At 41.7% G+C, this 69,841-nt stretch overlaps 1 long non-coding RNA gene, 29 other non-coding genes and 1 pseudogene across 30 annotated transcripts; 15 read left to right on the top strand and 16 right to left on the bottom strand.

Moving 5' to 3' along the window:
- Positions 1-2,383: 2,383 nt before the first annotated feature.
- trnad-guc (transfer RNA aspartic acid (anticodon GUC)) lies at positions 2,384-2,455 on the bottom strand. Its single transcript has one exon. It is a non-coding gene; the product is annotated as a tRNA-Asp (tRNA).
- Positions 2,456-8,773: 6,318 nt separating this feature from the next.
- On the bottom strand, positions 8,774-9,809 carry LOC115038650 (uncharacterized). Its single transcript, XR_003840558.1, has 3 exons — positions 9,753-9,809; positions 8,948-9,178; positions 8,774-8,825 (listed from the first exon to the last, which is right to left on the bottom strand). It is a non-coding gene; the product is annotated as an uncharacterized LOC115038650 (long non-coding RNA).
- Positions 9,810-18,288: 8,479 nt separating this feature from the next.
- On the top strand, positions 18,289-18,370 carry trnas-uga (transfer RNA serine (anticodon UGA)). The gene has a single exon. It is a non-coding gene; the product is annotated as a tRNA-Ser (tRNA).
- A 1,779-nt stretch (positions 18,371-20,149) lies between these two features.
- On the top strand, positions 20,150-20,223 carry trnat-agu (transfer RNA threonine (anticodon AGU)). Its single transcript has one exon. It is a non-coding gene; the product is annotated as a tRNA-Thr (tRNA).
- A 1,401-nt stretch (positions 20,224-21,624) lies between these two features.
- Positions 21,625-21,698, bottom strand: trnan-guu (transfer RNA asparagine (anticodon GUU)). The gene has a single exon. It is a non-coding gene; the product is annotated as a tRNA-Asn (tRNA).
- A 789-nt stretch (positions 21,699-22,487) lies between these two features.
- trnay-gua (transfer RNA tyrosine (anticodon GUA)) lies at positions 22,488-22,575 on the top strand. Its single transcript is given in 2 exon segments — positions 22,488-22,524; positions 22,540-22,575. It is a non-coding gene; the product is annotated as a tRNA-Tyr (tRNA).
- A 517-nt stretch (positions 22,576-23,092) lies between these two features.
- Positions 23,093-23,165, top strand: trnaf-gaa (transfer RNA phenylalanine (anticodon GAA)). Its single transcript has one exon. It is a non-coding gene; the product is annotated as a tRNA-Phe (tRNA).
- A 291-nt stretch (positions 23,166-23,456) lies between these two features.
- On the bottom strand, positions 23,457-23,528 carry trnam-cau (transfer RNA methionine (anticodon CAU)). Its single transcript has one exon. It is a non-coding gene; the product is annotated as a tRNA-Met (tRNA).
- A 6-nt stretch (positions 23,529-23,534) lies between these two features.
- On the bottom strand, positions 23,535-23,607 carry trnar-ccu (transfer RNA arginine (anticodon CCU)). The gene has a single exon. It is a non-coding gene; the product is annotated as a tRNA-Arg (tRNA).
- A 1,120-nt stretch (positions 23,608-24,727) lies between these two features.
- trnal-cag (transfer RNA leucine (anticodon CAG)) lies at positions 24,728-24,810 on the top strand. Its single transcript has one exon. It is a non-coding gene; the product is annotated as a tRNA-Leu (tRNA).
- Positions 24,811-25,052: 242 nt separating this feature from the next.
- trnal-cag (transfer RNA leucine (anticodon CAG)) lies at positions 25,053-25,135 on the top strand. The gene has a single exon. It is a non-coding gene; the product is annotated as a tRNA-Leu (tRNA).
- Positions 25,136-26,659: 1,524 nt separating this feature from the next.
- trnaf-gaa (transfer RNA phenylalanine (anticodon GAA)) lies at positions 26,660-26,732 on the bottom strand. Its single transcript has one exon. It is a non-coding gene; the product is annotated as a tRNA-Phe (tRNA).
- A 1,775-nt stretch (positions 26,733-28,507) lies between these two features.
- Positions 28,508-28,580, top strand: trnaf-gaa (transfer RNA phenylalanine (anticodon GAA)). Its single transcript has one exon. It is a non-coding gene; the product is annotated as a tRNA-Phe (tRNA).
- Positions 28,581-28,872: 292 nt separating this feature from the next.
- trnae-uuc (transfer RNA glutamic acid (anticodon UUC)) lies at positions 28,873-28,944 on the top strand. The gene has a single exon. It is a non-coding gene; the product is annotated as a tRNA-Glu (tRNA).
- A 4,544-nt stretch (positions 28,945-33,488) lies between these two features.
- On the bottom strand, positions 33,489-33,560 carry trnaa-ugc (transfer RNA alanine (anticodon UGC)). The gene has a single exon. It is a non-coding gene; the product is annotated as a tRNA-Ala (tRNA).
- A 778-nt stretch (positions 33,561-34,338) lies between these two features.
- Positions 34,339-34,410, bottom strand: trnac-gca (transfer RNA cysteine (anticodon GCA)). The gene has a single exon. It is a non-coding gene; the product is annotated as a tRNA-Cys (tRNA).
- A 2,464-nt stretch (positions 34,411-36,874) lies between these two features.
- Positions 36,875-36,956, top strand: trnas-aga (transfer RNA serine (anticodon AGA)). The gene has a single exon. It is a non-coding gene; the product is annotated as a tRNA-Ser (tRNA).
- A 2,467-nt stretch (positions 36,957-39,423) lies between these two features.
- Positions 39,424-39,496, bottom strand: trnar-ccu (transfer RNA arginine (anticodon CCU)). Its single transcript has one exon. It is a non-coding gene; the product is annotated as a tRNA-Arg (tRNA).
- A 142-nt stretch (positions 39,497-39,638) lies between these two features.
- On the bottom strand, positions 39,639-39,710 carry trnap-ugg (transfer RNA proline (anticodon UGG)). Its single transcript has one exon. It is a non-coding gene; the product is annotated as a tRNA-Pro (tRNA).
- An 891-nt stretch (positions 39,711-40,601) lies between these two features.
- Positions 40,602-40,674, top strand: trnam-cau (transfer RNA methionine (anticodon CAU)). Its single transcript has one exon. It is a non-coding gene; the product is annotated as a tRNA-Met (tRNA).
- A 183-nt stretch (positions 40,675-40,857) lies between these two features.
- Positions 40,858-41,035, top strand: LOC115038651 (uncharacterized; annotated as a pseudogene).
- A 4,538-nt stretch (positions 41,036-45,573) lies between these two features.
- trnae-cuc (transfer RNA glutamic acid (anticodon CUC)) lies at positions 45,574-45,645 on the bottom strand. The gene has a single exon. It is a non-coding gene; the product is annotated as a tRNA-Glu (tRNA).
- A 115-nt stretch (positions 45,646-45,760) lies between these two features.
- trnap-cgg (transfer RNA proline (anticodon CGG)) lies at positions 45,761-45,832 on the top strand. Its single transcript has one exon. It is a non-coding gene; the product is annotated as a tRNA-Pro (tRNA).
- Positions 45,833-47,300: 1,468 nt separating this feature from the next.
- Positions 47,301-47,374, bottom strand: trnai-aau (transfer RNA isoleucine (anticodon AAU)). Its single transcript has one exon. It is a non-coding gene; the product is annotated as a tRNA-Ile (tRNA).
- Positions 47,375-48,113: 739 nt separating this feature from the next.
- Positions 48,114-48,185, top strand: trnap-agg (transfer RNA proline (anticodon AGG)). The gene has a single exon. It is a non-coding gene; the product is annotated as a tRNA-Pro (tRNA).
- A 940-nt stretch (positions 48,186-49,125) lies between these two features.
- On the top strand, positions 49,126-49,197 carry trnag-ucc (transfer RNA glycine (anticodon UCC)). The gene has a single exon. It is a non-coding gene; the product is annotated as a tRNA-Gly (tRNA).
- Positions 49,198-50,328: 1,131 nt separating this feature from the next.
- trnaf-gaa (transfer RNA phenylalanine (anticodon GAA)) lies at positions 50,329-50,401 on the bottom strand. Its single transcript has one exon. It is a non-coding gene; the product is annotated as a tRNA-Phe (tRNA).
- A 1,819-nt stretch (positions 50,402-52,220) lies between these two features.
- trnat-ugu (transfer RNA threonine (anticodon UGU)) lies at positions 52,221-52,294 on the bottom strand. Its single transcript has one exon. It is a non-coding gene; the product is annotated as a tRNA-Thr (tRNA).
- Positions 52,295-55,437: 3,143 nt separating this feature from the next.
- trnay-gua (transfer RNA tyrosine (anticodon GUA)) lies at positions 55,438-55,525 on the bottom strand. The gene is given in 2 exon segments: positions 55,438-55,473; positions 55,489-55,525. It is a non-coding gene; the product is annotated as a tRNA-Tyr (tRNA).
- A 5,837-nt stretch (positions 55,526-61,362) lies between these two features.
- Positions 61,363-61,436, top strand: trnat-agu (transfer RNA threonine (anticodon AGU)). The gene has a single exon. It is a non-coding gene; the product is annotated as a tRNA-Thr (tRNA).
- Positions 61,437-61,912: 476 nt separating this feature from the next.
- On the bottom strand, positions 61,913-61,994 carry trnas-aga (transfer RNA serine (anticodon AGA)). Its single transcript has one exon. It is a non-coding gene; the product is annotated as a tRNA-Ser (tRNA).
- Positions 61,995-69,841: the final 7,847 nt, after the last annotated feature.

Here is a 69,841-nt window from a genome sequence, read left to right on the forward strand (position 1 = left end):
AAATGATATTACACGTATGATCATTTCTACCACATGTTCATCACAATCACATCAACAACTTAAAGACAAATGACTTCTTTTGTAAAAACTAATACCTACCCTTTATCTTCAGGTTTGCGTTTGGGAGAATTGTGTTTTTTTGTTCAAAAACCTGAGAAGAAAAGCACACAATTGTCAGCAACTTTAAACAGCTTCCATTATGTTCCCTCACCACATACAGTATATATCAATGGTGAAAGGTTATCAGGGTGTCTGATTGGAATAGTAAACTCATCCAACATCACCATAGCAACATCTCAGAAGGCACTGATGCTCATGGCTCTCCCGTTGAAGTATCCAGCCAAACAACTCCATCCAGAACTGAGACCTACAGAAATGGATAGAATCGGAAGAAAATATATATTATTAGTAGAAGTGGGACTCCATTAAAAAAAAAAATCTAATTCATTAAAGGCTTTGCAATGAATTAATTGAAATGAGCGCGTTTAAAGTTCACAGCCTCAATTATGAAATATGTTTAGAGGTCGTCATCTGAGATAGAACATAAAGATAAAAATCAAATGAAAGGTCAGTCATAATAAATGACTTCATGAAGGCCACTTACCTTCCCCTTCTAAATATGGCCCACCCAGGATTCAACACGCTGCTTATTCGTGGATGAGCCATACATTGCTGGCGGACGGCCCAGAGCAGCAGTCATCATGATGGAGGCGTAGGGGAGACTGAATGGCAGCAATAATGCCATTCTCCGTGCCACAATTCAGTCCTCAGTCTCATGAGAGGAGATTCTCAGCGATCACTGTTGGCTTCTTGTTATTTGTCGGTCCACATTGGAGCCACAGCACTTTAGGTGAAAAAATCCATCCATGCGTCCTGGAGGAGAAGCCAGTTTATCAGAACCATCTGCATGCCACATACAGTTCGCTCCCATTGAGTAGCAGCTTCTTCTTAGAAACCTTCTGCGTGCTCTCTCATTCATCACATCATCTCTCTTCACTCGAAGATTGGACTTTTGTCTGAGTACCTGCCACATCGTCCGATAGCCAAACAGTTGTCCAGGTCCACGAAGTTCCAACCTGATGGCGTTTGGAGAGGAATCATCCTTTTAAGAGTCCGCAGGCTGATGTTTGCACCGTGTAAACTTCACATCATGCTTCAGTAGATCAGGTGCTGCTACCTCCGGATCTGTATATAAATGGGAGTGTTTTCCCTCTCTGAGCTTTTAAAATCAGCTCCATGTGGCGCCATCAATCCATGTGTTATCTGCTAAAATAACAAAAAAGATATCATTCATTTCACACACACACATATTGACTTCCATATTTTACAGATATATCCACACACGTACCTGGACCTGTTCCTTTCGGCCCACAGTTCTTTTGACTTTCTGTCCTCCATGAATTGTTTATATGATGTTCATGGTTGTTCTGCTGGAATGAACGGAGTTTCCGTATCAAAAACAGAAAGTTAGCAGCAGCTAAAACAATCAGCAACAATTGTGCATTTAGCATAACTGTAAGCCTAACATAAAATAAATAAATAAATACTAGAACGCATACTAACTAAAAGCGTTGGTATTCCGTGAAGACAACGATTGGCTGCTAAATGAAACGGTGCACTTTAATTCACTGCATGTCTGACAGCGGCTTCAGCTAGTTAGCGCGATGCTACACTTAGCTGTTTAGCATTTTCCGGCTGTTATTAGATGTCTCCTGTGCGCGTGCTCCTTCCGTCTGGGTCCGTTCATCAACGTTAAACATTCTACAGATCGTCCGCACGGAAAACAACAACCGCGTAAATTGGCTCAAGTTGTTTCCACAAAACAGCCAAAACATAATTTACTCCATGCTGCCATAAACTTTCAACTCCGCAAAACTTTTCCCGCCACACAAAACCGATACAACATTTTGAGCTCACAGTCAATCTTCTTCTGGATCACTTCCGGCATTTGGTACATTCCCCTTCCGGAAGATTCTGTCGTTTGGAAATTTGTTTCGGGATTGTAAGAGTGTTCTGCCACTTGTAAATTTTGTCTTTTTAAATATAAATTTATTTTGTCTGTGGTAAGAGTGTTTTTATTATGTAATTTTGTTGAATAAAAGATAAAAATGTTTCCCAACATGTACATTTGTTTCACGCTTTGTAAAAGTGTTTCGCACTTAGTAATTTTGTTTTGCACTTACCGGCCACCGTAGTTTCCGAGTTGATCTAACTAACTCAGATCCGTTGTTCTGTCTACATGAGACAGGCAGGAAGTTGGACTTTCTAAAGCAAAGAGAATCCGGTTGGTTTTCAAAATAAAACTGCTGTATGCGAGCAGGACGCCGCTGACTAGAGAGAGTTAACTTCTGTCACTGAGCTATTAAAGAAGTCTGCACGTGCTCTCCCCGTCGGGGAATCGAACCCCGGTCTTCCGCGTGACAGGCGGAGATACTGTCCACTATACTAACGAGGAGCTGGAGAGAGAGAGACATCACGTGGTTTGTAACTTCACTTCCTCCGTGGAAAAACAAAAGGAGAATAAAGTTATTTCCTCCCAGTTTATATCCAGAATCATCATCAGCACAGCTTCTGTCAGGAACATCTGTTTGTTGCTGACAACATCTGGATTACAGATGACACATCAGACTGATATTATCTGTGTCATGGTGTTCAGAGATTTCAGCAGCTCACATCCAACACAGAGACTCTGAGCAGGCCCACCTGGTCTTAGACCCAGACCTAAATCCAAACCCAGGAGACAGAGGTTGAGTGAGTCAGTGAGGAAGAAGCTGCTCGTTCTCCTTCAACAGTTTGATCTGAGGAAAAGTCACTTCCTCTTTTCAGGAATCAACTTCTACCATCTGTCCACTAGATGGAGATAGCTGAGCATCAACTGAGAACTGAGTTCTTCATCATCTGGAAACAGACAGCATTGTTTTCTTCAGCTGGAGCTCTTTGTTCAAATCTACATTGAGATTCAGAGCCAAATGTTTTTCCTTTCCTGGAATTACTTCATAATTTCAGTCACTCTGTGGATTCAGCTGACAAATGCAAAATACAACCAACATTTAAACGATGACGTGTTGAAACAAAACTTTATTGATTCAGTCTGGTCAGCAGAATATAACCTGATGAAATCAGCTGTAACATTAAACTGATGTTTCTACATGAATGCATCACTGATTCTAAAACCATAAACTGAACATGAATCCAGCACTCAGCGTTACAGCAGCACACCTCTGTTACTTTGGAGCTGTGTCTCTTTCTACTTTATTATAGATGACAGAAAAAAACTCCAGATAAGAAGCAGCTGTACATGCAGTGACTAGTTCTCCTGCTCAGGTATCGTCTCTCAGGGTGTCATGTGTTGTCTTTGTGTGTCTTTGTGTGTCTTTGTGTCCGATGCTTCACAGCTCACAGGCCAAAGTACGTGCTGGCTTTCATGGCTCACCTGTACAGATCAGAGAGCTCAGCTTGCTGCAGAGCTGTGATAACGCTCCAAAGCAGGAGGTGGAAATGACTTTTCCTGTTTCAGTGACGGAGCAAACAGTCACTGTGGGAGCAGCCTGGTCCAAAAGGGTTGGATTAAGGTTCTGAATGAATCCTGGAGTGTTCTGGGTGGAAAGTGCCATCTCAGGCTCCCTTGAAAAACCAGACTGGCTTGAACAGGAGCTGATTGCTGTGATGATGAGCCATCATATGCTTTCATCCCTTTTTAGCCTGAAGGCAAAAAATCTCGGTTACAGAAAACTACCAAAACACAAAGGAAAAGTAATGAGTGTGCAGGTTGATGGAGTTTCAGGTACACACAGAGATTTAGACAGAAAAGTCCAGATCTGTCTCCAATCTGCAACTGACGGAGACTCCAGAGCTGAGAAGTGAAGCCAACAGTGAAGTGTCTCAGTTTCTAGTTTCAAGTCTCTTTCTATACAACTTCCTCAGAGACACTGAAGAACCAGACCAGATCTTGAACCCAGGATAGAGAGGTTCAGTGAACGTGGTGTTGAAGGTGTGGAGGTGGATCAGTGAGTCAGAGGAGACTCTGTAGAAGGACAGAGAGCCAGCAGGACAGTCCACATACACTGCTACTCTGTGAGAGACAGAGGAGGAGGAGGAGAGGGATGTTCTTCTCTTGTTTTGCCAGACAGAGTAACCATCATCAGAGCAGATCAGACTCCAGGACTGATTATTTCTTCCAAACAAACAGTCAGCACTGCCTCCTTTCCTTCTGATTCCTCTGTAGCTCACTGAGATATAAACGACTCCTCTCCACTCAACCTCCCAGTAACAGCGACCAGTCAGACCATTTCTACACAGCAGCTGAAAACAGATATCAAATCTGTCTGGATGATCAGGATATGACTGATACTCTGCTACATGTGTCACCTTCCTTTTGTTGTCAGACAGTTTGAGGTTTCTGTGGATTGTGTTTGTGTCCAGTTCCAGTTCACAGACATCTGATGGAGAGAACAAGAAACAACAGCTGCAGTTTATCATCTGTTCATTTATCAACAACTTTACTGAAAGTGAATCATTCAAACTTACATTTCATCACCTGTGAATAATGTTTGACTACATTTAAATGAAAAGCCAACAATCCAGTTAGAACATCAACAGTTACAGAACATGAGTCAAGATGTTAGCAATGTTCTGCTGTTTTTCTGCTGTGGAGTCAAAGATGACGGCTGATGGAGATCCACATCAATAAACACATGAAGTGTTGATCCTGAATGAAACTCATCTTTGTACTTCAGTCAGAAATGTAAAAATCTAGTGTAACATGAGCAGCTGAGTTTTCATGAATCAAAGTGAAAACACACTCATGAAGCAGAGTTCCTCAGAGCTGTCCAGACCTGAGAGTGTCCAGTCTCCAGTCTGGATCCTCCAGTCCAGCAGACAGAAGCTTCACTCCTGAGTCTCCTGGATGATTGTAGCTCAGGTCCAGTTCTCTCAGATGGGAGGGGTTGGAGCTGAGAGCTGAGGCCAGAGAAGAACAGCCTTCCTCTGAGAGCAGACATCCTGACAGACTGAACACACACACACACACACACACACACACACACACACACACACACACACACACACACACACACACACACACACACACACACACACAGTGACTCTGACTTTGGTCTGTGATTATTCACCAAAAATCAGGTCAGCATTAAGTCTTCTTGGAGTCCCCTCCAGAATCAGGTCTACAGACATTGCAAACACTTCGAATCAACAGCAGAACAAAGAAACACCATGAGAGAATACACAAAGATAAACCACAGCAGAGAAACACAACAGCTGAACTACAAACACACTGATTAAAGTAAAGACAGTAACACAAACACAGTATAGTGATGCATTGATTCTGCTCTCTGTTCAACCAGGTTCATTCATCCACAGAGCATCATATCAGCAGTCCACTCAACCTCTGTTGTCTTTGAGCCCCTTAAATATTTTCCTGAATGAGAACTCCATCATCACAACTGTGACAGATGCCAAAAGCAGCAGAAAGGTTGTGTCCACCTCCCTAAAAGTAAATGATCCTCAGTGAACATAGAAAACACCACTGGAGGATTCACTAGGAGGACACCAGCATGACCCAGCATGCACCTGTTGGCTGAGCAACATGTGTGTGATTGATTTCACTGAGTGTGTTCTCCAGGTGTTGAATCAAATCAGTGATTCATTATGGAGCATTCAGGTTATTATTTTATACTGATGACAATCTCTCAAATCTACAAACCTCTTCAGTTAATTTTACTCTATTTAATGAAAATATTAAATAAAATAAATAAGAAACTAAATCAAAAGTCTTGGCACAAACATGAATTCTGACCTCAGCATTTCCAGCTCACAGTGTGGACTCTTCAGTCCAGCAGACAGCTGCTTCACTCCTGAATCCTGCAGGTTGTTGTTACTCAGGTCCAGATCTCTCAGACTAGAGGACTGGGAGCTGAGGACTGAGGACAGAGCTTCACAGCTTCTGTGTGAGAGGTTACAGCCACTCAGTCTGAAGAGGAATCAGCAAAACAAGAGAAAGCAATTACAAATATGTTTTCATTTGAGCAAGAAAAATATTCGGTTGACCTACAAGATTTAATTTGCACATACAGAACTTTGTTGGAGGCTTTGACCACTGGCAGCAGCCTCAGAAGAGCCTCCTCTGAAGCAGAGTATTTCTTCAGGTCAAACACGTCCAGATCTTTTTCTGATGACAGTAAGACGAAGACCAGAGCTGACCATTGAACAGGAGACAGTTTATCTGTGGAGAGACGTCCTGATCTCAGGGACTGTTGGATCTCCTCCACCAGAGAACCATCATTCAGTTCATTCAGACAGTGAAACAGGTTGATACTTTTCTCTGGAGACACATTCTCACTGATCTTTGTCTTGATGTACTGGACTGTTTCCTGATTGGTCTCTGAGCTACTTCCTGTCTGTGTCACCAGGCCTCGTAGGAGAGTTTGGTTGGTCTGCAGTGAAAGACCCAGAAGGAACCGGAGGAACAGGTCCAGGTGTCCATGTGGACTCTGTAAGGCCTCATCCACAGCACTCTGGTAGAGACGTGTTGTTTTAGATCCAGTCCTTATTAATTCAAACTTTCGAGTAGTTTTTTTTTTCTGACATCAGACTGACTCCAGAGTTGATGAATGTCAGATGGACATGAAGAGCAGCCAGAAACTCCTGAACACTCAGATGGACGAAGCAGAAGACCTTGTCCTGGTACAGTCCTGTCTCCTCTTTGAAGATCTGTGTCAACACTCCTGAGTAAACTGATGCTGCTCTGATATCGATGCCACACTCTGTCAGGTCTGATTCATAGAAGATCAGGTTTCCTTTCTGCAGCTGCTCAAAAGCCACTTTTCCCAGAGACTCAATCATCTTCCTGGTCTCTGGACTCCAGAGTGGATCTGACTCAGCTCCTCCATCGTACTTGACCTTCTTCAGTTTGGACTGAACCACCAGAAAGTGGATGTACATCTCAGTCAGGGTCTTGGGCAGCTCTCCTCCCTCTCTGGTCTTCAACACCTCCTCCAGAACTGTAGCAGTGATCCAGCAGAAGACTGGGATGTGGCACATGATGTGGAGGCTTCGTGAGGTCTTGATGTGGGAGATGATCCTGCTGGCCTGCTCCTCATGTCTGAACCTCTTCCTGAAGTACTCCTCATTCTGGGGGTCAAAGCTGCACATTCCTGCTTCTTTGGTTTCAGTGAAGAAGAGATGAACAAGTTCCACCAAGCTGAACTTCTTCTCTGTCAGCACATTCAGCTCTCTGAAGGTGAAGGGGAATGTGAACTCTATGTCCTGGTTGGCTTTGTCTTCAGCCCAGTCCAGAGTGGACTAACACAGACTTCTGTGTTAAGACAGTTTTCCCAATGCCAGCCACTCCCTTTGTCATCACTGTTCTGATTGGTTGGTCTCTTCCAGGTGGGGGTTTAAAGATGTCTTCTTGTCTGATGCTTGTTTCTGCTCTGTCCTGTTTCCTGGATGCTGTTTCAATCTGTCTGACCTCATGTTCCTCATTGACCTCTCCAGTCCCTCCCTCTGTTATGTAGAGCTCTGTGTAGATCTGATTCAGAAGGGTTGGGTTTCCTGCTTTAGAGATCCCCTCAAACACACACTGGAACTTCTTCTTTAGGGCAGATTTAAGTTTATGCCGACAAATTGGTGCATTAAACTCTGAATGGGTGAAATACAATTAAGATCAAAGAATAAATTACCAGGGTGATGTTTATTTCTCTTAAAGAATAAGAATATGATCATATTTCTCTCCGTCTCCTCAGACTTTAGTAAATGTCTAATTGATCCATCATGTTAAATCCTCTTACTGCTCTGCAGACAGTCAGCCAGCTCCTCCTGCTTCATCCTCCTCAGGAAGTTCACTGCGATCTTCAGAAATGCCTCTCTGCTCCTCCTCTGCTCTTCATCCACCTCATCATCCTCATTCTTGATGAATTGTGGGTAATCTGGACTCAGACTCCTTTTGATTTTCTTCAGCTCGTTCTTCACAAAACAGACGATGTTCTCCTCCAGCAGCTGGAACACAATAACATCCTGTGTAAAGTTCACTCTCAGTATAAACTGATGGATCAAAGCATCAGATCATCAGTCAGCAGAGTTCAACTTTAGCTGCTGCTGTATCATCTGCTGCCACGTCTCTTTCCAGAGCTACACAGAAAGATTCAGACCTGCTGACTTCACTAAACTAACTTCACTGGTGTAACTTACTAAGTTTGACTTTAGATTCTGACAACACAGAGATCCTGATCATCACATGAAGACCAAACTGATACAGCCCTTCAACACATCAACTTAGGAAGTGAAAATTCAGGGTATTAACTGTGACTGTGGCTGAAGATGGATCAGACCACCTGAACTAGTTCACTGATGAATTATTCCATCTTTAAACCCTGTAGAGACAGAGTCCATGGAGGTCCAGGACTGAATCTGATTAACTTTGGTCTTTGTGATTAAGTCACCGCAGAAATTTTCTGGAAAACAACTAAATAAACTTTTCTTTAAGATTCACTGTAGTTGAACAAGAAGGAGCAGAAATGTTTTGTAAAAGTCTCCAACAGACCATATTCATACAGAACATATCTGTTGAGGCTGATGGATTATTGCTCTGTGGTGAACTACAACTCCCAGTCCTCTCCCACTCTCTCCCACCCCAAACCTGTTCAATCCCAATTCAACTCCTGTCTGTCACAGAGTAAAGCTCTACTGGTCTAAAGAGTGCAGCTTCAAACTCAAGTCTTTGTTGGTGTCTGTTGTAGTCACTGGATGAACATTTACACACCATAAATATGGAGTCCAGGTCTGTGTGATGATGTTTGTCAGACTGAACTCTGAGGAGAAAAGACACAAACACACAGTTTGTTCCAGGAGTTTTCTATGAACACCACAGAAACTGATAGACAATCTTTGATACCTTTAATGAGTCAAACAACAACAAATGATCAGCTTTTACCTTTTTTCTTTGATAAAATCATCCATAGACCGATCACTCTTCATGGACACACAGCTGGATACAGCAGACTGTTGTCCATCCTTAAAGTTAATAGGACGATTCATAGACCGATCACTCTTCATGGACACACAGCTGGATCCAGTCGATTGTTGTCCTCCCTTAAAGTTAATAAGACGACCCATAGACCCATCACTCTTCATGGACACACAGCTCAGTTCAGGAGAATCTGGTCTGGTAGAAACAGTGTTGACAGTAAAAGAATTAACCAAAAAAGTGGGCAGAAAACAATCAGTTTCAAATAAATGAGCCAAGTTCAGCTTTCATTTGCATCGCCACAAATCAGCCAGAATATTTTACCGTGCAATGTTTTTGTTAAATTTAAGTTTGGATCTGTTTCATTTCACTCAAGTGAAGTATTTTGCATAAAATATTATTGACATGTGCAAGTCAAAGAATAATAATAATAATAAATATATCTCTACATGCAGGCAGCACAGCAGCATCGTGGTTAGTGGTGTTGCTCCACAATAGCCATGTCTGGAGGTCTGAGCGTGAGTGTGGCAGATTGTTTGTTTGTCTGTCTGTCTCTGTGTGTTGGCCCTGTGATGGACTGGTGAATATGAATGAAAGAATCTCCACATCCTGGTTGAGCTCCCAATGGAGACAAGAATAAAAAAAAAAAAAAAAAAAAAAAAAAAAAAACGAAGTAGTAAAAAATTTAAGTGACAATGAGAGTGAATAATGATGGAGCAGTGATCTGAGTGCTGAGCTCTGACAGATGGACAGTTAGAGATCCTCATCTCACCTCTGAGCTTTGGTCTGACTCTCATGTTCCCCACACAGAGTGGTTTTAGAGGGAGGGGCTCCCTCCTCTCTGTCCTCACACTGATTCATAGCTGAGCCTCCACCTTCACACAAACACAACAAAAAGCTTCATTACAACAGGATTTACATCAGAGGACACAATCATCATCATTACTGTCATTAATTTCAGCCTTTAACTCCCAACAACAAACTGTTTGACTCTCTCTCTGTGTTGATTTCAGTCAGATTCTCTTATAAACAGAGAACATTCCTGATTCATGTTAATACCAATCTTCAATGTTATACATTGGCATTAACAATAAATTTCAAACAAACTCAGATCACCATTTACTTTTATTTGTGCAAGTTGAAGAATTATGGATCCCTGACACAGTTGTGATCACCATAGGTTGGCATAATTTGAAAGTCCAGAATCGTAATGAAATTTTTGAGGGCCAGATTGTTCCTTCAGAAGCCAAGTAAAAAAAAACAAACAAACAAACAAACAAACAACAGTTATAACTAAACCAGTCTGACCAGTTAGGAAACCCCAGACCAGAGGAGGTGGTTCTCTCATCTGATAATTAGGATGCATCCCAAACATTTGTTACTTTGACATATTATTTAAATACTGTGCCTCCACAACTTCATACACAAATCAGTCTGATCTGTCATTGATCTGCAAGTTTCAGAGAAATGTATCTCAGCTCTGATGGTGCTTCTTCTCTCTGTCCACTAGATGGTGGTATCTGACTGTAGGATGGGTTGATGGAGCTGATTTAATTCATGTCACCTTATTGAGCAAACAAGAAGTGCTGCTTCAATCAATGGCTTCACTGTATCTGGAAAAATGTAAACTGTACCATTAACAGTAAGAGTTCAATTCACTCAGCCAAGTTCATCCAAAGTATCAGACCACTTCTGACACGTTTGTTCTGTCATGGCTCAACTATAACACTGCACACCAGTTAAGTTAAGTTGACAAAAACATCTGCTTCACTTTAGATTCATTTGTGGTGACCATTTAAATACCATTTAAATAAAATCGAGTTTAACTCTGGTTATTTAAAAGTTTTGGGTTTACTAAGTCTAAGAATCTGACTGTATATCAGAGCAAGAACAAAGCGAAGGAACTATTCACTACAAATTCCAGATACAATACTGATAGATTCAGTCTGTAAATAGGAAGAAAGGAAGGAAGGTAAATAAACATGTCTACTGTTGTCAGCTCAGTGTGATCACAGTGATCCTGTTCACACATTTACAGATTCTCACCTGCTGAACTCACTTCAGGGAGACTTTCTGACACTTTCCAGCTTCATGTGAAGAGAAGAAGCTGCTTGTTCTCCCTCATCAGTCCTGGTGTCTGTTTGAGCTGAGGAAAAGTCACATCCTCATAACTTCAGAGTTCAATTTGTAAAACCCTTAGTGATATGAAACAACAACTATGTCATTCTGTGCTCAACCAAAAGATGGAACCATCAGAAATTTGGATTTTTTTTATCATTTCAATATTCAATGCTTATTTTTACTATTCATATACCTTGGTAATTTTCAAAGAGGAAAATATGTAATAAAGAGGAAAATATGTAATAAAGAGGAAAATTATGTAAATTAAGACAAAATATAAATGTCCAGGGGCAACTGTTTCTTAATTGTCTGTATTATTTTGTATTTTCTCATGGATTAAGAGGATAAATAATAAAATTAAAAAAAAATCCTAAAAAAAATATGGTTGGCTCATGTTTGCTCTGGAACAAAATGGAAAGATTTTACATCAATGTCACTGAACCAGTTTTCTTCCTCATTACAGGAAACAAACATGATGTGATGAAGTTCTACTATCTGTCCACTAGATGGTGATAAACAATGTGGGAACATTTTACATTAAATCAGTCATAGTGTGGAGAAATCAAACAGTTTGTGCTGAACAAACTGCTCATATTAAAGTGCTGCCTTTGTTTCTTATTGTTTCTAAATGTATTGGAAGACAAATGAACCGAGGAAACTGAAGTCAAACTGAGTTCAGAGGCCTCTTAACCAGCTGATCAGTTCTGAGGAACCTCCATCAATAAACTCAGATTATAATCAAACTGCTGCCAAAAGTAACATAAAAATCTACATCAACAAGTACAATGTGATCACAGTGATCCTGCTGATCAGAAATATACAGATTCTCACCTGCTGAACTCACTTCAGGTTGATTTACACACATTCCAGCTTTGTGTGTTCAGAAAACATGTAGCTGCTCGTTCTTCACTTTTTCATTACTCAACTTTTCTTCCTCCTTATAAGAAACAAACAGGATGTGATGAAGTTCTACTGTCTGTCCACTACATGGTGATAACCAACACACCTCAATTGTTTGGTTTGTATTTAGTTTAGTATTTTTCTTTAGGAAAAATTTCATGATTGAATAAGTAAGCAAAAAAGTAAAAGTTCAGTTTTACTGAAGAGGAAACAATGATTGATCAAACTGACAAAAGAAAACACACATTTTTTGAAAGCCCAAGTTCTGACCTAAATGAAACAAGGCTAATGGCAGAAAGTAACTTTAGAAGAGAACACTGTTAGTCCTGAGAGACAGATTGTTGGGGGAATGAAAAAGAAGCAGTCTGATCTAAATCTGCTGCGTAGAAATTCATTACTGCTCACAACATTAGTGTGCGATGCTGCTGGAGGAGGAGAGGGGACCCTGCTGCTCTCTACACTTGATGATCTATCCCAATCACACAGAATAATAATCTGACTGATGTAGATCATGCATGTTTCTGTTTATTTGTATAAAGATCCTTATCATCATTATAATTATTAAAGTGCACAGTGACATTTACTCAGGAAAGAGTTATATTCATTCTTATTTGAAAAAAAAAATCTTTTATCATTTTGTCTGTCTTCCTGTCTTTTTGTCATGTTCTCCAGCTCTTCAACAGTCCATCTCAGTTAGTTACTCTTCTTTATATATCTGAGAAGGTCGCTGGTTGAAAATGATCATCACGGTCTCAGATATGAGCATCAAACTGTCAGTTAAAAAAAAAATGTAAATATCAATTGCTAAAAAATAGGTTTTCAAAAGTTGTTGATTCAAAGACAGTCTGAGCTCTCTGTGGAAAACTGAATATGACTTACAGTAAAATCTGATTCCAGCTCTGAACTTTCTGTATCAGGTAGATCCTTCATCCTTTGATACTATCAGACATTACGGTCTGTTCTCAGCTCAGCTGGAGTTTTTCTCTGTTCGTCAAAGTGAACTCTGACCTCCATGTCTCAGTGTCTCAGTGTTACAGAAGTCCACTGTGAGTCTTCGTCCCTCCACAGTCCACAGGGACAAACTGACAGTGAAATAATAACAATGTTAACACTCACCGGCCTCAGCCTTCAGTTTCCCTGCTTCTGCTCCGACAGCTTCAAAATGGAGGCTGAACTCTGAACACTTTCACATTCAGCTGCTGCTGCTGTCTCGAAATTAAAGCAGTTGTCCTAAATCCAGAATCTTGCCCCAATCATCCCGAAAATCACACTATAGTAGAGTCTGGAGTTATTTCCTGATAAAACATTAAAAACTGATCTGATGGTTGAGTCCTCCTGCAGCCAGCTCCCTCCGATGATGAAAAGAGCGGAAGTCGCAGCCGCGAGAAGGAGTGATGAGACGTTGCAGTGCAGTCAGACAGTGTTGGAAAAGTTCCCTTTCTACATTAACTAGCTAATAGTTCAGTTTACAAATTTTAAAATGAACTAGTTCAGACCATGGTTTATGAAAGTTTGCATTAAATTATGTACACAGTGTGTGAGTGAGCGGTCACTGTTTTGCTGTTTTTCTGACATGTCCCGAATTTTACCCATTCTGAATTGGTCACGTTAGTCCAGGGACATTTCTGTCTTTGTGCGCATGCGCTCATCCATTTGAAGCGAACGTGAGAGAGTGTGCATGCATCTGTGTCGCGCGGGAGATCAATGAAAGACAGGAACTGCCTTTGATCTCCAGTGACGTCACACAGCCTCATTGTTGATGTTTTGTAAAAATCTGCATCAGTGAAACATTCATTCATACACAAGGACATCACATATATTGTTGGAATAGAAATCTTATTTTTTCTGTGTGTGCTCCTGAGAAAGAGGCTCATGTGCTGGTTGAAGTGAATCAGCACAGCTTCTGTCAGGAACATCTGTTTGTTGCTGACAACATCTGGATTACAGATGACACATCAGACTGATATTATCTGTGTCATGGTGTTCAGAGATTTCAGCAGCTCACATCCAACACAGAGACAGGCCAAAGCACGTGCTGGCCTTCGTGGTTAAGCAACCGAGTTTCATCATTTATGAACAAGACCTGAGATACTTGAACTCCTTCACTTGGGGCAAGGACTCATTCCCCACCTGCAGCAGAAACCACCATACTTTCGGTTAACAGCCGAACACGCTGAGCGATTGTGCCACAGAGACATGATGAGCAGAGTGAAGCATTGCTGGGTGAATGCAGGATGTCCTGTTTACAAGACAGACACTTTAAGCAGCTCAGCATCAGTACTGACAGTTTCTCTGCAGTCTTTCTCTGAAATCACGTGTGTCGGTGAACTCTTGTGCTCCTCACAGTTGTGTGTCACTTCCTCAAAGGTTTAAAGTGATGTGTGAGTCTGAAGAGCTGCTGCCTTTGATACATCACCTGATGATGTCACAGTACTCACAGAATGAAAGTCTTCCTTTGAAGCTGCTTTGAAGAATTTCCAAAATCACTGTCCCCATTCAGAACAGCTGAGGAGCTTATTGATCATTTAAGACCAACTTTGTTCAGTAATATTCATATAAAATGTTCATAAATGGCAAAATAAAATAAAATATATTAATCCATGCAAAAAATAAAAACAAATGTGGCCCAAGAATGTGAATAAATTAAAGTTTCTTCCCTGGGTGGGATGAACCACCATCCTTTCAGTTAACAGCCAAACAAACTGGCTCATTGCCACACAGAGACTCAATGACCAGCAGCTGTAATTACTCTAAACCTCAGCAAGTTTCATGTTGGTTTAAGCTGATTCATACGCAAGCACAAACTCTGTTCCACTGTGATGTTTCTCATTTCAGCCCACCTGTTGTTAGTATCATCTTTCACTGGCTTCTGTAACAGTCACATCTGTAGTTCTACTTCCAGGCCATGGAAGCAATAATGAGACTGCACTGTGTGCTGCACAAGACGGAGAAACAACAAGGTAAACAACAAGGTAAAGGTTTCTGCATCGTTGTTCAGTCAGACCAACAGCAGGCTGCCATCCACAGTTCATCACTTTTATTTTCATTCCTTCTTCAAATCTTTATGTTTATCATGAAAAATGTTTTGCTGGGTTTCAAATCTTTAACTTTTTGCTCCAGAAAGAAGAAGAGCAGTCGCACCATAGAAGCATTTTAAAATAAAAGCCCATTTAGATTATTGTATTTGTAGATCAGATGTAAGCAAAGCGCAACACTGTTGTCAAGAAGGATCTTTTCCACTTTGGTAACTCAAAGTAATGGTGGCTGCTGGAGTACAACTTGGTTCATAACATTTTTAGATTTATTTAAACACTTCAATATTGTACCGCAGAGCGGGGTCACCTGGCAGTGGTAGGATTCAAACCCACACCTCTGAAGAGACTGGAGCCTAAATCCAGCGCCTTGGACCGCTCGGCAATACTACCAAATAGATGCAGAAGCATTACATAAATCCGACAAACTCACATTGTCATAACATTATGGAATTAACAGTCAGAGCCTTAAAATAAACACCTCAAAACACCGTTATTACAACGATGCTAAACTAAGCTAACTCCCTTATAGAAGTGAGATTCTGACGAAATTGAGCTTAAAAGAAACAACATAAACCTCTTGACAAATAAAACACATCGGAGCTGTACATATACACAACCTCGCTGATTTATATGTGTGACTTTACCAGATACTAACCTGCAAAGAACAGAAAAATGATGAGACAGACAAAAGGTCCTGTGTGCTTCTGTTGCACTGAAGAGAGTTGAATACCAGTGTCATCAAACTCCAAACATCCATTACCTGAAAATTAACTGAAAAAAGGCTCCCTTCGACGTTGTGTTTATTGTGACAGCAGACAATAAACACATCAAAGCTGAAACGATTAGACCATATAATGTGATCACACATTCATGGGTGTCACAACATACGTGATGTCCTGGATCTCATTTCTGCCAGCCAGAGTCCACTACACCTGAGAATAACATACCTTTATGTTACCACGTTGAGCCCGTTTTTATTAATTAATAAAAGCCCCCTTAAATTAAGCCATTGTCACACCTCTTCCTTCAGTAATTGTTCTTAAGTCAATCCACAGTAAAGAACATCCCTTCTAGATTGAGACAGGATAAAAGGAAATGCGATACACAATCCTAGGCACAACACAAAATAACTAATAATAAAAACAATAATATACATTTTCAGGCTGCACCACAGCCTTCTGTTTGAACATGTCACAACAGCCTGTAACCGCAAATGCAGCTGACCAACATGGCTCTCCATGTTGGTCCGAAAAGGACTGCGATTTTGACACAGATTTAGAAGTGCTGATCCTCGTCCCTGCTGCTTCACGCTCAGCTGTGAACTGATCCAATGAGTGCTGTAGATCTCAGGCTGATGGCGCCAAAAGTGCATCCTCCAGTCTTCCGCGATAATACTACAGCCGAATGTGCTGACCAATTGGGCCACAGAGACATGATGTGTCAACCACTGGTGAACCACTATGGGTAGAAGCACAGCTGACATTGTCTCACAATGAAGAATACATGGGAATCACTTAGATTAGGGCAGGGGTCAGCAACCCGCTGCCCTTCCATATTTCATTGCCATGATGACAGCAGCATCAAGCATAAGCAACAGCTCAGCATTGGCCATGACCTGAGATCATTTTTGCTTTATATGTGCGTACATTCTTTCTTTTTTATGGACATCAACATTTTTTTATATGTGCGAACATAGTTAATAATAATTAAAAGTTAGTGGTTGGGACTAGAACCTCAGTTCCTTTAACACTCTTGATGACCTGCAGTATCAACCCCTGGCTGCACCAATGCAATTATGCAATTATGCACCAGTTAGAAGCCTCAGTCGGTAGAGCATCAGACTTTTAATCTGAGGGTCCAGGGTTAAAGTCCCTGCTCAGATGATGCAGCTTCAGTGGTTGACACTATAGTTGCTTCTGTCAGCAGAACTCAAAGGTATCTGGCATGCCTACATTTGTGTTTTGAGCTTCATTAACAGTGTGCACTCTATGGTGGAGGTGGAGTTTTAAGCTCCTTATTCTGGCCTTATCTTGTTCTCCTGTTGCCGCAGCTCCAAAGAACTAAAGTCAGTAGGCTGCCATCCACAGTTCATCACTTTTATTTTCATTCCTTCTTCAAATCTTTATTTTTATCATAAAATACGTTTTGCTGTGTTTCAACTCCTTAACACTTTGATTTTATTTGCATCTTTAGCTCAGCAAAGTGCAACATTGTTGTGAGGCTTCATCCCACATTGGTAACTCAAAGTGATGGTGGCCACTGGTGCAACATTGGGTTGATCCAGCCACGTGTGAGTTCCCATAACCAGCTTCATTAAAAAGGACTGTGAGTTTGACCATTTGCATGCAATGGTGGTATAGTGGTACCTTAGGATTTCAGTCTCTACAGTCCTCCGCTCTACCAACTGAGCTGTCGAAGGGAGACGCTCGCTCTATTTATACTATATATATAGTATATACTTCTACTATTCGCTATATTTATTCATATACCACCAAATCATAACAAAGTTGAATGACACTGGGAACCAAACGTCATTGTCTTATTGGAGGGGATCCACCTACAGCTGCATCAGGTTAAAAACTGGAGCACAAGTTGGTTCATAACAGTTTTGGATTTAATTAAACAATTCAATGTTGCACTCATTCATGCACTATGCAATGTTGAAAAGGCACATAAAATGGGAATTTGACTGTTTCATAATAAAGGAGTTAGGACTTAAAACACTAAAGCCTGTGTGCTGTGTGTAAATAATGAGGTTAATAAAAAAAAAAAAAACCCATCAGTAACCAGCAAAGGAGATGCTGATTCTGTGATGTCACAAAGGTTCTAATGACATCAAAGAGATCAAAGACTTCTCCGACTTTTTTGTCATGACCTCCACGGTAGAGTACACTCTGTTCATGAAGCTCAAAAGGCAATCATGGTCCTACCTTTGAGTTCTGCCGACAGAAGCAACAACAAAACTGGAACTATTTGGACTGAACTGGATTTGAATCCTTCACTGTCGGTGGTGAAAATCCATCATGAATTTAGACATCCATCCAGTGGTAGTGTGGCCGAGCGGTCCAAGGCGCTGGATTAAGGCTCCAGTCTCTTCGGAGGTTTTAATCCCACCACTGCCAGTTTGTTTCTTGTCAATGAAAACTAATCAGCTAATTCAGGCATTTTTTGTCTCCCTGTTAACAAAAGGTCCAATTCTCTCCAGATGTCTAGGCTGGAAAATGCTGAGTAATGCTGGTATTAGTGTGCATGGTTGTTGTGGCCGAGTGGTTAAGGCGATGGACTTGAAATCCATTGGGGTTTCCCCGCGTAGGTTCAAATCCTGCCAACAACGGTTTGTTGTTGTCACAACACGTTCCGGTTTCATGCTTCTTTGTTTTGCTGCCACAGTCCTGGTCATATTGGATGAACTGTTGGAGTTACTGCCTTGACTCCAATCTCCTCCTTAAAGTTGCATCCTCATTCTGATCACCTGGCTCCACCCTACATGCAGCTCCAGGCCGGGAACTGAACCCACAAGCTTATTGTTGTGCGGAAGCAGTGTCACTTTCGGCAATCTATGTGTGTAGAAACAAGGATAGAAGGATTGGATTAGTCCTTTACTTCTGATTTACACAGGTACCATCACCACGGCAGCATCCTATGGGAGAGTAACATATCCAAACCCCAAACATGATAAACTGCCAAGTTACAAGTTACACGTTTGAAACAGCGTGGGGAATAAGCTGAGATAAATCTTTTTTTGGACAATTTGCTTTTAGTTTGTTCTGTAACATTGCTGACAATATTTACAAGCAGCCCAATTGTCATCTCACCTGCCCAGTGGAGCCAACAACTGTGTTGGTGAAAACAGTTCAAACGAAACCGCTGTTGGCTTTTGGGATGTTGAAGTCACTTGGCTTCACTTCCAACAAAGAGCTAGTCGTATGGAGAATGCTAAGCGAGCGCTCTACCATTTGAGCTAATTCCCCACGTTCTTCCAAAGCATTGTAGCTAAGCTTTGGGAAAACGCACTTTTAACAACCTTTGAGTTAATCATGATTCTTGACATTAAATGTGACAGATGTGAGAGCCCAAAATCAACAGTCCAATGGTGCTCAATCTTAAAAACAGTGACGACTCCCCTGTACGCTGGCAACTCAAAGCGATTCATGTCTGGATAGTTGTGTGTGCAGATAGCCAAAGAACTCAGTGAGGGCAGGATGGAACCAAATATATGGCGGGCATCACAGGGAGAGAAGCTGATTGACTTTGGAGATCCTGAGCCAAGTCCAAATTTGGCCACTCTGCGTAAAGCAAAACAAAAGAAAACTGATGAGTCATGACTGGAATCAAACACAAATGCATGTGTACAAGACCCAATCCAAGAAATGTCACCCTACAGTATGTTTTGATGCAAATGGCTCAGTAGTTAAACAACTGGTGAGACCGAATGGCTCGTCTGGCCATTTCTTCTTTTATCAGGGTGTTATGACAGGGCATAACACCTCTAATGCCACAATGACATCAAAGACTCCTCCCATTTTTTCTCATGACCTCCAACATAGAATGCACATTCACCTCACTTTGGTCTGTTCATGTTGCAGCCTGCTGCTGACTTGTCATGATACTGAGGTTGTGTCCTGTTTGGGGGTCACCACAGAGGAGGAGCTAGTGAGGACAGGCAGCATTATCAATGACCTCATCTCATCCAGAAGGTTTCATCAGACAGATAAGCGATTTAGCTGTCAGGCTCCAGTGTCATGGGAGACATCTGTAGACCATAAGCCATTTAAAAAAAAAAAAAAATCCAGTTTGATGATGATTGGAAATGTCTGTTTATTGTTTATCACTTGTTAGGATCCCTGTTAGCTGTCACTGAGGCAGCAGCTACTCTTCCTGGGGTCCAAATGAAAATGCACATCTGCAGTCAAACAGGTTCACAAACCACTTTACCATCAACCTCAACTGTATACACATTACACTTCCATTACCAGATCCTCTGTATATAGATGAATGTTGCAGTGCTGCTGTGGCTTAGCTGGTCAAAGCACCTGTCTTGTAAGAGTCATGATGGTCAGCTACTTATGTTGGAATATTTTAAGATCCTCTGTACATTTCTGTACATCAGAGTGGTGCTGTGGCTTAGTTGGTCAAAGCGCCTGTCTAGTAAACAGGAGATCCTGGGTTCAAATCCCAGCAGCACCTGTTTTAAGGTTGTTGAGATAAACCCATGTAACTTCTTCTGCAGGAGTTCCATTAAAACTCTCTGACCAATCAGGTAACTGCAGAGTCTTCATGTCTCCCTTTGGAACATCCTGCAGTCGATGGTGCCAAAATCCTCCAGCTACAGACCTGTAACCCGTCCTCACCACAGCTGTACATCTGTTACACCCTGTAGTTGTCTCGGGGAAAGGGAAGCTTATTGTCATATAGTGATGGGATGGCTCCATACTCCAGAACATCCCTGTGAACCCGGTCATACACCTTCTCCAGATCAAATCTTGGGGTTCCACATGTCCACTATAATTCCAGTGGATAAGACAAGTCAATCACAATCACAAGTTTTATCAGTTTTTAGGGTGTGGGGGTTAAGAACATTTGAATTAGTTTGAAAGTCACAATTGTTACCTTAACCTTAGCATTTAAAGAAACGCCCTGAGTCATCATCAGCAAACACCAGCTGCTGTTTTCACCCAGGTGGCTGCCACATGGGTTCAACTTGTGACTGTGGTGTTGTCAGTGAAAAGGATTCTGTTACAAACTCCTAAACTACTTCAAGGACTCTGCACCTTGGCGTTATTAGCACCACGCTCTAACCAGCTGAGCTAACCAGCCTGCTTGGATGCTTCTAAGGCTTATTATAAAAGTAAACAGAACAAATAGCAGCTTAAACTTTTTGGAAAATTCAGCACGCCAGCATCGGCTGCTGGCTTAGCATGTATTTGTATCAATAAGCCTCTCAGCTGTTCTGAATGGTGACAGTGAGGCAGCCTTTGTGTTTACATCTGAATCACATGTGATTTTGGAAATTCTTCAAAGCAACTTCAAAGGAGGAGTTTCATTCTGTGAGTACTGTGACATCATCAGTCCAGAGTGATTTCTATGTGTCTGCGCTCATCCATTTGAAGGGAACGTGAGAGAGTGTGTATGCATCTGTGTCATGTGGGAGATCAATGAAAGACAGGAAATACCTTTGATCTCCAGTGATGTCACACAGTCTCATTGTGGAGTTATTAGTTGTTGATGTTGTTCTGTAAAAATCTGCATCAGTGAAACATTCATTCCAGACTGATATTCTCTGTGTCATGGTGTTCAGAGATTTCAGCAGCTCACATCCAACACAGAGACTCTGAGCAGGCCCACCTGGTCTTAGACCCAGACCCAGACCCAGACCTAAATCCAAACCCAGGAGACAGAGGTTGAGTGAGTCAGTGAGGAAGAAGCTGCTCGTTCTCCTTCAACAGTTTGATCTGAGGAAAAGTCACTTCCTCTTTTCAGGAATCAACTTCTACCATCTGTCCACTAGATGGAGATAACTGAGCATCAACGTAAAAATCCTCTGGTCTTCCATGTGTGAACTATAATACCAGTGAATTAAACAAAGATCGTCCCTGGGTGGGCTCGAACCACCAACCTTTCGGTTAACAGCCGAACGCGCTGACCGACTGCACCACAGAGACATGTTGACCAGTTCCTCTTACAGCCTGCTGTTCCAGCTTGAATTATCCTCAATGTTGCCCCACAAGAAGAAGGTCGTTGGTTTGAATCTCAAACTGTCAGCCGTTTTTCTGATTGATATGAGTTCCAGCCAATGATGTTAGTGATAAGAGACGGCTTGACATGACGGGTTTCAATCTTTATTTACACACAGCACATTCAGGACATTAATGTGACAGTTTATTTTATGCTAAAGAAAATCCTTTGTTATTTGTCTCAGTGGACTTGGCTCATCATAGTTTGCTGACTAACTGGTATTGGAGTTTTGTAGAAAAAACAGAAAGATCTGACAACAGCTTTGAAAGCAGATACAGTCCATCCAGATAACCTTTGAATTAACCTTAACCTGAAACAGGTTTCAAGGATATTTCGAGAATGTTCAAGATGGTCTGACGTTTAGGATAATTCTACCAAGAACAGCAGGCTGCAACATGGACAGACCAAAGTGAGGTGAATGTGAACTCTGTGGTGGAGGCCATGAGAAAAAATGGGAGTCTTTGATGTCATGGTGGCATTACAGAATCTTTTTTTTTTTTTTTTGCTTCAACGAGATACCAACTTTCTTCCAAAAGCTCTATCAGCTGCTCCAGGTGAGGCTTGAACTCACAACCTCGGCCTCACTCTGCAGGTTACTGTCATATAAGTCATACTGTCATATCTAAAGCCTGTGGCTCCCTGTGGTCGAAATGGACAGCAGTTGTTGGACTAAAGAAAACTCAGCTGTTACTGAATCCGCTGCGCACCAGCAGCTCCCTTCGATAGCTCAGTTGGTAGAGCGGAGGACTGTAGAGGCTTACAGCTGAAATCCTTAGGTCGCTGGTTCAAATCCGGCTCGAAGGAGGCTGTTTTTTTCATCGGCCTCATCCAGCACAGTGATGAGTCTGACTACAGACAGGAGGTGACCACAGTTGCATCACTTTTCATGTAGAGCAGCTGTGTTTTATATTGCAGGCAGCACTGAGTTTCTAACATTTGGATGTTGTTAAGAGGATCATTACCATCAGCTGAGAATCAAACATGTGCAGCACTCAGGAATTCTACCACTGAAGTTCAACGAGCATCAAAGGCTTTTGACCATTTCTGTGAATAATGTGGAGAAAAAACTAACCTTCCTCTGGTGTTCGGGTCGGGATTTTTTGGATTTTCTGCTCACAGGTGATGTTACCAACCTGTGATCTTGATGATACTCTACAGTATGTAGATCTACATGATCCTTGCCAAATACTATTTGCTGACTGATGTCCCATTGTCAGAATGGCATGATAACACTGTGAGAGATGTGCATTTGAAGCCTTCACTGTGGGACTTTGGAGAAGTGGATGGTGAACAGAACATCCTGCATTAGTGGGCTCAGCCAGCTGAAATAGCTCAGCTGGGAGAGCGTTAGACTGAAGATCTAAAGGTCCCTGGTTCAATCCCGGGTTTCGGCATCAGAGGTACCTGAGTGTGGTTCAAGTTCAGATTTTTCTGACCTACATTTCCAATGTTCCCCCTCTTCTTTCAACCACACCATGAATTGTGAGGTTGGATGCGTCACGCTGACTGGTTGTGTGTCCAAAAGGCTGTCAAACACATCTTTCTTCAGTTTTCTCCTCCAAACATTTGTACACAGTTTTGAGATGACTTCAGCTGGAAAATGTCAGGAGTTTTTCAAGCAGCACTGATTTACAGGAAACGACGAATATTGGAGCGTGAACAGCTAGCTGTTGCTAAAAAGCTGTTAGCAGAGGATGGTTTCGATCCATCGACCTCTGGGTTATGGGCCCAGCACGCTTCCACTGCGCCACTCTGCTGTAAACCACCCCAGATGGGACTCAAACCCACAATCCCTGGGTTAGGAGGCCAGTGCCTTATCCATTAGGCCACTGGGGCACAAAAAAAAATGGGAGGAGCCTTTGATCTCTGTGATGTCATTAGAACCTTTGTGACATCACAGAATCAGCATCTCCTTTGATGGTTACTGATGGAACAGGAAAAGGTCAGATCCTGATATAATCTTGTGAATCCACAAGTATGCCTTTCTTTGTTTGTGTACCAACAGCCTGAGCTCTGGTTCTGACTTTGTTTTGATGAACCTCATTATTTACACACAGCACATTCAGGACATTAATGTGACAGTTTATTATATGCTCAAGAAACTTTGGTAAGAGTCACGATGGTCAGCCACATATGTTGGGGGAATTTTCAGATCCAAAATACATCCCTGTACATCAGAGTGGTGCTGTGGCTTAGTTGGTCAAAGAGCCTTGTTGCTCAGGTCAGATGTTGTAGAAACAAACTACTTTTGGGTTTTCATCAGCTTTAGGTTACAACGATCAATATTATAGAAATGACAGACAAAATTCTCCATGTCTTCCTGTTAATCAGTGCTGCTGAAAAAGTCATGTCTCATGATGGGACATCCAGTATGTATATGTAGCAGTATGCATAAATAGCAGAGGATGGTTTCGATCCATCGACCTCTGGGTTATGGGCCCAGCACGCTTCCGCTGCGCCACTCTGCTCAGGGTGTTCAGGTCTCCTCCGGAGATTAGTGTAATTTTTAACCAAGTCAACGTATAAGTTTGGATGTACTCTTCGATTGATTTTACATTTAACTTTAAGAGATCGTAGTTTACAGTTATAAATATAAATGGGGATAAAATCTGATTTTCATTTCATTTCAAAACTCTCGAGTGGTGGTTAGGGAAAACATGGAGAATGTCATTTATCACAGCTCTAACCAGCTGACGTTGAGGATAATTCTGACTGGATAGATAATTTTAAGTGGAATAGCAGGCTGCAACTTAGACAGACTAAAGCAACCACCGACGAGGATGGGATTCTTAACCTTAACCACTCCTCCACCTCGTCATGTTTGATTGCTTCAAAGGCAGATATTTATTAATTCTAGCTGGAATAGCAGGCTGCAACAGGACAAGTTCTGCATGTCTCTGTCTCTTGATGGGCTAATTTTTCAACAAATTGTTCGGCTCATTTGCTAGCTGTAGTTGTCAGAATGGCCGAGCGGTCTAAGGCGCTGCGTTCAGGTCGCAGTCTCTCCTGGAGGCGTGGGTTCAAATCCCACTTCTGACAGAAAGTGCTTTTCTTTCACCTCTACTGCAGCAAGGTGTGTTTGTGATGTCACAAAGGTTCTAAAGAGATCAAAGACTCCTCCCACTTTTTTGTCATGACCTCCACAGTAGAGTGCACTCTGTTAAGATATTTATTAATTCTAGCTGGAATAGCAGGCTGCAACAGGACAAGTTCTGCATGTCTCTGTCTCTTGATGGGCTAATTTTTCAACAAATTGTTCGGCTCATTTGCTAGCTGTAGTTGTCAGAATGGCCGAGCGGTCTAAGGCGCTGCGTTCAGGTCGCAGTCTCTCCTGGAGGCGTGGGTTCAAATCCCACTTCTGACAGAAAGTGCTTTTCTTTCACCTCTACTGCAGCAAGGTGTGTTTGTGATGTCACAAAGGTTCTAAAGAGATCAAAGACTCCTCCCACTTTTTTGTCATGACCTCCACAGTAGAGTGCACTCTGTTAATGAAGCTCAAAAGGCAATCATGGTCCTGCCAGATACCTTTGAGTTCTGCAGACAGAAGCAACAACAAAACTGGAACTATTTGGACTGAACCTGGTTTGTCTGTATTACTTCCAAGGCAGGCTTGGAGGTCTACCAGGTCCAATTCTCTCCAGATGTCCCCAAACACACGCTTCCCCTCCAGGTTTGTCATCTCCAATGTGGGGCTCAAACCCACAACCCTGAGATTAAGAGTCTCATGCTCTACTGACTGAGCTAGCCAGGCTGCTAGAAATGCAAAACATCCTCCAAAAAATCGCCAAAAATCATTTCAAAATAAATAAATAAATAAATGACATTATGGGAAATCTCAAAACTGTGTACAAATGTTTGGAGGAGAAAATGGAAGAAAGATGTGTTTGACAGCCTTTTGGACACACAACCAGTCAGCGTGACGCATCCAACCTCACAATATTTCATGGTGTGGTTGAAGGAGGAGGGAGAACATTGGAAATGTAGGTCAAAGAAACCTGAGCTTGCACCTTACTCAGGTACCTTTGATGCCGAAACCCGGGATTGACCCAGGGACCTTTAGATCTTCTGTCTAACGCCCTTAGTGTTACATTGATCATGCAGTGCCTCACCATCATGACTCTTACCAAAGTTTGTCTTCTGTTAAAAAAGAGCAATCACCATCTGCTCAACACAGCAACCAACACTAAACTGCCGTTTCTCTAGTCCAGAGACTGCAAGCAAAAGCTGTAACACAGGAAGTGATGGCAGCACCATGATTGCCTTTTGAGCCTCATTAACAGTGTGCACTCCATGGTGGAGTTCATGAGAAAAAATGGGAGGAGCCTTTGATCTCTGTGATGTCATTAAAACCTTTGTGACATCACAGAATCAGCATCTCCTTTGCTGGACAAGCCCAGCTGTTGCCTTGCAGTCGTCAGGAGAGCTAACCTTTATGATATGGAGCTGTGTGAGGTTGGCTGGTTGTGTTATTTGTAGTGTCTTGTAAAGTGAAGCAACAGTAACTTTGTGGCTCATGCTGTGCTGCGGAGAAGGGAAATTGGTGTTTTAGCTGTTGCAGGAGCTCAGAAGCTGTCTGGTTAGCTAAAGCTGCTAAAACTGCTAAAGCTACCACACCATGCAGGGGATGTAGCTCAGTGGTAGAGCGCATGCTTTACCACTGCAAAAATGACACACAAATGACATTATGGGAAATCTCAAAACTGTGTACAAATGTTTGGAGAAGAAAATGGAAGAAAGGTGTGTTTGACAGCCTTTTGGACACACAACCAGTCAGTGTGACGCATCCAACCTCACAATATTTCATGGTGTGGTTGAAAGAGGAGGGAGAACATTGGAAATGTAGGTCAAATAAAATAGAGTTCGAACCTCACTCAGGTACCACCTCAGATGCCGAAACCCGGGACTGAACCAGGGACCGTCAGATCTTCAGTCTAATGCTCTCCCAGCTGAGCTATTTCGGCTGGCTGAGCCCACTGATGCAGGATGTTCTGTTCACCATCCACTTCTCCAAAGTCCCACAGTGAAGGCTTCAAATGCACATCTCTCACAGTGTTATCATGCCAAGAGAAAGAACTGACTGATTCTGACAATGGGACATCACCATGGCCCAGGTACTGATGGAACATTTGTGGCATTGTGACGTCACTGGAGATCAAAGGCATTTCCTGCCTTTCATTGATCCCCCACGCGACACAGATGGATACGTCACTCTCTCACGTTCGCTTCAAATGAATGAGTGCATGCAGTTTCTGTATGCTCTACCGACTGAGCTACTCAGGCTTCTGATTGGTGTATAATTGGACGAGCCCTCTTCTTAACAGAAGATTTTAGTTTTCTTTTACACAAGAGTTTAGTTCTTTGGAGATATGGCAATAATAACTTCCTGTATTACAGCTTTTACTTGCAGTCTCTGGACTAGAGAAACAGTAGTTTAGAGTAAGAGTCATGATGGTCAGGCACTGATATTGGCAACATAACACAATGGGCTCATCCAGGATTTGTACCCTGGACCTCTCGCACCCTAAGCGAGAATCATACCCCTAGAGACTTTCTCAGCATAACATTTATGGCATTCAAAATGTTTTAAACCGTATTTATCATACAGTCAGACTTTTTCTGAGGGCCACTGAGCCATCCTGACGTGTCTCCAGCTGCCAGCTGATATTGTATAATCATATTCAAGGTACACCTCTGAAACATGACACACCAAACACTTTGAGAAGCTAGTTCATAACCGAAGTAATCTGGTTTCCGTCTCCTCCCTGTCTTCATGTTCCACTTCGAAGGTCGTTGCTTATCTCCGGAGGTATGATCTCAGCTCCTGTAAGAAAAACACAAGTTTCTGCATTCCTGCAGGGTTAGTAAAAGTTGAGCAATACTGTGATAATCATTTTATGTACATTTATTCTAACAGAAACAGAGAAGTTAATGCTAGCTTTGACAGCACAGTGTCAGCTACTCAGTGCATTGCAGTTGGCTGTGTATGAGGCAGCTGAGCTGCAGACCAGTCAGGGAGGAAGAAATTTGTTATTGTTGTTATATATGGTTGTTTTGACCTATATTTCCAATATTCTGCCTCGTCTTTCAACCACACCACAACCACATGAAATATTGTGAGGTTGAATGCTGCACGCTGACTGGTTGTGTGTCCAAATGGCTTCAAAGACATCTTTCTGCCATTCACTCCTCCAAACCTTTGGACACAGCTTTGAGCTTTCTCACAGGTGACACAGGTGTCATTATTTCAGTGAAGATGTATGTGATATGGTGACCAAGGAACTGTATTCAGGCTCCAGTCTCTTTATGCAGGTCATCTCTCTCTCTGCCATTTACTAATATATATATATTATATTAGTATATTTGTACCAACCAGCACCAACCACTAAAACACTGTTCCTCTTGTCCAGATTCTGCAGGTAAAAGCTGATTCAAAGAAAAGAGGGGTTGGCATTCCTCATCTTTTTTGCCCAAATTCCAACCAGGACCAGAACCAAAGAGAAACACAAAGAATTCATCGGTGTCTCTGATTGGAGTGAATCAATAGATTCTGTAATTGAAGTCATCTAACGTCTAAGAAGACATCAATTTAAAACTTGTGATCGTTTTAATTGAAATTCCAACCAAGGTTTGGAAGGGGGGGCGGAGGGTGAAAATGACAGGAGGGTTAAAGAGCAGTGTTAATGGGCAAAAACAAGCAGAACTGTCACAGAACATCCAGCAGAAACGGAGCCATCCAGCCGAAATAGCTCAGTTGGGAGAGCATTAGACTGAAGATCTAAAGGTCCCTGGTTCAATCCCGGGTTTCGGCATCTGAGGTGGTACCTGAGTGAGATTCAAGCTCTGTTTTTTTTTTACCTACATTTCCAATATTCTCCCTCCTCTTTCAACCACACCATGAAATATTGTGAGGGTGGATGTGTCACGCTGACTGGTTGTGTGTCCAAAAGGCTGTCAAAGACGCCATTTTCTCGTGGAAGATCGCAGGATTTTTCAGATGATGTGGTCCTTTTGGCACCATCAGCCTGAGATCTACAGGGTTCATTGGATCGTCCACAAAAATGGCTGCATGAACATTAGAATGCTGAGATGCATGGTTGCATCTCCCATATGGTCTAGCGGTCAGGATTCCTGGTTTTCACCCAGGCGGCCCGGGTTCGACTCCCGGTATGGGAAACTCCTTTACAACAATGGACCTACCACTAGCAGGCCCCATTTTGGGCAATAAAGATTTTCTTGGAAGCCCAAAAATGAGTTGGAGAAATCTTCAGTTCCCAGTAGAAACATTTATTAAGGTCACCGGTAAAGTAAGGCAGCGCTGGGCTTGAAGTGACAGAGCTCCCCCAGGATCTCTGCCAGAAAGAGCCCTGATATCTGGAAAAGTTTCACATTTATCTTCTTGAGCTGGGTCTGTCCCGAACAGAGGTTGGACTTTCACACAACCAAATGTAACTGGCAGTCAGATGTACAAAGATGTCATTTACAAACAGTTTCTACTAACAGTTAGTTGAGGAATCAGCTGAATGAGGACAGATGTGACTTAAAGCACAACAAAGATCTTTCCCAGAAGGCCCTCAGACAAAGAAGCTGGGTAACAGCACAGACTGTCAGGAGTGGTATTTGAACCCTCAGTTCCAGAGGAGACTGTCACCTGAACACAGCACCTTCTACAGCTGCTATCAAAAGGCTTGTTGGGGAAATCCATCCACGGTTTTAATGTAGGACTATTCATCTACCTGTGTCTACCTGAGCTTCATTAACAGTGTGCACTCGATGGTAACTGAGGGATCAGAGTGTTGGAGAGCAGAACTCTTTCCTGTGCTTCAGATACACTGTTTGGTTCTGAGCTGATCATTAATAATCAATGAATGATCAATAATCTTCTCAGCTGCTCTGAATGGTGACAGTGGGGCAGCCTATGTGTTTACATCTGAATCACATGTGATTTTGGAGTTTTTCAGATCTCCTCCACAGAAGGTGGATCTGATCTCAGGTCATGGCCAACACTGACCTCTGCTGCTTGATGCTGCCTTCATCCTGATGAATGCTGAAGCAATGAAATATGACAAGAACAGACACTAAACTGACAACAGGACATTAAAATGGGCCACACTCAGACCCCACATGGCCCAAAGGACAAGGTGTTTGACTTTGGATCAGAAGACTGAGGTAAAGATTTATGTTCACAGAGATCACAGAGAGTCTCTTGAACGGCTCTTTAATATGAATGATGGGAACCAAGTCACAGCCCCCCCGCCATTTTTCTATTTGTGCCTCTGTGCCATCAAATACAATTTTGTGAAGGATAACAAAAGAAAGACACAAAAGGTGAACTGTGATGGCAGGAATCAAAGTGTGAACACAGTCTGGCAACTCTTCAGGGAAATACGCAGAACAGTCTGTCTTTTCTGGACATGTTTGGTGTTTCTAACACAACACAGCTGCTTGTTAACTTTCTCCATAAATGCTTCTCTTTGGGGTTGTCCTGCTCAGAAATTCAGTAAAAAAAAAATGATGATTTGCTATTTTAAATAGATTTCTTGAGATCAGCTCCAACAACACAACCCTGATCCCTAATCACTGCAGTTAACAGTCCTCTCATCATATGCTAACAGTCCTCATGAATTTAAGAGGATCGTTGTCTGATCATTCTATTCTTCAAACTGTTACCAAGACCACAGAAACTTCCTACTGAAGGAGGACAACACATTTATTCAACAAACTGGAAAAAAGTTCAGAGTCACAATTAATTATCCAACGTGTTTGTTGACTTGATTGACTTGGATTCAGTAAATGCTGCTTGTTGGGGCAGCGTTAACTGACAAAGACAATAAAGAAGTAAAGAATCAATGTCTTCTAACTCAGATCACATCAGTCAGAGACACTGTTGATTCCTTTCTGCATGACTGTTTCTCTTTGGGGTTGTCCTGTTTGCAATTTGGACAGAATATTTTATTTATTTCTATTTATTTTTTGAAATCAGCCAAAGTCATGAATTTGTCATAAACATTTCCCGAACATGATTCATGATGATTCATGATTCACGCTGCTGTGTCCTGGTATGAAGCACAGTGGTTCTGTCAATGTGTCCTTTCTTTCTTCTTACCTTATGTTACCTTAACTGTTAAATTCAGTAATAGCTACTTTTTGTTTTTTTACTTTTTTATTTATTTCCACAGTTATCTACAGTCATGCTAATTCTCAACTGTACATATATTGTTACTGGCTTCTTTTGTAAATATATTCATACATTTTATTTTTTACTTCATCTTTTATCTTTCTTATTTTATAATTATATTTTGTACCACAGAGTTGTCTTTAAGGTTTGTTATACGTTGTGTATGATGGCAATAAAAACATTCTAATTCTAACTCTAATTCTTTGAGGTTGCTCTGGTGGAAATCTGACCCGTTTTTAATGATTTCTTGAGATCAGCTAAATCTATGAATTTGTCATCAACATTTCTGCAACTGAAGAACAGACTTGTGTTTTCAGAGCAGTAAGTGCTATTAGTTGGGGCAGAGTTTGTGATTTCAAATGTTTTTCAAAAAAGATGAGGAATGCCATTCCTTCTTTTCTCCCATCACCAGTACAGCAGGTATTATCAGTGATATGGGGGATGGGGGTTAAGAAAGTCACAAATGTTACCTTAACCTGAGCACTGACTTGACTGTTGAATTCAGTAAGTGCTACTTGTTGGGGCAGTGCTGACTGACAAAGACAACAACATCTTCTTAGAATACAATACTGACCATTTCAATTACACAGACGACTTCCTTTTGTACAAATGCTTTTCTATGTGGTTGTCCTGGATGGTATTAAAACCAGTTTTTATAGATTTCTTCAGATCAGCTGAGTGAGTGAATTTGTCCTCAACATTTCCCCAACTGAAGCACAGACTTGTGTTCTGAGAGCAGTAAGTGCTTTTTATTGGGGTAGTGTTGGTGATTTCAGAAGTCAATCACAAGTTTTATCAGTTTTTGGGGCGTGGGGGTTAAGAACATCTGAAGTAGTTTGAAAGTCACAAATGTTACCTTAACTTGAGCACTAACTTGACTTGAATTCAGTAAGTGCAACTTGTTGGGGCAGTGCTGACTGACAAAGACAGCAGGTTTGGTGGGAGCCATGACTCCCAACACAAATGCAGATATGTTTATCTAGAGACTAAGTCTTGGTTGGAATATAAAAAAAAACATTGTCATCAACATTTCCTGAATTGAAACACAGACGTATGGACATAAGGCAGTAAATGCTGTTTGTTGGTGCTGTGTCATGCTAATGGTCCTCATGAATTTAAGAGGATTGTTCCTGATGGACTAAATGTGATCTTCATTACATTCCATTACCAAGACCATTGAAACTGCCTGAACAAAGTAGAAGATGTAAGATGGGTAAAAGCCTGAATGGGAGTCCATTGGAACTGCGACACAACAAGGAAGTGGCTGCAAAGACTCTTTGGAGGAGATCATATGTGCAGTAAAAAATTTTTAGCTGAATGTGGCTTCTATTCTCTTTGCTCTCTTTTTCCCCTTCGGTGTTAATTTACAAAAACAGCATTAATTCTTGGAACCATGTTTTCTTCAGATCTAACTCGGATCACTCCAATCAGAGACACTGATGAAGTCTTGTCCATAAGTGCTTATCTTTGGGGTTGTCCTGGCTGGAATTTGGACAAAAATTACAATCAGTTTTAGTAGTTTTAGTTCGACATCTAGTTTTAGTAATTTTGTGAGATCAGCTAAATTCATGAACTTGTCATCAACATTTCCCCAACTGAAGCACAGACTTGTGCTGTGAGAGCAGTAAGTGCTATTAGTTGGGGTCGTGTTGGTGAGTTCAGATCAGTAAGTTTTATCAATGTTTGGGGAGTGGGGGTTGTGAACGTTTGAATTTGTTTGAACGGGGGAGAACTTTTCAGTCATCAAAAATCTCACACAGAGCATTGATCATACATTACAACCTTTAGTGTTCTCACACTCCCTGATGGTCTAGTGGCTAGGATTCGGTGCTCTCACCGCCGCGGCCTGGGTTCGATTCGAGTCAGGGAAAATGTTTTTACTGAAAAATACAGGTGATTGACCCCAGAACATAAATATGTCATCATGCAGCTGGGGGTTATTCCAGGTAGGAGTTTCAACGAACTTTGAGTCTCTCCCTGAACTCTGAGTTGACTGAGGTCGATGGATGCCATACTGAAGCTGCACTAGCTGTCAATAGTTTTAGTACCCACTCTGCCTCCTTTGATCTATTGAAAAGTTGACATGTTTCATGTTGGTTCAAACTGACTGAACACAGTCCACTGCAGTTAGCTGAGCTGCAGACCAGTCAGGGTGGAAGAAGGCAAGTTGGCAGAGGCAGTGTTCTGCTGGGTAACTTTGGGTCTGAAGAAACTGCTAATCACCTAACGTGGGGCTCGAACCCACGACCCAGAGATTAAGAGTCTCATGCTCTTCCGACGGAGCTGGCTGCTAGAACTGCAAAAAAACTTTGAAAAAAATTGACAAAAAATACAGAGTGTTATATGTATTTCAAGTGTGAACAAGACAAGAGCATGATTGTCTTTGGAGCTTCATTAACATTGTGCACTCCATGGTGGAGGTCATGACAAGAGATGGGCAGAGTCTTTGATCTCATACATATGTATGTGCATTCTCAGTAATTTGTTTGAGTGACTAAGGAGGAGCAGTTGAACATTTCATACAGCATTATATTATAAATGCTGGAAATGCCGGGGATTGAACCCGGGGCCTCATACATGCAAAGCATGTGCTCTACCACTGAGCTACATCCCCTGGATGGCTTCTTACATACTGTGACAGGTGAAGGTTCATTCTGATGGAATGAACTGTTTCTACACAAGCTGCATGAATGTGACACAGAGCTCATGTTTAAAGTATTTTTCTTCAGTACTCTTATTGTGTCTGGAGCTCTGACTGTTGACATAAGTGCAGGTGACGTAAATTCAGCAGGACAGGCAGCATTATCAGTGGCCACTGCCTCATCATAGTCCTTGTAGCAGAAGAGTAGCTGCTGCCTCAGTGACAGCTAACAGGGATCCTAACGAGTGATAAACAATAAACAGACATTTCCAATTGTCATCAAAATGTATTCTTTATATACATTTAATGGAGTCTTTGATCTCTTTGATGTCATTCAAAGAGATCAAAGACTCATTCATTCAGGACATTAATGTGACAGTTTATTATATGCTAAAGAAACTTTGGTAAGAGTCATGATGGTCAGCCACGTAACAGCCACGGGGTATTTTCAGATCCAAAATACATCCCTGTACATCAGAGTGGTGCTGTGGCTTAGTTGGTCAAAGCGCCTTGTTGCTCAGGTCAGATGTTGTAGAAACAAACTAGTTTTGGTGATTAACTGCATGGAAAACTTAGACTAATGACAGCCCGTGAGAAAGTTGCATCCAAATGTTTCATTGATTTGGTTTAAACAGATTCTTATTTGAGAGAATAATCACTCATCACAGTAATTTACTGTGACAAGCCTCCCTCTGCTTTTCCCCTTTGCAATTTCAACCCCACCCCCACATGAAAAAATGCAGTGTTTGGTAGGGGACACCCAGATTTGAACTGGGGACCTCTTGATCTGCAGTCAAATGCTCTACCACTGAGCTACACCCCCCATAAACACACACAGCCCATCACTGCAGATCAGCAGGTCTGACTGAAAACAAGCTGTAAAGTATGAACCACAGCACTGCTGGGGTTTGAATGTGTAGGGTGCGAGAGGTCAACACTTGTGCTCCTCACAGTTGTGTGTCATTTGTGTGTCTGAAGAGCTGCTGCCTTTGATACATCGCCTGATGATGTAACAATACTCACAGAATGAAACTCCTCCTTTGAAGCTGCTTTGAAGAATTTCCAAAATCACATGTGATTCAGATGTAAACACAAAGGCTGCCCCACTGTCACAATTCAGAGCAGCTGAGAAGCTGATTGCAGTGCAGTCATATTCAAATAATAAACAATGTTCTACGTTGCTCAAAGTGAGATTTACAGTTTACTTCATCCTCACACTACATGCTAATGTTAGCACAGTTGCACTGCCCCTTTCCTCTACATTGGTTTCTGTTTCCTCGTCAGAGACTGGCAGCTGGACAAACATGTCAGGATGGTCGGTGGTCTAAGGCGCCAGACTCAAGGTTAACTCCTTGAGAGATGTGTTTGCTTTCCCACTAAAACTTGAAAACGTATCTAAGTAATACTTATGCAGAGCTTTCAGTTGTCACCCTACCACTCCAAATGTGAAACTGACGTGCAAATATGGAATGATGCAATAACAGCCAAACAAGTAGTTGAGTATGTGATTTTATTTCTATTTAGCATGCAATGTCTCAGTCTCTGCTGTCTGTTCCACAGAAGAACATGACAGCTCAGCGGGCTGACATGAACCACGTGACCACCCTGCAGTGAGATCAGGGAGTGTCGGGACTCTTCTCTCTATGGGACACTGGATCTGTCTGTCTGTATCATGGCAGACACTCTGAACTCCTCTAAAACACGCTGGATTTACTGATATGAAAGTGTCCACCGGTCCACCAACCCACCATCGATATATTGTGATGGTGTGAACAACATGTGAGCAGGAGAGCAGCTGCTTAAGTTTATGATGTGTTCAGGAAACAGTCAAAGCTCCATACACAACAATAGTCCTGCTTCTGTTTACCAAAAGCCTCCAAAGTCCACCCTCCAACAAAGAGCTAAATGTGGGCATCGATCCCACTACCTCTCACATGCTAAGCAAGCGCTCTACCATTTGAGCTAATTCCCCAGCCGGCAGCGCATGTTCTCTAAATGAATATATAGTGAAAGTATCTCCAGGAGTAAAATGATTAAATCACTACCTCAATCTCAATTGACAATCTCTGTATTATATCAGAGGCCCTTTGCGGTACATATACTTATCTTTATTAGCATTTGTATCTGTACACACACACACACAATCACACACACCACGTTTTCCAGCCCTCATGGTTCTTGGGGAATCCATGCATGTGGAAACCCTTCTCGGACTGATTGGAGCATCCAAACGCTGCACTCCTACATTAAAACAAACCACTTTACCATCAACCTCAGCTGCAGTATACACATTACACTTCCATTACCAGATCCTCTGTATATAGATGTACTTCAGAGTGGTGCTGTGGCTTAGCTGGTCAAAGTGCCTGTCTTGTAAACAGGAGCTCTTGGGTCTTGGGTCTTTCCCCGGTCTTTCTTTTCATCGGCCTCATCCAGCAGAGTGATGAGTTTACAGACAGGAGGTGACCACTGTTGTATCACTGTTCATGTAGAGCAGCTGTGTTTTATACTGCAAGCAGCACTGAGTTTCTAACATTCAGGAATTGAAATCCCAGTCTTCCACAAGACAGGCAGAGATCTTATCCGCAAAGGGGTTTAAACAAAGAACATCCCTGGGTGGGCTTGAACCACCATCCTTTCAGATAACAGCCGGACACGCTGACCGATTGCACCACAGAGACATGTTGAGACATGTTGAGAAAATAAAAGTGATGAACTGTGGATGGCAGCCTGCTGTCGGTCTGACTGAACAACGATGCAGAAACAACAGACAAAGTCAAATGAATCAGAATTAAGAATTAAGGGTTCAATTCAGTATAACATGTCTTTTTAATCATCTGACATCACAGACCTTCTGACATCATAGATCATCTGCCATGGCAAAAGCAGTGCAAAAGTTCACTTCAAATGCACACAGGCCGGTTAGCTCAGCTTGTTAGAGCGTGGTGCTAATAACTCTTGTCCAGAAACTGCAAGTAAAAGCTGTAATACAGGAAGTGATGAGCAGGAACTCCACTGAGAGTGAAGCACTGCTGGGGTTTGAATGCAGGATGTCCTGTTTATAAGACAGACACTTTAAGCAGCGAAGCATCAGTGCTGCCAGTTTCTCTGCAGTTTTTCTCTAAAACCACGTCTGTGTCAGTCAACGCTTGTGCTCCTCACAATTGTGTGTCACTTCCACAAAGGTTGAAAGCTGTGCTTCCACACAACACGAAGGTGCCCTGTCCTTTGAGTAGAAAACTATCCAGGCTGCAAAATGCTGAGTCACAGGAGCATTGCTGTGCATGGTTGTTGTGGCCGAGTGGTTAAGGCGATGGATTAGAAATCCATTGGGGTTTCCCCGCGCAGGTTCGAATCCTGCCAACAACGTTTGCTTCCTTCTATGGCCCAAGTTTCCCATTTGGGGAGAGACACAGCTGAGTGCTGTTGTTAGGACTCATCTAAGAGGAGGAGAGCACTCACTGATGCTCAGTTATCATTATCAAGGCCGGTGATAGGGACACACCTTTAGTTCCACTTCCAGGTCATGGAAGCAATAATGAGAAGTCATTTCCACTGTGTGCTGTGCTGAAATAGCTCGTATGGGAGAGCGTTAGATTGAAGGTTTAAAGGTCCCTGTTTCAATCCCGGGTTTCAGCAGCTGTTGTGGGTCCTTTCAAAGACATTCCCTGAGCTTTGTTATTTAATTATGGAGTTAAAGTCACTTAGTGTAACACATCACAGATTCTATGTCTTCTCCATGAACGCCTTTTATACCAGGCATTGGTTCTTAAGTTAAAGCCGAAATGAGAGATAAAATGTTATTCGGGAAATTTCAAATTGTTTATTCCCTTCACCTGTAATACACCTCTGACCAACCACAAAGGGACTCCAACCCACAGCCTTCTCATCCAAAGGCAGACTACTCATCCTTTAGGCCACGTGGTCTCTGAGTGTGGCTGATTTTAATGTCTTGTTGTCAGTTTATCGTCTGTTCCATCGTCTCTACCAGCACTTGACTGGATCCATCTTGATCACTGAGCTACATCCCCTGCATGGTGTGACAGCTTTAGCTTCTGAGATCATGCGACAGGTAAAACTTTTGAGTGCATAAATAACCAAAAAAAGTGTTTTTGTCTTGTATGATAAATGCAATGTGCATTTGTGCTGCTTAGATCGTTGGACTTTCTCCGTCATTTCCCACTTTGGACAAGGGTCAGTGTTTAAGTCCCACCTGCCCCAACAAAATTCTGATGAAATACATATAACCATTCAACAGCATCACTTAGTTGGAGCAGTTAGGAGGAGTTAGGAGCAGAACAGTACACATTACTGAGGAAAGCGATAAATGACATTCTCCATGTTTTCCTGTTAATCAGTGCTGCTGAAAAACTCCTGACATTTTCCAGTTTAAGTTATCACTCCTGGTGGGACAGTAAATGAATCTTTAGTGTGTATAAATAGCAGAGGATGGTTTCGATCCATCGACCTCTGGGTTATGGGCCCAGCACACTTCCGCTGCGCCACTCTGCTTATACTTGGCTGCGCTTCAGTCTCTTCTGGATCCGTGGGTTGAAAATCCTCCGTGCTGTGCTGTGACCCAGCTGATGTTGGTTGGTTAGATGCTGGTAAAGATTTATGTTGCATTGGCCAGGAATTGAACCCAGGCCTCGCACCTGGGAGGTGAGCATTTCACTGATGAACCACCAATGACTGACCACCATAAAAGGCCTTGAACACTTGTTTACACTTTGTTTCCTCAGACATGCTTTTAGAAACATGACAGCTAACCCTAACCTGATCACAGAGAGTCTCTTGAACGGCTCTTTAATATGAACAATGGGAACCAAGTCACACTTTCAGGCCCCCCAGACAATTAGCTTCTATCACTCTGGTGTGAATGAGCTATAAAGATGCACATGCTCTCCCCGTTGGAGAATCAAACGCCAGTCTTCTGCGTGACAGGCAGAGACACTGTCCACTATACTAACTCAGGAGCAGGAAAGACAGATATCACGTGGTGTGTGACTCCACTTCCTCTGTGAGTGGGTGAGTGGCTCTGAGTGGGTTTTAATTTGGTGGAAATGGACCCAAATAACTCTTTTAGTGCTAAAGGTTGCAGACCCTTGATCGAGGGGTATGATTCTGACTTTGGGTGCAAGAGGTTCTGTGTGTAAATCCCAGAGGAGCCCCTCATATGATGTGTCCACTGTCTGCAGTTCCACTATTCAAGTGTCAGTAAGTTAGACAACATGAATTCAGGAAGGCTTCTCTGCAGCAGCTCAGAGCCTCTGTGGTTAGGTCAAGGTCCAAAGAGGATGTAGATCAGTGGTAGACGTCAACTCAATGATGAGCCAAGTCCACTGTGACAAATATTTTCTTTAGCATAAAATAAACTGTCACATTAATGTCCTGAATGTGCTGTGTGTAAATAATGAGATCCTGGGTTCAAATCCCAGCAGTGCCTTGCTCCTAATGTTAGATGTTGTGGATAGAAAGGACTCATACATGGAGAGCACAAAATATTAAATACATTTGTCCCCAAAATACACCTTACAGCAGTAGAGGTGAAAGGAAAAGCAGCTTCCATCAAAGGTGGGATTTGAACCCACGCATCAAAGGGGAAAATGCAGAAAGATAAACATGAGCACACACTGAATGTTCCTTTACATTATGAGACATGACTTCAGCTGGAAAATGTCAGTTTTTCAAGCAGCACTGATTTACAGGAAACGACGAACATTGGATCGTGAACAGCTAGCTGTTGCTAAAAGGCTGTTAGCAGAGGATGGTTTCGATCCACCGACCTCTGGGTTATGGGCCCAGCACGCTTCCGCTGCGCCACTCTGCTGTAAACCACCCCAGATGGGACTCGAACCCACAATCCCTGGCTTAGGAGGCCAGTGCCTTATCCATTAGGCCACTGGGGCACAAAAAAACCTCATTATTTACACACAGCACATTCAGTCACTCTCTCTGACCAGTCACTTAACTGCACAGTCTTCCTTCATGAAGGAGGTAAAATGTCCACAGCAGTAGGGGGGGTGCAGATCATTGGACATGTCATATGAAGGGCTCGTCCGGGATTTGAACCCGGGACCTCTCACACCCAAAGCGAGAATCATACCCCTAGACCAACGAGCCCTTGAGAAGGCCCTCCCCCTCCTGAAACATACACACAAACGGTAACTACACAGAAATAAACATCGGTTGTTGATATTGGCAGTTTTACTCATCGGACTGATGCTGATATGTTACAGAATTACCAGCATCAGCTGATACATTGTGCATACCGACATCAAACCTTTGAGAAAGTGACACACAACTATGAAGAGCACAAGTGTTCACCGACACAGACGTGGTTTCAGAGACAAACTGCAGAGAAACTGGCAGCACTGATGACTGATGAGTAATCCACAGACTGACAGAAGGTCAGCCAGCTGCTCCAGCTGAGGCATCACTCTTCAGGTTACTGTCTTATATGTCCTGCACGCTGACCGATTGCATCACAGGAGCCTGTGGAGTGAGTCTGCCAATACACATCACAGGATACATCCAGCAACAGGAAGGTTCTGGAGCTGACCTGCTCTGGGGATCTAGTTTCCTGGTGCTGTAGTTTAGCTGGTCAAAGTGCTGGTCTAGTAAACAGGTTCAAATCCCAGCAGTGCCTTGTTGTAAATGTTGGAGAAACAACATGGCTGATGTAAGATTCCCCGTCTGGATTAGAAATTTCCGGAACTATTTGTGAAGGTGCTGCTGGCTAACAGGAGTATTATATTTTAGAAGTAAAGTATTCCCTTTTTCAGCTATTCCACTGTTATGTTTAAAATGCAAAGTACCTTTTTAACCAACATCAAAATACTGGAAACACCGTGCTGTGGCTCGCCCCGTCCGGGCGTGTGTGGTCGGGGGGAGCCGGCCTCGCCGCTGTGAGGCAGGACCCTTGCTGGTGGCTCTGTGCCACTGTGCTCTGTTTGTGTTGTCCGGTTTGTGCCCAATGGCCCTGGGGTCCTTTTGGTGGCCCCTCTGTTCCAGGCCTCGTTGGCGCAGTAGGCAGCGCGTCAGTCTCATAATCTGAAGGTCGTGAGTTCGAGCCTCACACGGGGCACTTCTTTAGTTAATAATGAGAATTTAGTGGTTGGGTCTAGAAGCTCAGTTCTTTTAACACTCTCTGGTTAACATGTTTCAATGATATCTTTGGACCGTCTATGGACCATTTCACTGCTCCGTGTGGACAAATATGTGAAGTTTTATAGCTGACCAAGAAGAGACATTTTCTTTGCTCTGCAACGTAACTTTCTGAAAATAACATGTCTGTGGTTGTTTTCAGTTTAATATCTGATACGTCCCCTACCCGGGGACCATATATTAAATAGATTTTTGGAACAGGGAGATGGAATAGGGGCTTGCTCCGTGCACTCCACGCATCGACCTGGTATTGCAGCATCTCCAGGAACGGTCCACTCAAATGGATAAGCGTGTGCGTGCAAAGATGCACAGAGTGCAAGTTTGTTGGTGTTTGGTGGGAGTTTGTTGCAGTTAGACATTCATTTGGTTCCTGTTTTCTGGTCAAGTGATATTTTTATGAGCTCTCTTTGGTACCAGACCATCCCTGTGACCTTACTGTGACCTGTGGATCTCATTTCTGCCAGCCAGAGTCTGCTACATGTGAAAATATCATACCTTTATGAATGCTAAAATCTGAAAACATTCATGGAATACATAGAAAACAGTATCACAGAGTGACAAATATTGTTAGAACTTTATAGCAAAGTATGTCACAATAAGTAGAAAATATGTTGAAAGACTGACGGCATAGGTCTCACTTTGAGCGATGATTTAGAAAATAATGCTCAAATTTAATTCATTTTCACAAAACTATAATCCATTTTCAGTTTCAATTATTTTCATGTTACGCCATGTGATGATTTTAGGCATAATACAACAAATTGTCACATAATTTCTGATACCAATGAAAAATCTAAAAACAACATGTTTCTATAAAGATGAGAGTTAGTAGAGCAGAGCCTTTTTTGTGCCTCTTATTTAAATTTTTTACAAAACCCCTTTTTCTGGTATACATGTCACTGACCCAAACACAAATGAATGAGGACAAAAAACAACAAAGCAAAAGTAAAAAAAAAAAGACCAAATATGTTAGTTTACTTTTGGTCAACCAGTAGAGATCCTGCAGTCAGCCGCTTCGGTCTTTCTCTTTATAGTCGTCACAACCAAACGGTTTCTCTTCTGTATTGACCTCCATGTATACTTTAAGGCTTTTCTCTGGTTTAAATCTTTTCCCACAAACATCACAGCTGAAGTGTTACACTTCTGTGTGGATCTTCATGTGTCGTTTAACTTCATTCTTTAGTTTAAATTTTTTCCCACAAACATCACAACCGAAGGGTCTCTCTTCTGTATGGACTGCCATGTGTGTTTTAAGCACTCCCTTTTGTTTAAAGCTTTTCCCACAAACATCACAGCTGAAGGGTTTCACTTCTGTATGGACTGCCATATGTGGTTTAAGCATTGCCTTTAGTTTAAATCTTTTCCCACAAACATCACAGCTGAAGGGTTTCTCTTCTGTATGGAACTTCATGTGTCTGTTAAGGGCTGCCTTTAGTTTAAATCTTTTCCCACAAACATCACAGCTGAAGGGTTTCTCTTCTGTGTGGACTACCATGTGTGTTTTAAGCTTTCCCTTTAGTTTAAAGCTTTTCCCACAAATATCACAGCCAAAGGGTTTCTCTTCTGTATGGAACTTCATGTGTTTGTTAAGGGTTTCCTTTAGTTTAAATCTTTTCCCACAAACATCACAGCTGAAGGGTCTCTTATCTGTGTGGACTGCCATATGTGGTTTAAGCATTGCCTTTAGTTTAAATCTTTTCCCACAAACATCACAGCTGAAGGGTTTCTCTTCTGTGTGGACCTTCATGTGTTTTTTTAGGATTCCCTTCAGTTTAAATCTTTTCCCACAAACATCACAGCGGAAGGGTTTCTCTCTTTTATGTACTACCATGTGTGATTTAAGATAATCTTGTCGCTTAAACCTTTTGTTATAAAATGAGCAGCCAAACAGTCTCTCTACTGAGTGAACTTGCATATGCTGTTTCTCCCCTGTGTGGGTCTTCATGTGAATCTTCAGATACCACTTTTTTTTAAACGTTTCCCCACTCTCAGAGCAGCTGATGGGTTTTTCATTGCTGCCACATCTTCTAACATTTGCATCACCTTCATCTATTTTCACATCTGACTGGGCCACTCTGGTTTCATGATAATCATCTTCACTGATTTCAGTATCAGAGGAGTCTGAGACCTCTTCCTCTGGATCTGGATCTGGTTGAAGAGGACTCTGTGGATCACAGCTCCTGGCCGGTTCATTCATCTCTTCATCCTCACTCTTCACCTGAAACGGCCTCACAGGGTTCCTGGTCTCCTCCAGTCCTGGTACGTGGTCCTCCTCCTGTTCCTGTTTAAGGACTGGACTCTCTGAATCCTCCGGATCCGGACTGGAGGTGAACTCAGTAGGAACCTCTTTTTTCACCATCAGCTGCTGAACATCTGGAGGACACGATTCAATAATGAATCCTCTTTATTAGCTACAATATGAACACAGTTATTCCTCCAGCTGCTTCATTCTACATCTGCCAAATACAGTCCTCAGCCTTTCTCACTCATAAAAACAACCGACCCGTTTTGTGGATCAGGACTCGGGGCTGCAGCAGCTCCAGCTGGCTCCTATGCCGGTCGATCTCCTGCCTGAAGCCCGAAGCCTCCTCCTCATATCCGGCTACCATTCTGTCCACGACTGCTAAGATCTCCCGGCAGGCGGCGGCGAGTCTGTCGGTGACAAAACCCCGCAGGACTTCTGCTGTGGACATTTTACCTCCTTCACTTTCCAGCTGAGGGACAAAAGACCGTCTGTCCTGTTTGTGTGCAGCAAATATACGGATATTATCCGTATGAGACACTTTATCAAAACATTTCCTATATTATTTTTTTAAACATTGATTCAATGTGGTCCTTAACCTGCAATATGCCCTTTAAGGTAACATTTGTGACTTTCTAACTACTTTCTTAACCCTCCACCCTCCATATCATTGATAAAACTTGCTGACTTGTGATTGACTTCTGAAATCACCAACATTACCCCAAAAATAGCACTTACTGCTCTCAGAACAGAAGTCTGTGCTCCAGTTGGGGAAACGTTGGTGACAAATGCACTAATTCAGCTGAAGAAATGTATTAATTTTTGTCCAAATTCCATCCAGGACAGCCCCAAAGAGAAGCACTTGTACAAAAGGAAGTCTTCCGTCTTTTTATTTGAAATGATCATTGTTGCATTCTAAGAAGAAGTTGTTGTCTTTGTCAGTCAGCACTGCTCCAACAAGTAGCACTTACTGAATTCAACAGTCAAGTCAGTGCTCAAGTTAAGGTAACATTTGTGGCTTTCAAACTACTTTCTTAACCCCCAATTGATAAAATTATAAAACTTGTTGTCCTGGTGATTGAAGAAAAGACAGAATTGCATTTCTCATTTTTTTTTTGTCCAATTTCCATCCAGGACAACCCCAAAGAGAAGCACTTATGCACAAAGACTTCATGAGTGTCTCTGATTGGAGTGATCCGAGTTAGATCTGAAGAAAACATGGCTCCAAGACTTACTGTTGTTTTTGTCAATTAACACTGAAAGTGGAAAAAGAGACCAAATGAATTGACTAAGTCACATTAAGCTTTCATTTTTACCTCACTTAGGATCTTCTCCTCAAGAGTCTTTGCATTAACTTCCCAGTCGTGTCCAATGGACTCCCTTTCAGGCTTTTACCTGAATTTATCTTATACCTGAATGAAACCACTCCCACAGCTCCCTGTCTACTTAGTTTGGGCGGTTTCAATGGTCTTGGTAATGGTTTGTAATGAAGAACACATTTAGTCCATCAGGAACAGACACCGATCCTCTTAAATTCATGAGGACCGTTAGCATATGGTGAGAGGACTGTTAACTGCAGTGATTAGGGATTAGGGTTGTGTTGTTGTGGCTGATCTGTACAAATTTAAAATAGCAAATCATCATTTTTACTGAATTTCTGAGCAGGACAATCCCAAAGAAAAGCATTTATGCAGAAAGGAATAATTGTAGCCTATCTGAGTTAGAGCCTCAGATATGGCTTGCTGTTGTTTTTGTCAGTCAACAAGTAGCTGAGCTGTGTAGTTGTGTTGTGCTACACACCAAACATGTCCAGAAAAGACAGACTGTTCTGTGTGTTCACACCATGATTCCTGCCATCACAGTTCACCTTTTATGTATTACTTTTTTATCCTTTCCAAAACTTTCCAAAGAGAAACAGTAATTTTGTGGTTGTTGCTGATCCACTGACCTCCTTGACCTCCTTAATTTTGTAACCTCTGCCATGAATCCATACAAAAAAACCAAAGATTTGCTGTGTTTAGTTCACTTGTTGCTGTATCTCCAAAGAGCTAAAGTCTTGTGGAGAATGTGGGCATCAATCCCACTACCTCTCACATGCTAAGCGAGCGCTCTACCATTCCCACAGTGAAGGCTTCAAATGCACTTCTCTCACAGTGTTATCATGACAATGGGACATTACCCAGTCTGTATTTTTTAGCAATTTTTTGGAAGATTTTTTTTTTGCAAGCAGCCCGGCTAGCTCAGTTGGTAGAGCATGAGACCTCCAACTCCACTGGGTTGAAATAACTGGATCTTTTTTTCTCGGTTGTCATGGTGACGGGACTCCATTGATGATGGCTTTTATAGAGGTTGTGCATGTGCGCAACTCAAGGTGAACATACTCAGAGTTGAATGAACCAACTAAGATCAGCTGTTCTGGAACCAGATACTTAGAGTTTCTCATCTCAGAGTAAGTCAACTCAGAGTTCAGGGATAGACTAAAAGTTTGTTTAAAGTCCTACCTGAAATACCCCCCAGGTGCATGATGACATATTGATGTTCTGGGGTCAATCACCTGTATTTTTCAGTAAAAATGTTTTCCCTGACCGGGAATCAAACCCGGGCCGCGGCGGTGAGAGCGCCGAATCCTAGCCACTAGACCACCAGGGAGTGTGCGGGCACCAAATGTTGTAGTGTATGATCAATGCTCTGTGTGAGATTTTTGATGACCGAAAAGTTCTCCCCCTCAGAACATTTTAAATTCCATAAATCTCCTGCTGTACAAGGCTCGTTGGTCTAGGGGTATGATTCTTGCTTCGGGTGCGAGAGGTCCCGGGTTCAAATCCCGGACGAGCCCGTTGTCATGTTGCATAGCACAGTAAGACAGCAAAGTTTAAGGTGGAGTCAGAGACATATTAGAACATAACAGTGCAGAAGAAGGAAGGGAGTTGATATATTTAGACTTCTTCATTTTTAAATTGCAAAACTTGCTTAAACTCAACTCTCCTCCATTTAAACTCTGTGAAAAACAACAACATGCCCAAACAAATTCTGCATGGCCAAATCCACCAGGGCTTGCATTAACCGAGAATTCTCCGTCATTGATGGATTTTTTTATTTTTTTTAAGATTTGACGCACGAAGTAAACAAATCATCATCATCAAGATCACAGGTTGGTAACATCACCTGTAAGGAGAGTGGAGCAGTGGAAGAGTGCTGGGCCCAAAACCCAGAGGTGGATGATGGAAACCATCCTCTGCTCAGGCAGTGATCAAATCATAAACAATGTTCTACGAAAAGGTCAATCACCAAATTTCCATCTGCTCAACACAGCCACAACAACTAGTTCACTTGTTTTTTTATCATTTCATTTTCCCTCAGCAGGCCTTCTTCTGCTGTGTTGCCGTTATTTTGGCCTCCATGTGCGATCTTCATCCTCTTTGGCATGATGTTTGTGTTTGTCAGTGTGTTTCGCTGTAGTCCTCCTGTGCATGTACTGTGATGTGACTCTGTCTGCCAGCTGGTATTTACATGGAATTATGGGGAGCCAATGACATCACAGTCACTTCAAAGGCAACTGAATCATTTCAAAGGCGATGGAATCTTGTCCCAGTTATGTCTTATAGAGCAGAAGACAGAGTTATGTTTTTTAATTATGTATTATATTATCTTCTACCCACGTTACCAGGCATTGTTTCTTAAGTTAAAGCCGAAATGAGAGATAAAAAGATATTTAGTAAATTTCAAATTGTTTATTCCCTTCACCTGTAATACACCTCTGACCAACCACAAAGGGACTCTAACCCACAGCCTTCTGATCCAAAGGCAGACTACTCATCCTTTAGGCCACGTGGTCTCTGAGTGTGGCTGATTTTAATGTCCTGTTGTCAGTTTATCGTCTGTTCCATCGTCTCTACCAGCACTTGACTGGATCCATCTTGATCACTGAGCTACATCCCCTGCATGGTGTGGCAGCTTTAGCTTCTGAGATCATGCGACAGGTAAAACTTTTGAGTGCATAAATAACCAATAAAAGTGTCTTGTATGATAAATGCAATGTGCATTTGTGCTCCTTAGTTTTGGGGTTTGCTTCTCACTCTGGGTGCCATGAATTTTTCTCCCCTCATGGATTGTTGGACTTACAAAGGAAATGATCAATCTGCAGTCTTTGCTCTGATCATTGTAACTTTGTGTTATTGTTGTATCTGCTAAGTTAAGCAGCACTTCTAATGACCACCAGGGGGCAGTTCCACTGGTTGGAAAAAGACTTCAGACTGCATTGAAGTATATGGAGAGAACAACACCAAGTTCTGAGATGCTGCTTGTGGCCAGTATGGGGATTGAACCCATGACCTTGGCGTTATTAGCACCACGCTCTAACCAGCTGAGCTAACCAGCCTGTGTGAAAGCATGTTTTTGGCTTCATGTTTTTGAACTTCCACTGATGCTGGTGCTTCAGAAGAGTCAGAGTCAGTCGCGATGGTACGTAGAAGTTGTTTTGCACGTTCCACAGATTGTGACTTAAGAAGCTGTGCTATTGACCTCACAAAGAAATCTTTAACACCATGTGTTTTATTTTTCAGGCAGTCTCACTGGCAGATCATCTTGACGCAGTGTGCAACATCTACCCTTACAGAACATGGGGGCAGTTTTGCAGGTTGATTCCCAAGCAAGACGTTAAACCTATTCAGATCAGCCAAATCAGAAAAGCCAATTTAGATTATTTTATTTGTATCTTTAATTCAGATGTAGCAAAGCGCAACAATGCTGTCAATAAGGATCTTTCCCATTTGGGTTACTTGAAGTGATGGTGGCCACTGATGCAACACTCCGTAGCAGCACCACTCTGATGTACAGGGATGTATTTTGGATCTGAAAATACCCCCAACGTACGTGGCTGACCATCGTGACTCTTACCAAAGTTTCTTTAGCATATAATAAACTGTCACATTAACTGTCACATGAATGTGCTGTGTGTAAATAATGAAAAAAAAAAAAAAAAAAAAAAAAACGCCACAAATGTTCCATCAGTAACCATCAAAGGAGATGCTGATTCTGTGATGTCACAAAGGTTCTAATGACATCAAAGGGATGAAAGACTCCTCCCACTTTTTTGTCATGAACTCCACAGTCAGCATGGCTCGTTGGTCTAGGGGTATGATTCTTGCTTAGGGTGCGAGAGGTCCTGGGTTCAAATCCCGGATGAGCCCATCTGTTGCCTTTCGCTCAATAAGTGTTTGCTGTCTGGTTGTGAGCTGCAGTATCTTGGCAACTAAAAGCAAGAGCAATGGTAGTTTTGTGGCTCATGCTGTGCTGAGGAGAAGGGATATTGGTGATTGACTGCTTTTCACAGGAGACAAACTTTGGTAGGAGTCATGATGGTCAGCCACTTACTTTGCAATATTTTCAGATCCTCTGTACATCTTGGTACTTCTTTGTACTACTTTTGTGGTGCTGACATAACATGATGTTCTATCTGTCACCATCTTTACTGGTCCATGATTATGATGCATATAATGATCTTCATTTGCACGTGCACAGCGTGATTATATATATTTTTATCTTGGCAGGTGACCAATTGTCTGCTAGTTCACGATGTCCTTAAAGGCAGATATTTAGGATAATTCTAGCAGGAATAGCAGGCTGCAACAGGAAAAGTTCCAGTCAGACCTCTTGCACCCGAAGCGAGAATCATACCCCTAGACCAACGAGCCATTGACAGCAGGACATTTATGGCATTTAAAATGTAGTCAAACGTTTTCTGAGCATTGATCATACACTACAACATTTAGTATCCTTCCTAACCTATTCTCGCTTCTTGGAGATATTAAATATCTGTCCCAGTGGCCTAATGGAACTAACTGCTTATAAATGTCTCACTGGATCAAAAGCTTTGAGCTACGATAGGCTATGTAATTATTTAAGATTGAACATCTTAAATTACTGACATCTGACATTACTGTTTGATAAATTTGGTGACAACTGCACTTTGGGTCCATTTGGAGAACATGGGGGGCTGTGTGACTTCATCACCAGAAATTAAAATGTCTAACATCGATAAAACCGTAGCAGCACAAATAAGAATTTTTACAGTGCAAACAAACGGTACCATTTCGCGTCCATTCGGAGTGGATGCTCACCATTTTGCATGCAATGGTGGTATAGTGGAGAGCATAGCTGCCTTCCAAGCAGTTGACCCGGGTTCGATTCCCGGCCATTGCAGCCTAACTGTGTGTCTACAATTTAACTTGAGATCCTGTAGATCTCATGCCAATGGTGCCCAACTGGTCTACAGACCAGGAGGACGACGAAACCGTTCTATCTACTCAGCTACAGTCGATCTGTTACAGTAGATACACACTCACACACATTGTTTAACTACATGAGATTTTCAGCAGCACTGATTAACAGGAAAACATTGAGAACTCTGTCTGTCATATCTATAATATTGATCATTGTAACCTCCAGCTGATGAAAACCCAGAAGTACTTTTTTTCTACAACATCTGACTTTAGCAACAAGGAACTGCTGGGAGACATGAAGACTGTGCAGCTAAGTGACTGGTCAGAGAGAGTGCTGTGTCCTTTTAATGAAACTTATATGAATTTAACTCAACAACCTTAAACTTTATCAATGAGACACTGAACCCAGGATCTCCTGTTTACTAGACAGGCGCTTTGACCAACTAAGCCACAGCACCACTCTGATGTACAGGGATGTATTTTGGATCTGAAAATACCCCCAACGTACGTGGCTGACCATCATGAGTCTGAACAAGGTTTCTTTAGCATATAATAAACTGTCACATTAATGTCCTGAATGTGCTGTGTGTAAATAATGAGGTTCATCAAAACAAAGTCAGAACCAGAGCTCAGGCTGTTGGTACACAAACAAAGAAAGGCATACTTGTGGATTCACAAGATTATATCAGGATCTGACCTTTTCCTGTTCCATCAGTAACCATCAAAGGAGATGCTGATTCTGTGATGTCACAAAGGTTCTAATGACATCACAGAGATCAAAGCCTCCTCCCACTTTTTTCTCATGACCTCCACCAGAGAGTGCTGACTGCTGCAATAATGCTGCCTTTAATAGAAGTTTAGGAACATTTAATTAAAGAATACATTTTGATTTTAATGATTGGAAAATGGCTGTAGAGTCCTACATTAAAACATCTGAAAAAATCCTGCAATCTTCCACACGTCTTTGACAGCCTTTTGGACACACAACCAGTCAGCGTGACGCATCCACCCTCACAATATTTCATGCTGTGGTTGAAAGAGGAGGGAGAATATTGGAAATGTAGGTAAAAAAAAAACCTGAGCTTGAACCTCACTCAGGTACCACCTTTGATGCCGAAACCCGGGATTGAACCAGGGACCTTTAGATCTTCAGTCTAACGCTCTCCCAACTGAGCTATTTCGGCTGGATGGCTCCATTTCTGCTGGATGTTCTGTGACAGATAAAACACAAATCTTATGATCTTATGGTGAGCACTGTGGACTTTGAATCCAGTCATCTGAGTTCAAATCTCAGTGGAACCTCTGCCATCTGATTCAGTGTGATAGTGATTAAGAATAACACCCAAAACAGATGCTCACCTACCAACTCAGAGCAGAGAGAAGGATTCATCAGACAGTTTCTCTCTTCACCTGCTGCAACAGCTCACCGACCTCTGTGGTGAGGTAAAGGTCCAAAGAGGATGTAGATCAGTGGTAGACGTTCATCAAAACAAAAGGCCACTCAAAGCAGAACTGCTGCTCAGTCTAACATTCAGACAACAAATTGACAACAAACATGACGAGGTGGCCGACGACTGTCTCCTTCATTGCTGATAGATACATTAATGTGAGCAGTTAACTATCCGCCTATTCACACACAGTCCAGGTCGCTGCATGCTGAGGTGGCAGAGTGTTTAAGGTGATGGACTGCTAATCTACTGTATCCTGTGTGTGGGTTCACATCTCATTGTCTTCTGTGTTCAGCTGTCCATGTTGCAGCCTGCTATTCTAGGTAGAGTAATCCTAAACGTCTGACTTCAGGTCCATATATCAATCAAACCTGTTGAAGTTTAATTCAAAGGTTATCTGGATGTGTTGTATCTGCTTTCAAAGTTGTTGTCAGGTCATTAAGATTAAATAAGGATCTTACAACTCCAATACCAGTTAGTCAGAAAAATATGATGAGCCAAGTCCACTGTGGCAAATAACAAAGGAAAATAAACTGTCACATTAATGTCCTGTGTGTAAATAATGAGATCCTGGGTTCAAATCCCAGCAGTGCCTTGCTCCTAATGTTAGATGTTGTGGATAGAAAGGACTCATACATGGAGAGCACAAAATATAAAATACATTTGTCCCCAAAATACACCTCACAGCAGTTCCGCTGCGCCACTCTGCTGTAAACCACCCCAATGTTATAGATATGACAGACAGAGTTCTCAATGTTTTCCTGTTAATCAGTGCTGCTGAAAATCCCATGTAGTAGTTTTGTGTAATTTTTAACCACCACATCCACTTTCTGTCAAAGCGGCTGTGGTGGTTAAAAGGTACTGAGATTTCCACCTGCAGTGTATCAAATGACCACGAGGGGGCAGCTTGGAAAATGAAGTCAGATCTTATTGAAGAGCATCAGACTTTTAATCTGAGGATCCAGGGTTCAAGTCCCTGTTCAGGTGCTGCAGCTTCTTCCCAATGGCTGTTTTTTTGTCATCACATGTACTTTTGCGTTCATGACGAGGTGGCCGAGTGGTGAAGGCGATGGACTGCTAATCCATTGTGCTCTGCACGCGTGGGTTGGAATCCCATTCTCGTCGGTGTTCAGCTGGCTTTAGTCTGTCTGAGTTGTACCCTGCTGTTGAGCAGATTGAAATGTGGTGATTGCACTTTTTTTTAACAGGAGTCAAACTTTGTTAAGAGTCATGATGGTCACTACACTACAGAAACTGCATGCACTCATTCATTTGAAGCGAACGTGAGAGTGTGACGTATCCATCTGTGTCGCGTGGGGCATCAATGAAAGGCAGGAAATGCCTTTGATCTCCAGTGACGTCACACAGTCTCGTTGTGGAGTTATTAGTTGTTGATTCTGCAAAAATGCGGTGCGGTGAAATGGTCCATAGAAGTCTAATATCACCGAAACATGTTAACCAGACAGTGTTCAAGGATTTGAGGTTGAAACCACTAAATTCTCATTATTAACTAAAGCTGTGTCTGTTACATGTGTAACATTTTACATTATGCACAAGGCACTGCTGGGATTTGAATCCAGGATCTCCTGTTTACAAGACAGGCGCTTTGACCAGCTAAGCCACAGCACCACGCTGATGTACATGTATACACAGAGGATCTGGTGATGGAAGTGTAATGTGTATACTGCAGCTGAGGTTGATGGTAAAGTGGTTTGTTTTAATGTAGGAGCAAAAGTTGAACAATATGGAGACTTTACTTGGGACGGTTGTCATTGGAAGCTTGTTCACATTGTGAAGCTTTTAAATGCAGTTTATTTTACTGAGGACAAAGAAAAAGACCAATTCACTTGTTGGGCTGCTGGTAAAACAGGGACAGTCTGAGATTGCTTGGACATCCTGACTGCACAAAAGAGAGACATTTCAGGATTCCTGATCCAACAAACATGTGGCTCCTGGCCCAGTTTGGTTCTTTCTTCTGTCTGCAGAACTCAAAGGTATCTGGCAGGACCATGATTGTCTTTGGAGCTTCATTAACAGAGTGCACTCTACTGTGGAGGTCATGAGAAAAAGTGGGAGGAGTCTTTGATCTCTTTGATGTCATTAGAACCTTTGTGACAGACCTTTGTGTTTTCTTCCTCTACGATACAGACACAAACTGGCAGTACTGATGCTGAGCTGCTTAAAGTGTCTGTCTTGTAAACAGGACATTCTGCATTCAAACCCCAGCAGAGCTTCGCTCTCAGTCAGAGTTGACCTCACCCGAAGTACCCCATAACTCTTGCCAAATGACTTTTTATGACCTGCTTGTTTTGACCTACATTTCCAATATTCTGCCTCCTCTTTCAACCACACCATGAAATATTGTGAGGTTGAATGCTGCACGCTGACTGCTTGTGTGTCCAAATGGCTTCAAAGACATCTTTTTGCCATTCACTCCTCCAAACCTTTGGACACAGCTTTGGTGGGTGACACAGGTGTGCTGTATTCAGGCTCCAGTCTCTTGGCGTGGGTTCAAATCCCACCACTGCCAGGTCATCTCTCTCTCTGCCATTATTTAATATATATAATAATATACATTATATTATAATATATATATATATGTATTTACAATATATGCATAGAAATACCAGAACGAAAGACAAAGAATTAATCAGTGTCTCTGATTGGAGTAAATCAATAGATTCTGTAATTGAAGTCATCTAACGTCTAAGAAGACATCAATTCCATGACTTGTTGTGTTTGGTAGTTAACACAGCACCAAGAAATAACACTATTAAATTCAAAACTCAAGTAAACGTTGAGGTTGCGTAATTAATTGCGACTTTCACTTTGTGGTGGCAGTTATGGCTCCCACCAAACCTGCTGTTGCCTTTGTCAGTCAGCACTGCCTCAACAAGGAGCACTTAGTGAATTCAACAGCCAAGTCAGCGCTCAGGTAAGCTAAAGTCCTGTGGAGAATGTGGGCATCGATCCCACTACCTCTCACATGCTAAGCGAGCGCGCTACCATTTGAGCTAATTCCCCTGTACTGGCATGCTAGACCCTTTAAAAAGGCTCCTTTAACAACCTCTGAGTTCACCATCAACAGGTTTCAAAGATATTTAGAAATCATTCACAATGTCCTTAAGGCAGATATTTAGGATAATTCTAGCTGGAATAGCAGGCTGCAACAGGAAAAGTTCTGCATTTCTCTGTGGCGCAATCAGTCAGCGTGTTCGGCTGTAGCTCAGTGGTAGACGTTCACCAAAACAAAAGGCCACTCAAGGCAGAACCACTGCTCAGACCAGGCCGTGCTCAGACCACATCTTCAACAAACATGACGAGGTGACAAACATGTGGGAGACCTAGAATCCATGATGTGTTCCACCAATAGACTGTAACTGCACGCTAGTGGTCAATTAGAATAATGAACGTGGATAGAAGATAATATAATACATAATTAAAAAACAAAACTCTGTCTTCTGCTCTATAAGACATTACTGGGACAAGATTCCATCGCCTTTGAAATGATTCAGTTGCCTTTGAAGTGACTGTGATGTCATTGGCTCCCCATAATTCCATGTAAATACCAGCTGGCAGACAGAGTCACATCACAGTACATGCACAGGAGACAGTGAAGCACACTGACAAACACAAACATCATGCCAAAGAGGATGAAGATCCCACAAGTTCACAACAAGTGAGCTAAACATAGACATCCTGTCTAGACAAAGTTGTTTTGGTCAGCTTTTGACCGCCCACACTTTTAAAAGACCAAAATAAAAAAAATAAATAAAAAAAGATGATGTTCAGTTGTGTAATGGTTCATTGGTTACAACCAACATTTTGTAGATCAGTATCATACCATGGTTGGCTGTGCAGCGTTTGGATGCTCCAATCAGTCCGAGAAGGGTTTCCACATGTTCCCCAAGAACCATGAGGGCTGGCAAAGGAGGTGTATGTGTTTGTGTGTGTGTGTGTGTATACAGATACAAATGCAAATAAAGATAAGTATATGCATCACAAAGGGCCTCTGATATAATATAGAAATTGTCAATTAAAACAAAGTATTGATTTAATAATTTTACTCCTGGAGATACTTTCACAGCTGCCAAAGACGTGAGAACAAACTAGCAGACAATTGGTCACCTGCCAAAATAAAAATATATATAATCACACTGTGCACGTGCAAATAAAGATCAGCATATGCATCACGGTACCACGTTTAGAGAACATATGCTGACGGCTGGGGAATTAGCTCAAATGGTAGAGCGCTCGCTTAGCATGTGAGAGGTAGTGGGATTGATGCCCACTGCAGCAGCTCAGAGCCTCTGTGGTTAGATTAAGGTCCAAAGAAGATGTAGATCAGTGCTACATCTTCATTAAAAAAAAGGCCACTCAAAGCAGAAACACTGCTCAGGCTAAAGACCAGACTGTGTTCAGACCACATCTTCAGGTAAACTTTAACAGGAGGAGGTGGCGTGGGTTCGCGTGGGTTCAAATCCCATCCTTGTTGGTACATATTTGCCCATCAAAGTGAGTCCACAATACACAAAGACTGCCTGATTAGATCGCACATAGGCTCAAAATTTGCATTTCTTCACACGTGTAGCGTGGACAAATACAGGTTGTTTCCATTTTCCAAGGATGGCGTAGGAACATTTCTACATGTTGATGTCTGTTATATCTATAACATCAGGTGGTTCTGACCACACCAGACGACCAGTCTGTCCACCTCTTGTCTGTAGGCAGACTCATCACTGTGCTGGATGAGGCTGATGGAAAAAATGGTCTCCTTCGAGCCAGATTTGAACCAGCAACCTAAGGATTTCAATGATGAACCACTACAGTCCTCCACTCTACCAATTGAGCTATCTAAGGGACAAACCTCTCCGGATTGGTGCTGTGACTTATGTACTGTAACCTACAGACACAGGTTGATGAAGAGTCCTACATGAGTGAGTGAAGCTGCTGCTGGCTATCAGGAGGTATTTAGAAGTAAAATGTCCCCTTAAAACAGTAGTAAATAGTAAAAATTTTGCATGGTGATCCACACAGAGGAAGGCAGAGAGCATCCTAAAATACTCTGACCGTCCACTTCATACCATCCTAGTGGATCAGAGATCAATAATCAGCCATTGGTGGTTTTTCTGCTGCTCTTATTTCATTTCTTGTGGTTGTCCTGCAGAGTTGGTTGTCTGACTGTTCTCTGTGTTATTGATACAGTTAAAAAGCTTTGTGAGCTCTTGACGTGTTTCGTGGCTTCTTTGGTCACATTTGCTCCCTTTGTGTCTGACAGAGATCCTGAACCTTCCCATTGCTGGATGTACTCCTGTGATGAGAACCTGTCAGTGCTCAGGTTAAGGTAACATTTGTGACAAAAATTCAAACGTTCACAACCCCCACTCCCCAAACATTGATAAAACTTACTGATCTGAACTCACCAACACGACCCCAACTAATAGCACTTACTGCTCTCACAGCACAAGTCTGTGCTTCAGTTGGGGAAATGTTGATGACAAGTTCATGAATTTAGCTGATCTCACAAAATTACTAAAACTAGATGTCACTAACTAAAACTACTAAAACTGATTGTAACTTTTGTCCAAATTCCAGCCAGGACAACCCCAAAGAGAAGCACTTATGGATAAGAATTCATCAGTGTCTCTGATTGGAGTGATCCGAGTTAGATCTGAAGAAAACATGGTTCCAAGAATTAATGCTGTTTTTGTAAGTTAACACTGAAGGGGAAAAAGAGAGCAAAGAGAATAGAAGTCACATTCAGCATTTTTTACTGCACATATGATCTCCTCCAAAGAGTCTTTGCAGCCACTTCCTTGTTGTGTCGCAGTTCCAATGGACTCCCATTCAGGCTTTTACCCATCTTACATCTTCTACTTTGTTCAGGCAGTTTCAATGGTCTTGGTAATGGAATGTAATAAAGATCACATTTAGTCAATCAGGAACAATCCTCTTAAATTCATGAGGACCGTTAGCATGACACAGCACCAACAAACAGCATTTACTGCTTTATGTCCATACGTCTGTGTTTCAGTTCAGGAAATGTTGATGACAACGTTTGTTTTATATTCCAACCAAGACTTAGTCTCTAGATAAACATATCTGCATTTGTGTTGTGAGTCATGGCTCCCACCAAACCTGCTGTCTTTGTCAGTCAGCACTGCCCCAACAAGTAGCACTTACTGAATTCAACAGTCAAGTCAGTGCTCAAGTTAAGGTGACTTTCAAACTAATTCAGATGTTCTTAACCCCCACACCCCAAAAACTGATAAAACTCGTGATTGACTTCTGAAATCACCAACACTACCCCAACAAATAGCACTTACTGCTCTCAGAACACAAGTCTGTGCTTCAGTTGGGGAAATGCTGATGACAAATTCACTCACTCAGCTGATCTGAAGAAATCTATAAAAACTGGTTTTAATACCATCCAGGACAACCACATAGAAAAGCATTTATACAAAAGGAAGTTGTCTGTGTAATTGAAATGGTCAGTATTGTATTCTAAGAAGATGTTGTTGTCTTTGTCAGTCAGCACTGCTCCAACAAGTAGCACTTACTGAATTCAACAGTCGAGTCAGTGCTCATGTTAAGGTAACATTTGTGACTTTTAAATTACTTCCTTAACCCTCACCCCACATCACTGGTAATTCCTGCTGTCCTGGTGATTGAAGAAAAGAAGGAATGGCATTCCTCATCTTTTTTGTCCAATTTCCAACCAGGACAACCCCAAAGAGAAGCACTTATGCACAAAGACTTCATCAGTGTCTCTGATTGGAGTGATCCGAGTTAGATCTGAAGAAAACATGGCTCCAAGAATTAATGTTGTTTTTGCCATTTAACAATGAAAGTGGAAAAAGAGAGCAAAGAGAATAGAAACATTCATGGAGAAAATAGTCATCAATGTCTCTCATTGAATTGGCTAAGTCACATTAAGCTTTAATTCTGACCTAACTCTGGTGATTACTGATTAGGGTAGTGTTGTTTCAATTGATCAGGAGAAATCTGTTCAAAATGGGAATCTTCATCAATTTGTTGAAATTCTAACCAGGACAACCCCAAAGAAAAGCACTTGTGCACAAATAATTCATCAGTGTTTCTGATTGAGGTGATCTGAGTTAGATTCTAAGAGTCTAATGGGAAATGGGTAAAGGAAGGAAAACTTCTGAAATCACCAACATTACCCCAAATAATAGCACTTACTGCTCTCACAACACAAGTCTGTGCTTCAGTTGGGGAAATACAAAGGGGAAAGACAACTGATTAACTGATCACAATGAATCAATTTAGCAATGTTTTGTCAAATTCCAACCAGGACAACCCCAAAGAGAAGCACTTATGCACAAAGTATTCATCAGTGTCTCTGATTGGAGTGATCCGAGTTAGATCTGAAGAAAACATGGCTCCAAGAATTAATGTGGTTTTTGTGAATTAACCCTGAAAGGGGAAAAGAGAGCAAAGAGAATAGAAGTCACATTAACCTCTAATTTTTACCTCACATGATCTCCTCCAAAGAGTCTTTGCAGCCACTTCCTTGTTGTGTCACCGTTCACCCTAACCCTCCCTTTCAAGCTTTTGCCCATCTTATACCTGAATGAAACCACTCCCACAGCTGCCTGTCTACTTAGTTTGGGCGGTTTCAATGGTCTTGGTAATGGTTTGTAATGAAGAACACATTTAGTCCATCAGGAACAGACAACGATCCTCTTAAATTCATGAGGTCCGTTAGCATATGGTGAGAGGACTGTTAACTGCAGTGATTAGTGTTGCTGCAGCTGATCTGAACAAATCTTTTCAAAATGGCCATCTTTGTTGTTGTTTTTATTTCAACCAAAACTTCTTTTCTACCAAATGGTTGCATAAACTCTCTGTCCTGATTAATGCTTGGACGGAATGAACAACTTTTGAAATCACCAACTCTGCCCCAACTAATAGCACTTACTGCTCTGAAAACACAAGTCTTTGCTTCATTTGGGGAAATGTTGATGACAAATGTATGCTTTTAACTGATCTCAAGAAACATTTCAACCAGAGCAAGCTCAAAGAATTAGTTAGAATTAGAATGCTTTTATTGTCATCATACACGATGTATAACAAACTTTAAAGACAACTCTGTTCTGCAAAATGCATTTATAAAATAAGAAAGACATAGTAAAAAAAGTTTGAATACATTTACAAAAGGAGCCAGTAAGAATATATGTACAGTTGAGAATTAGCATGACTGCAGAGAACGGTGGAAATAAATATAATGTCCACTAAGAGAAGCACTGATCCACATGCCACCTCCAGTTAAAGTAACATTTGGGACTTCAAAAAAATTCTTTAGAGGTCACAAACTTTTCCCCTAAGAAGTAGCTATTACTGAATCCAACAGTCAAGGTAAGAAGAAAGAAAGGACACATTGACAGAACCACTGTGCTTCATACCAGGACACAGCAGCGTGACTCATGAATCTTCATGAATCATGACTTTCAAACTACTTTCTTCACCCCCAACCCCCAAAAACACTGATAAAACTTGCTGTCCTTGTGATTGACTTTTGAAATCATCAACTCTGCCCCAACAAATATCACGTACTGCTCTCAGAACACAGAGCTGTGCTTCACTTTGGCTAATGTTGGGGATGAATTCGTGCAGTCAGCTGATTGCATAGAAGAATCTAAATAAATGGCAATCTTTATCTATTTTTCTTTTTTTTGTTGACTATCAAACAAGAACAACTCCAAAGTGAAGCACTGATGCAGAAAATAATCATCAGTGTCTCTCACTGAATCCACCAAGTCACATAAAGCCTTTGTTTCAGATTAATCTTTGTGCCACCGTTGCAATGGACTCTCTTTCAGACTTACTTATTTTATTTTACGCACCTGACTTATCTTAAACTAAAATGATGCACCCTGTCCTCCTTCAGCAGAAAGTTTCAATTCCAGCCACATCTCACATCACAAGTCTGTGTTTCAGTTCAGGAAATGTTGATGGGAAATTCATGAATTTAGCTGATCTCAAGAAACAAATAAAATATTTTGTCAAAATTCCAAACAGGGCAACCCCAAAGAGAAACACTTTTGCAGAAAGGAATCAAGAGTGTCTCTGACTGGTGTGATCTGAGTTAGAAGACATTGATTCTTTACTTCTTTATTGTCTTTGTCAGTTAACGCTGCCCCAACAAGCAGCACTTCCTGAATTCAAAACTCAAGTCAACACTCAGGTTGGATAATAAATTGTGACTTTCAGAAAACCTTCTCGAAACGTTTTTCAAGCAGGTTGTTGAATAAATGTGTTGTCCTCCCTCAGCAGGAAGTTTCTGTGGTCTTGGTAACGGTTTGAAGAACAGAATGATCAGACAACGATCCTCTTAAATTCATGAGGACCGTTAGCATATGATGAGAGGACTGTTAACTGCAGTGATTAGAGATCAGGGTTGAGTTGTTGCAGCTGATCCCAAGAAATCTATTTAAAATAGCAGATCATCATAATTTTTGACTGATTTAAATTTTTTAAATTAACTGTTAGTAGAAACTGTGGCACCTTTGGCACCTTGACATTTCCTACATAGCTTTTTATCCCTCATTTCAGCATTAAGAAGCAATGCATGGTATAAAAGGTATTCATGTGGGAGACCTAGAATCCATCATGTGTTAAACTGAGAACTCAGTCGTCACACTCAACTGATGTTGTATACAGGATCCAGAGGAATGGAGGCAACTGGCAGTGGTGGGATTCAAACCCACGCCTCCTAAAAGGGTGGAGCCTTAATTCAGCACCTTGGACACTTCAGAATGGGAATGACACCCATGTCACATTATGAGAAACCTGGATGCCGTGTCCAAAGGTTTGGAGGACAGAATGGTAGAAAGATGTCTTTGAAGCCTTTTGGACACACAACCAGTCAGCGTGCCAGTTGAAATATCAGCATGTTAGACAAAACAAGTACTTCCTGTGCTTGTTTAGCAATGCTGGGGATTGCACCAAAGGACTCATACATGGAAAGCACACATTCTACCACTGAGCTACATTCCCTGCATGGTGTGGCAGCTTTAGCAGTTTTAGCAGCTTTAGCTAACCAGATAGCTTCTGAGCTCCTGCGATAGCGAAAACAGCGATCTGTCTGATGAAACCTTTTGGATGAGATGAGGCCGTTGATAATGCTGCCTGTACTGCTGAATTTAGGTCACCTGCACTTTTGGCAACAGTCAGAGCTCCATACACAATAACAGTACTGATTACTGACTGTCAATACATTATGACCTTAAAGATTTTATGATCAAATATGAAGAATAACAGGGAGAGAGAGAGGGATGACCTGCAGTATCAGGTCAGGTACCCTGGCTGGTTCAACAAGCCAAGTTGGAATCAGTAACCAGAAGCCTGAGTAGCTCAGTCGGTAGAGCATCTGACTTTTAATCTGAGGGTCCAGGGTTCAGTTCAGGCGATGCAGCTTCTTCCCTTTAGTGGTTCACATTATAGACTCCACAGCAGTGATAGGTGACACCATGAAGACGTTATGCACAATGAAACCATGAGTCTTCCACAAGCCGGATCGAGCAGGATATTGACAAGTGAAGCATGCGCAGTAGTAGTTTTGTGGCTCATGCTGGGTTTGGGAGAAGGAAATTTGTTGATTGGCTGCTTTTGACAGGAGACAAAATTTAGTAAGTCAGCTACTTATGTTGAAATATTTTAAGCATTTTAAGAGTGGTGCTGTGGCTTAGTTGGTCAAAGCGCCTGTCTAGTAAACAGGAGATGCTGGGTTCAAATCCCAGCAGTACGCCTTTATTGAAGTTTAAGGTTGTTGACATAAACTCATGTAACATCTTCTGCATTCTTAATGTGATTTGTTCTGTGCTTTATACTTCCAATATTCAAACATCAGTAATGTGGAGTTCATGTTCAGATTTGTTTTACATCTGTAGTAACACTAAATCTCCAGCAGGTGGAAGTATTGCTGCTCAGATGTCATGTACACTGTGGGACACACAATACTCACAGAGGACTTTATTGTGCTGCAGTGAGATGTATAAAAAGCTCCAGTTCTACAGTCAGAAGATGTCCAGTCTGAAGGTGGATGAGTTCTGACTGCAGAAGACAGTTTCAGAGCGTCTTCCAATGGCTGATGATGAACACATGATTCTTGTGCTGGGCGTCCGGAGTAAAGGCAGTAACTCCAACAATTCATCCAATAAGACCAGGACTGTGACAGCAAAATTAAGAAGCATGAAATCAGACCATACAGCAACAGCAACCAACCGTTGTTGGCAGGATTTGAACCTGCACGGGGAAACCCCAATGGATTTCTAGTCTATCGCCTTAACCACTCGGCCACAACAACCATGTACAGCAAAGCGCCCCCAACTCCAACTTCTTCTTCTTCTTCTCCTTCTTCTTCTTCTTCTTCTTCTTCTTCTTCTTCTTCTTCTTCTTCTTCTTCTTCTTCTTCTTCTTCTTCTTCTTCTTCTTCTTCTTCTTCTTCTTCTTCTTCTTCTTCTTCCTTCTTGTTTTGAGAAAGCACAGGTTCCAACTCTTTTTCCCAGAGTTCATTGAGGTAATTATACTGGAGATGACAAACCTGGAGGGGAAGCGTGTGTTTGGGGACATCTTGAGAGAACTGGACCTGGTAGACCTCCAAACCTACCTGGGTCTGAAAAGAGACAACAAAACAAGCCTGAGATGCTGCAAATGTGATGCCTATGTTTGTACGGCCCACTCTGACCTGAGTGTCAAATGCCACTCATGTGCATGAATTCACATACACACACAACTTCATGTTGAGGAGTTTGGTCTCTGGTTTTCTATTTCTTTTTTTATTATTATTATGAACCACTCTGAGACAATTTTAACAGCCAAAGAGTGTTAAACAAAAATTTGGTAGTGATTAATGTTTTTTTTTGTTAATTTAAGAGCAGTTAAAACAGAGCAGGAACACTAAAGTAAGGGGCGGGGGGTGAAAACGACAGGAGGGTTAAAGAGCAGATTCTCTCTGAGGGGACGGATGTTGCCACAATACACAGTGTGTGTGCCATCACATGTGGAAGATGTGTGCAGACTGAAGCCTTGGTCTGCCACCAGCTCAGAGGGGCTGCACTTCTACTGACCACCAGGGGGCTCCACTGGTTGTGTTTCACAAAGTCACAGTGTGTTGGAGTCTATCAGGGTTTTCAGTCATCCGGTTATAATATGTCTAAGGCAACCAGACTTGATTCTACATTTCTGAAGACATTTGACCTCTCATCCAAGAGGCGTCATTAGACAGATTGGTGTTTTACCTGTCGCAGTATGTGTGGTCAGCCAAAGCCAACACATCGAGCAGGGGATGTAGTTCAGTGGTAGAATGAGCAGCAAAGACCAGCTGCTGTTTTCACACAGGTGGCTGCTACATGGTGTACATATTGTGTAGTCACTTTGATGTGCTAATTTTTCAGCTATTTTTTTAGAGTTTGTCGTCAGGATGGCCGAGCGGTTCACATTGCACCCCCCATGGAGGTGTAGTTTCAAATCCTAAGTAAGGTGTATTTGGGGACAAAGTTGTTTTGGTCAACTTTGATGGGCTACATTTTCAGCAAATTTCAGGCAGGAGTAGACCACACAACCATTATAATTTTAAGACTAAGCCACACAGAAAATATATATTACATAACAACTAATTACACTTGGATGAATGAAATTGTATTTTTTTTATTTAACAATAAGTGAAAACATGAAGAACAAGTGTGCATGTGGAGACATCCTCTTCCTCTGTGTCCTGGACACTAAAAAGCAAATCTTTGAAACCTGTTGATGGGCCTCAGAGGGGCCTTTTCGCAAAGCTTAGCTACAGTGTGTTAAATACAACATGCTAGCATGCTAGCCCAGGGGAATTAGCTCGAATTGTAGAGCGCTCGCTTAACATTTGAGAGGTAGTGGGATCGACACACATTCTCCACAAGACTTTAGCTCTTTGTTGGAGATACAGCAACAAGTGAACTAAACACAGCAGGTCCCTGAGTGGGCTTTGGAGGCTTTTGGTAAACAGAAGCAGGACTGTCATGGTGTATGGAGCTTTGACTGTTACCTGAACATATCCTGAACTGAACCAGCTGCTGTTCTGCACACGGTTGTTTTAACTTTGACATGTTTTTTATTTATTTATTTTTTGTATGGATTCATATATTTTATTTTATTTTGCCATTTATTCTCATTTTATATGAATATTACTGCACAAAGTTGGTCTTAAATGATCAATAATCTTCTCAGCTGCTCTGAATGGTGACAGTGGGGCAGCCTTTGTGTTTACATCTGAATCACATTTGATTTTGGAAATTCTTCAAAGCAGCTTCAAAGGAGGAGTTTCATTCTGTGAGTATTGTGACATCATCAGGTGATGTATCAAAGGCAGCAGCTCTTCAGACTCACACATCACTTCAAACCTTTGAGGAAGTGACACACAACTGTGAGGAGCACAAGAGTTCACCGACACACACGTGGTTTCAGAGACAGACCGCAGAGAAACTGGCAGTACTGATGCTGAGCTGCTTAAAGTGTCTGTCTTGTAAATTGGACATCCTGCATTCAAACCCAGCAGGGCTTCACTCTGCTCATCATGTCTCTGTGGCACAATCGCTCAGCGCGTTCGGCTGTTAACTCAAAGTATGGTGGTTCTAGCCCACCCAGGGAGGCACTTTGACTGATATTATAGTGATTTACAGCACTCATTATATCAGTTCACAGCTGAGTATGAAGCAGCAGGCCATCTGAAGCCATGTGATGGAACTCTGTTGCTTATGTAGTGGTGTGATGTTGTTGCGCTATATGATGAACATGGCAGTGAAGAGTTCACCCACACAGATGTGGTTTCAGAGACAGACCGCAGAGAAACTGGCAGCACTGATGCTGAGCTGCTTAAAGTCTCTGTCTTGTAAACAGGACATCCTGCATTCACCCAGCAGAGCTTCACTCTGCTCATCATCTCTCTGTGGCACAATCGCTCAGTGCATTCTTCTGTTAACAGAAAGTATGGTGGTTTCTGCTGCAGGTGGGGAATGAGTCCTTGTATCAAGTGAAGGAGTTCAAGTATCTCAGGTCTTGTTCATGAGTGATGGAACTCTGTTGCTTAACCACGAAGGCCAGCAGGTGCTTTGGCCTGCTCAGAGTCTCTGTGTTGGATGTGAGCTGCTGAAATCTCTGAACACCATGACACAGATAATATCAGTCTGATGTGTCATCTGTAATCCAGATGTTGTCAGCAACAAACAGATGTTCCTGACAGAAGCTGTGCTGATTCACTTCAACCAGCACATGAGCCTCTTTCTCGGGAGCACACACAGAAAAAATAAGATTTTCTATTCCAACAATATATGTGATGTCCTTGTGTATGAATGAATGTTTCACTGATGCAGATTTTTACAGAACATCAACAACGAGGCTGTGTGACGTCACTGGAGATCAAAGGCAGTTCCTGTCTTTCATTGATCTCCCGCGCGACACAGATGCATACACACTCTCACGTTCGTATCAAATGGATGAGCGCATGCGCACAAAGACAGAAATGTCCCTGGACTAACGTGACCAATTCAGAATGGCTAAAATTCGGGACATGTCAGAAAAACAGCAAAACAGTGGCCGGTCACTGACACACTGTGTACATAATTTAATGCAAACTTTCATAAACCATGGTCTGAACTAGTTCATTTTAAAACTTGTAAACTGAACTATTAGCTAGTTAATGTAGAAAGGGAACTTTTCCAACACTGTCTGACTGCACTGCAACGTCTCATCACTCCTTCTCGCGGCTGCGACTTCCGCTCTTTTCATCATCGGAGGGAGCTGGCTGCAGGAGGACTCAACCATCAGATCAGTTTGTAATGTTTTATCAGGAAATAACTCCAGACTCTACTCTAGTTGGATTTTTTTTGGGGCAATCAGGGCAGGATTCGGGATTTAGGACAACTGCTTTAATTTCGAGACTGTCCCGATTTTTTTTTTTTTTGGGGGGACGTCTGGTCACTTTAGCTGTTACATGTTTAAAAATGAAGGAGGGAAATTGAAATATGTCACAGTTACACTAACAACGCAGGATGCAAGCACACAACAGAGAGAACACACACACCAACACAGGGCTATATGCCTCCTGTAACCGCAGCAGCTGAAAGTAAAAGTGTTCAGAGTTCAGCCTCCATTTTGAAGCTGTCGGAGCAGAAGCAGGGAAACTGAAGGCTGAGGCCGGTGAGTGTTAACATTATTATTATTTCACTGTCAGTTTGTCCCTGTGGACTGTGGAGGGACGAAGACTCACAGTGGACTTCTGTAACACTGAGACACTGAGACATGGAGGTCAGAGTTCACTTTGACGAACAGAGAAAAACTCCAGCTGAGCTGAGAACAGACCGTAATGTCTGATAGTATCAAAGGATGAAGGATCTACCTGATACAGAAAGTTCAGAGCTGCTCTGGAATCAGATTTTCCTGTAAGTCATATTCAGTTTTCCACAGAGAGCTCAGACTGTGTTTGGATCAACAACTTTTGAAAACCTATTTTTTAGCAATTGATATTTACTTTTTTTTTTTTTTTGAAAGCTGACAGTTTGATGCTCATATCTGAGACCATGATGATCATTTTCAACCAGCTATCTTCTCAGATATATAAAGAAGAGTAACTAACTGAGATGGGCTGTTGAAGAGTTGAAGAACATGACAAAAAGACAGGAAGACAGACAAAGTGATAAAAGATTATTTTTTTCTAATAAGAATGAATATAATTCTATCCTGAGTAAATGTCACTATACACTTTAATAATTAGAATGATGATAAGGATCATTATATAAATAAACAGAGACATGCATGATCAATCATTGTTTCCTCTTCAGTAAAATTGAGCTTTTACGTTTTTGCTTACTTATTCAATCATGAAATTTTTCCCTAAGAAAAATACTAAACTAAATGCAAACCAGTCAACTGAGGTGTGTTGGTTATCCCCATCTAGTGGACAGATAGTAGAACTTCATCACATCCTGTTTGTTTCTTATAATGAGGAAGAAAAGCTAGTAATGAGGAAGTGAAGAACGAGCAGCTACATGTTTTCTGAACACACAAAGCTGGAATTTGTGTAAATCAACCTGAAGTGAGTTCAGCAGGTGAGAATCTGTATATTTCTGATCAACAGGATCACTGTGATCACATTGTACTTGTTGATTTAGATTTTTATGTTGCTTTTGGCAGCAGTTTGATTATAATCTGAGTTTATTGATGGAGGTTCCTCAGAACTGGTCAGCTGGCTAAGAGGCCTCTGAACTCAGTTTGACTTCAGTTTCCTCAGTTAATTTGTCTTCCAATATATTTAGAAACAATAAGAAACAAAGGCAGCACTTTAATATGACCAGTTTGTTCAGCACAAACAGTTTGATTTCTCCATACTGTGACTGATTTAATGTAAAATGTTCCCACATTGTTTATCACCATCTAGTGGACAGATAGTAGAACTTCATCACATCATGTTTGTTTCCTGTAATGAGGAAGAAAGCTGGTTCAGTAACATTGATGTCAAATCTTTCCACATTATTCCAGATCAACGATGAAGTGACTATAATGTTTTTAGGAAAATACATTTCATTGTTTATCACCTCTTTCCAGAAGGACACCGATTTAATGCATGTAATATTCAAGGTGTATGTCTCCTAAAAACATTGTCTCAGTTCTGTTGCTTTTTTAAGACTGAAATTTCAAAAACATGGAAGTGCGCAGTTTTTTTTAAACTGAAGACAGTAGATGAAGAGAGATGTCGGTTTAAAGTTGAAGCAAACAACAAAAGATACAAATACGAAACACTTACCCCTGGACATTTATGTTTTGTCTTCTTTTTGCATCATTTTCCTCTTTGACAATTAATAAGGTATATGAATAGTAGAAATTAGAATTGAATATTGAAATGATGAAAAAAATCCAGATTTCTGATGGCTCCATCTGTTGGTTGAACTCAGAATGACATAGTTGTTGTTGATGACTCTGAAAAATTAGTTTACTGCTTACTGTTATTGTAAATTTAATCAAGACTTAGAAATTCACATTGTTGCAGCAAATTTACATCTTCTTCTGCTGAGTTAAGGGTCAGGACATTAGAGGTGTTGTTGCAGAATCACAGCACCATCCCAAAGAGTCCTCTGGCACTGATTTGGTTTCTAACACAGGTTAGAAAGGTTTTCACCTCACAAAAGTTTTTAGTAATTGAACTCTGAAGTTATGAGGATGTGACTTTTCCTCAGATCAAACAGACACCAGGACTGATGAGGGAGAACAAGCAGCTTCAAGATTTCGTTGTGTGCAACTGGTGTGCCGTGTTTCTGTTGAGCAATGACAGAACAAACATGTCTGAATTGGTCTGAAACCTTGAATGAACTTGGCTGAAAGAATTTAACTCTTACGGGCAACATACAAACATTGCTGAACACCACAATATGGATCACAACCGTACTTTTCACTATTTCAATTCAGAAATAAATATATGAAAGTCCAAAACGGACTCATATTTCAAACACCCCAAAATAGCTGCAGACTTGAACTATGAACAAAAATTACAACCTCTGAACCAAAAAACAAAACAATAACTACAACCAAAGAATAATGTGGCTGCGTTCATACCATGAAATTTGACTGTATACTGTATAAAAACAGTTTTTTTTTTTTTAAACAGCATCACATGATCATTGATGTGAATTCATCTATTACTTAATCTGAGGTGACAGAACCCAACTTTAACCCCTGAATGTACAGTATACTGCATTTTCCACTTTCCACAGTCACGTGAAAGTACATTCCTGATAGCAGCACCAACATTGTCCGAATAAATACACGAGTGATTACAGTCTGCTCGACCTACTATTGTGTTTAGTAGGGCCATACTAGCCCTCATATCTGGGACAGACGTATGATGATAACATTGATTGAACAGCTTATGTTACAGCTTCAGCTGGCGTCTTCACACCATCAATTTCTAAGAATTGCAGAAGAAATTATTAAAACTGATGGGCCATAACGTTAATCGATCATATTGTTGAGTTATCCAGGACACTTTACTGTTTATGTGTTGAGAAACATTAACAATGTCTTTAAAACTGACAGTGAGGAAAACACTGACAGGCAGCGGGTCCTCTTCAGTCTGCCCAATGACTGGCCTGATTAAAATGAAAATAAACAAATAAAAATGTTGAGGGATGTAGCTGTTTGTAGTTAAAAAATGCAGAAAACCAATGCAGCTTCTAAGCTCCTGAATACTGACTGACAGAAAAGAAAGAAAGACAAACACACGTACACACACACACGCACACACTACACTACCCCTGCATCTACTGTAGCTGTAGAGGTAGTGCCTTGGAGCTAAAAGTTAATAAATATATCATAATTATGGAGAAGAAGTGGTTGTTCCACAGCCAAATGAAGCCTTGAATTTTTTTTACTCTGTTTGGTGACCTGGATATTTTCTTTGGTAATGCGCTTTGGGTACTGGAGGTGTGTGCTTATCTTACTCATGTGTTTTTATTCAGGATTCATAATTTTTCCACAGCAGATGGGCCTTTCTTTGTCATTTAATTTCCCTCATAACATTCATCCTACCTTCTCTAGATTTGCTCTCAGTATGAAAAGCACCCCTGGATGACGTGGCACTGTGACTATTTAAATAAACATTAGATCAACTTATTATTCTTTATTTGGTGGCAAGAACTCAAATATTTCCACACCTGGGAACTCTTCCTTAATGGTGTTGTTTTGAAAAAGTCAGAAATCCACAAAAGCGATGGCTGTTAGTAACAAACAGTTAAACAGGCTGAGCTCCAAAGTTTCAAAGCTCCACCTGTCAACTCAAACCAATCAGGTGACTCAGTCTGACATAATCAGTGACGTGTTCAGATATAATCAGTGATGTCAGCTGAGTTAGTGTTCTGTCCACTGTGGCGGAAGAAGAGTCTGAATGAAGCTCTGTCTTGGACAAAATGAGGACACAAAGTGAAGTGAGGTACTTCCTTTTCTCCCCATCGACAGTTTGACCCAACGTAATCACGTGCTGGATAATACCTCTCAGACTGATTCTGTCCTGAAGAAGATGGACTGTGTGTGTTTGGATTTACTTAGTATTTTTGGGTGTGTATCTTTGGAACAAACTGTCCTGTTTCTTCTTTGTCTTCTGTCAGTCAGAAAGTGTTTTCCTCGCAG

The sequence above is a fragment of the Echeneis naucrates genome, unplaced genomic scaffold, assembly GCF_900963305.1.
Source record: "Echeneis naucrates unplaced genomic scaffold, fEcheNa1.1, whole genome shotgun sequence".
Taxonomy (NCBI): Eukaryota; Metazoa; Chordata; class Actinopteri; order Carangiformes; family Echeneidae; genus Echeneis; species Echeneis naucrates.